This window comes from Arvicola amphibius, chromosome 1 (assembly GCF_903992535.2).
Source record: "Arvicola amphibius chromosome 1, mArvAmp1.2, whole genome shotgun sequence".
NCBI classification, from domain to species: Eukaryota; Metazoa; Chordata; class Mammalia; order Rodentia; family Cricetidae; genus Arvicola; species Arvicola amphibius.
Window position 1 is genome coordinate 178695285 of NC_052047.1, and position 72089 is coordinate 178767373.

Below are 72089 nucleotides of genomic sequence, written 5' to 3' on the forward strand. Positions count from 1 at the left end.
AAGCTGTGCTTTTTTAAAATGCCAGCTTTCTGGGCCATCCTGCCAGGGCAAACTCTGACTCTTTCAAGCGGGCGGTTCTGACTATGGAGCTTTTGATTGTTGTTTAACACTGTTGCAGCTTGCTTGCTAGCAGGGACCTTGAACCGCCACAGAGTTGTGGTGATAAATGTGGCTACAGTCGGTGCCTCTCCCATGAGGCTGGAAAGCTAAGGAATGGGCTGGATCCAGCCACCAAAGTCATGGCTTTAATCCTACCTATATTGGTTGGTAAATTAAAGACTCGTGTGGTCAGAAAAAGAGAGATATACAGAAAAGAGAGATTCAAAGACAAAGAAAACCTCTAAATGGTTTACAGTGTGTTAAAATATATGCAGACTAAAGGTTAAAGTTCTTAAAAGTAAAAAAGGAAAAAAAGGAAGTAGTTTGTTGTGGTGGTACACACCTTTAATCCCAACACTTAGGAGGCAGAGGTAGATTGACCTCTGTGACTTCAAGGGGCAGAAGTGGATTGACCTCTGTGACTTCAAGGTGTGGTGCATACACCTTTTATCTGAATGCCTGGGAGGCAGAGACAGACAGATCTCTGTGAGTTCAAGGTGTGGTAGCATACACCTTTAATCCCAGCACTTGGGAAGCAGAGACAGTGGATCTCTGTGAGTTCAAGGACAGCCTGGTCTAAAGAGTTATTCCAGGACAAAGATATGCAGAGAACGTGTCTCAAAAAGTAAAAGTAAAAATAAAAGAAGTAGAGGTTAAAATAAAGCCGCACAAAGATGGAAAATATACAGAGAATCTTGATGCTGTATACTATTATGCTCTCTTTGAATTGTTTGAATGCTGAGGAAGGAGCAACAGCTGCTAAAAGATATTTGTTTACAAATGCTGCTGAACTATTCCAGAATAGATATTTTGAAAATACCTTGACTTTAAAATTTGGATCTATGGACATGATGCTTTGGAAAGGAGTTTCTTTTGTTTTTACAGAAAATGAGACCTTGTGGATTGCTTCTATCCCAATATGGTATGATAGACCACGCCCTCCTGAAAAGTTGCTGTGAACACCTTCAGAAAATTACTTCACCCAACTGATGACTGAGATGAACCTGGCACACAGGTTACAACATGAAAGATCTGATTAACAGCGTCCCCATTCAGCAGGAAGAAGTTTGGAGAGAAATAACTGCGCCCATATTCCCAAATATTGTTTGTAAATGTTCTTTTACATTTAAAGGGGGATATGATATAGATATGAATAATTTGCATTGTTATGGATTTTAAGGTCAATTTTGTTATAAGTATATGTATTTCTGATCTTGATTAAGGTATTGTGATTGTGTAGTTCATTTTAAAAATGTTATGTATAATTAAGAAATATAGGTTGTTAATGGATAATCATTGATAATAGTAAAGCTTATAGTCATGGTAGTTAGATTTTCTAGATATATAGAGATAGATATATTTCAGTTAGATAGGCATACTTCATATCTTCCAAAGACTATAGAATATGGCATTTTAGATGTCTTAATAACTTAGGGCTTTTCATGACAATGAGACACGTCAGCTCCTGGCAGCACCAATCTACTTCAAGAGGAAGATGGGCATCGAAGAGGATCCTTATGTAGTTTGATAGCCACTTGGGCAAGAAACTGCTCTTGCCTGGACTGTTGGCATAAACTGGACACAAAGAATCCACAGAAAGAGGACTGCTGAACTTGCCTAAAAGTGAGATGATCTTTCGGGTTTCCTGATTCAAGAAAGAGTCTGCGAGACATTCTGAAGGACACAGCAGATACTGACTGAACTGCCTTTGAGATTTCCTGCTTCATGGAAATGTCTCTGGATACTATGGGCCTGTAGGCCGAAGATGGATGCCCCAACGCTACAGAGGAACTTTGGGTGACTGTCCAGGCAGCGAGATGTCTCTGTCATTTCTAGAGTTTGGAAATAGCATATTTCTTATTTACTTAGGTAATATTATATCCTTCTGGAGTCTTTGATGGAGTTGAAGAATGGATAGATAGTTATAATTTTCCTTAGTTATGATAAAAGATAAAGTAGATATAAATACTGTAACTGTAATTCTTACTTGATAACTGTTTTGTTATATGTAATTTTACTATGTTAAAGTTAAAGCCTTTTTTTTTTTTTAAACAGAAAAAGGGGAAATGATGGAGGATTCCCATTGGCTAATAAAGAAACTGCCTGGCCCATTTGATTGGCCAGCCCTTAGGTGGGCGGAGTAGACAGAACAGGAAGAAGGAAGTGAGGTAGATGGCTCAGTCAGATGCTATGCCTCTCCTAAGTTAGACAGACCACCGTGCCTCTCCTCAGGGAGACAGACGCGATGAAGCTCCAGCCCAAGATGGACGTAAGCTAGAAACTTCCCGGTAAGGCACCACTTTGTGGTGCTACACAGATTATTAGATATGGGTTAATCAAGATGTGAGTAAGAGGCTGGAACTAATGAGCCAGGCAGTATTTAAAAGAATACAGTTTCCGTGTAATTATTTCGGGTTTTAAGCTAGCCGGTGGCCGAGAGCAGGGCGGCGGGAAGCCGCCTGCAGCTCCACACTACAGAATATGTTTTACTAACATTGGTTAATAAAGAATCTGCTTTGGGCTCATAGTCGGGCAGAATAAAACCAGGCAGAAACCTGAACAGAGATATAGAGAGAAAGTAGGCGGAGTCAAAGAGATGTCACGTAGCTGCTGAAAGAGACAGAAGACAGAACTTTACCGAGTAAGCGATACACAGAATAGTAGAAATAGCTTAATTTAAGATGTGAGTGTTAGTTAATAAGGAGACTAAGCTAATAGACCAAGCAGTGTTTTAATTAATATAGCTTCTGTGTGATTATTTTGGGAAACAAATGAGCAGTCTCTGCCTTGACTGACACTTGCCTGGACCCACGGGACATTAATCCTATGGTCACAGCCAGTTCTCTCACCGCCTTGCTATTTTCTGGGGTTAAATTCTTTGCTTCTTGGGTCACCATTCACACTGAAACTAAGGGGTAAAATAGAGGCCGCAAGTCATAGCCTCAATAGAACACACTTAGTTCTTCCAGAATGAGAGTTAAACAAAGCGAAACAGAAGCCTTCCAAAGGGATAAGACAAAAGCCAAAAGCCTAAGACCCTGCAGCACAGGCCAAGTTTCTGAAGCTTTCACAGTCTGGTTGTATGATTTTCCACTTAATTTCACAATCTTAACCAAAGCACAAACATGAAATTTTTTAAAAAGGAAAAATTCAAAGAACGGCTAACACTTTCTCTTGGCTGCTGAGAACCATCTTCTGAGTGACTCAGCCGGGCATCAGGCAGGGCGGGGAGCCATCACGTTTTCTGTTTCGTACTTCAGTGACCCAACCTCGCTCGGGGATGGCACCTCTGAGGGCCATGGCTCTTCCATAACACCACCCCCAAATATATTTCAGCTGTGCTATTTTTACTCTGCCCATGGTTTAGAATTATCCTTACTTTATTCCCAAACACCCTTCCTTCGTGAAATAGATGTCTGTAGCTCTTGGGCAGGGTACTCAGATCCGATAAAATTAAAATATTCATCCATATTTCTGAGAAAATACTAAAAGTTAAGATCATAATTTATTGCCTGTTTACTTCTTCTTGTTTACTATTGTCATTTTTCTGAACAGTCTTTTCATGTAGCCTAAGCTGGACTGACTAGAAATTGCTCTGTAGCTCAGGCTGGCCTCAAACTTATGCTCCTCCTGTCTCTCCTTTCCACAGGACAGATTACAGACATGGATCACCTTGTATGGGGTTATCATAATTGTTATTGCATACATCTTGTATATGTTAAGGGTTTCACTGTGGCATTTTCATATGGCCCGCTTTGTTTTTGGTCTGAACTTATGCATTCTGGTTAAAGGCAGTGCACATATACTGTGCATTTCTTTTAGATCTTGGTTTTTTGAACACAGTATTTTTTTTTTCTGAAGAGAAAATTTAGGAAGTCAAAGTAAAGATGGGAACAGTGATGCCTAAGGAAAGGACAAGATTTGGCTAATGCCACATGGCCCCTCCACAGTTCTTACCAGATTGTTTTAGATTTTTTATAAGCATTACTCAGGTTCCCCGAGTTAATGGATAATTTATCAATCAATGTTCAGAAAACTATACGAAAAGGTTTGCTATTTTTCCCACCATGCAGTTCTATTTTGTTCCTTTTTGGCCAGAGAGCTAAGTACATTTAGGACAGGATAATTCTTCATTATATATGAAGGAGCCAAAATTTTAGTCTCAGCCTTCTCCATCCAACACTTGCAAATGGAGTTTTCTAGCTAGGTTGATGGCAACACTGCCCTCACCTGTTTCCAGAGACTTCCTAGAATGGCAGTGGTGCTCTGGATTGAAACTGAAAACACAAGACGGGAATTCTAGAACCCAAACAAGTAAGTCCTCACATGCCTCCTTATCCTCTGCTCCCATAAGCTTCTGTAACGTTCTCCTTGCTAAAGGATCATTAGTCTGTCTTGAAAGTTCCCTGAGTATCAGAAACACCCACGAATGATGTTTGAATAGTCACTAGCTTCAGGTCCATACCCCCCCCTACCCCAAAAGAAAGAAACAAAGAAACAAAGAAAGAAAGGAACAAAGAAAGAAAGGGCAACTAGACCTAACGTTTCCAGAGATCTAGAACATTCAAGCAACTGCTCATTGTTATTTTCCAATATTCAAAAGCCTGTTCCACACTGTCCTTGCCTTGGTTGCTGGCAGGGACAATTTATATGAAGAACATTGTTAGACCTTATTCAGCCCATTAGTTTCCTTGGAGAGTCAGAGCACAGTCTTAAGAGTGGTACCCAAATCATACAGTTCACCCGTGGCAGAGTCAGACTGTGGTCCATTGCTTTTATTCTATATCTCAGAGACAGTCTTCCCATATGCCAGTATTTTCAAGACCCAATCTTGACCAGCAACTAGACCAGCATACAAGCCGAACACTCACCATCTCATGGAGGTCCTACCCTTACACAGCTTTTGGTCCTCCTGTGTGAATGAAGAGAGACCACTTTTATTCCAGGAAATCACTGTGATGCAAGGAGATGGGTCTGTGGAGATGGAGAGATTACTAAGTTCATAGAACCTAAGGTCTGTATGTTTTATCTTAAAGCCAACTAGACAAGTTGAGCAAGGTGCCTAACCGTGGTAAGCCTCAGTTTCCTGACTTAGAAGCTGGAGGTCAATAACCAAACTGTGTTATAATGACTAAGTGGGCTATGATTCTAAAGCACATAAAACAGTTGGAACACTATATGGCAATGATATAGGTTATCATAATCATTATCTCACTATTTCTCATCCCCATGAGAACAACGCTCCTTTTCCTTCTCCGGGAAGAAAGTGGACCAGAGAAAAAGCAAGACTGGCTCAATTTCTGCTGCCTTGAGCTAGGAGTAGCTCTCCTCTTGAAGATCTAAGCAAGAACCACCATTTGCTTTCTGCTCAGCCTTGAATAGGAACATGAAAATGTATAAAGTCAGAAATAAAAAAATAAAGTGATAAAATTTAGCAAAATGTGACTTAATGTTTTCTGAGTAAAAGTTCAAGCTCATACTTCTAAACCGACTTTTCTTTTCTACATAACTATTTTACCTTCTTTTCCTGGCTGTTGACCATTCTCTTAAAGGGACAGAGAAGTGAGTTGTGTGGCCTGCATCCAAAGAAGAATTTTGAAGCAGTCAAATTTGGTGCCTTTCTTCTCACTGGACTGGAAGGGCCTTGGGGTATTGGCTGTCTCAGCCTGGACAGAAGACCTTACTTTACTTTCTTCTTGTTCTTTTCTTGGAAACCATGACTCCTTCTGGGGTGATCTTCAAGTCCCCAACTTGTATCTGGTTCTACATGGCTTGACGAGCTTCGCACAGAAGAGTGGGCAGAAAACCATAAGTCAGTGTATACTCTTTCCTGGACTTGGATGTTTTGGCATCTGAGACCAGGCTGACCTGGAGGGAGCGCCTTTCTCTGGCCAATCCCCAGAGATAGCAGCTGACTTACCAAGGTGGCTGTGCCTTCCACACACACAAACCAATCAGTCCAGACTCCATCCCTTACCAAGCATTGCTCTATCGGCTCTCACACTGCAGGATCATCTGCTGACCACTCCAGCCAAGTCCCAGACTCCCAGGAACAGCCTTATTCTGCCTCACCTGCTTCTTCTTTCTCCTTGCTCTTTACCAACCCTGACACCTCCCTAGGTATCAAGCTGTGCCTTCTGTTTTATGTTCCTGCATGAGTTCTTAGATTTCCATGAAGGAAATTTTTATAAAACAGCCAAGTTATGGCTGGGCATGGTGGTGCACACCTATTATCTCAGCACTCAGGAGGCAGAAGTAAGTAGATCTCCGTGAGTTCAAGGCCAGCTTGCTCTACACAGTGAGTTCCAGGACAGCCAGGGCTACACAGAGAAACCCTGTCCCAAAACAACAATAATAACAGATAAATTGTAATCTATGTGGCAGATGCATCATGGGCTTTAAAAATTCCTCGTGTAACTCCAAAGATCAGCCGAGTTTGAGGCCTGCACTGAGTTTTCACAGTGTAGATTTTCTAAGCTTACGAATCTTCATTGTGTCAAGTCTCCAATCTTCTCTTTAGACACTAGAAATGCAGAAGCTACTTTAACCTAGAAGCTCACCCATTCCACCATCTACTGCCTCTTAGTCTACATCCTTGTAATTGCACAATCATCCTATAGAGAGGTTGGATCTTGTCATTGAAAAATAAATAATTTTACACAAGACAGTGAGGAACTTTTGGTAAAGAAGGAGTTAAAAATAATAGCTAGCTCAGCTGCATGCTGGGAGTTGTAGTTCCTTAGCAATGTCTTAAGGTGCTGGTACTGTTGTCCTCCAAAGCAGGACACAGTATTTCCCACTCCCCATGGCTCATCAGAGAGGCAACAAGTACCATGGATCTCAGGGTCAGAAGTCCCAGGTTAGAGCCCAGCACCCGTGTCACTAGCTGCAGGGCCCCAGTCAAGTTTCTTCCCCCCTGTACTTCCTTTCCTGTGCATATAGAGTAAATAATGATAATCCTTTCTGGAAACAATGGGGATGGGAATAACAGCAACACCCAGCGCCCAGAATTGTTGCGAGTTATTAGGTGGACTGTGCATTAGCATGTCAGCTACCATGTAATGGGCATTATTATATAAGCCTCTGGTTTTATTTTTATTGTTTCTCAGCTCCCCTTTGGGCCAAGCTTTATTCTCTTGGATCAGAGGAAACAAAACTCCACTGATTCTATCATTAGAAGACCAAAGATAGCTGTCCTTGAGAAATGATCCACAGCTGTTTGTCCAAATTGCCTTCTGATCCTTTTTTCTGTTAAAGGGTGGAATTGGGTGTGGCATGACAGAACAGAGAAAAGGGAAACATTAGCTAGCAGATCCTGGCGCCATGGTACATGCTCCTTGGTTTTACCTGCCCGGTGTCCATTCCTGGGCCTCTAGGAGAACTTATCCCTCTCCTATCACACTCCTCCGTGGGAATGCCAGTCAAGAGGCTTGATTTTTTTTTTTATGGCAAATGGATGATGGGCACCTGACACTAGCTCAGCCTTCAGACTCTCTCCTTTGCGGGGACACATGAGAATAAGGACTCATCTGAAATGCCACCGAGGTCCCCAAGCTCTCATAAGTTTCTCTATCTCACAACCTGCTTGGCCAACCCTTTCTTGGATTCTAGAGGCATTCTATCACCATGGAAACAGGTTCCTGTATGCTTAGGTTGGCAGAGGTGGCTGCTGAGTCTCTCACTCGCTACCAAAGAGTCCTAAATGGTACTACTCCTAAATCCCCCCAGAGATCGGCCTGCCCACTAGCCACTGGTACTACCCCACTTCCTATGTAATTCCGGCAGAAGCCTGCCTTCGCCACTTACACATCATAGTCTGTTTTAATGCCAATCATGCAAACATGGTATTATTTTGACCTAATCGATGTAGAAAATGAGGCAGAGAGGAGATAAGCAATGCACTCAAAGTCACAGAGCTAGTAAGTATTAGAAGCTCAGAACCTTCATCAGCTTCAATTTCTGCTTTCTGTCCACAAGTGAAGCTTATTGGGTCATGCTCCTGCTGCTTCACAGACCCTGGGGTGGTCAAAGATCCTTAGCATATTCTGATACAGTGGTTTTTTTTTGAGGGGGGGTCTCTCCTTCCCTCGTTCCTTCCCCCCATTCTTCCTTTTCTCCAGTTGTAAGCCACTTATAAGAAACAAAATTCATATCAGCACGAAGGACTCACACACACTAAGTCAGGAGGCAAGTTACCCGTAGGAGAGCTATTCACTGCAATTTGTATGCAGAATCATGTACTTTCAAAATCTGCTTGTACCCATCAGGTTGATTTCCCAGCTAACTACTACATCTGACGCTCAGCTTCAAAACCCCTGGTCCAGTAAGAAAGCTGCTTAAAATGACACTGGCTTGCTAGTCCAGCATTTGCAGAAGGAGGTGGGGCCAGGCCCGATTCTTGAAGGCTCCTAATGATTTGTTTACCACAGTTAATGTGGGGTTTCCTAGGCCACGCCAGGCTGAGGGGAAAATTGGGCTCATACCCACAGGACAGGCTGTTCCTTTCTGCTGTGCTTTCGTCAGCTCTTCTCGGTCGCCAGCACACTCCCAGGACCCACTTCAGTCATTCTGAGGATGGCCGGGGAATGCCGCGCCCGTGCTCCCAAACCTTTTGTGGCGTCCTTCCCTTTGGCTCTGGCTCTCAGCTGGGCTGGTTTGCCAATTCCTCCAATGGCTATGGGGCTTGGGCCACCAAGGCTGACCTAGCTGCTCACAGAGGAAAAAATCTGGTGACTGGTGACACCTCAGCCTTGGCCCAGTTAAAGATGCTATTTGCCTCGTGTCTCTACAGCTGCCTGGCATCTCCATGCAGTGCAGTGGTTTCAGGTGCTCACATCCACCACTGTGGTGTCTCTGACTAGAGGAAACCCCCTGGTACAAGTATCTCAGTACAGAGCCCTCTTACCTTCAGCCCACACATGTTCAAGAGCAGGGGTTAGGAAGAGCCCCCGTCCCACTTCTCTGTACCCTTCTCTTTCTCAGGTTTCTCCTTCTCTGTGTCTAGGTCAACTTTAGGTGTGGTTGCTCTTACCAGACTGGTGGGTTCCTTTTAGTTCATTTTGGTTCCTTCCTGTGGTTAGACTCTTAATGCCACCAGAACCTGTCATTCAGGAGAAGTGTCTACTTCCTAGAGTGACTATAGTCATCAACTGGCCTCATATTTATATGAAAACCTTGCTTCCTAAGTACTGAGAGTCACATGATCAGAAGTTAGATTTTGTTTCAATGATGATGAATCTTTCTTATCTATCAGATCAACACCAAGCACTTAGATATGTGATCTTATTCAGTTCTCTGGGTGACTCTCTGTGCTATGTACCCTGACTGTCCCCATCAATAAGGAGAAAACTGTGACTTAAGAAGTTAAGTAGGTCCATGGTCACACTGCTGTTGTGTTGCAGTGCCAGCCTTAGATTCTCCTGGGTTGCTGCTCTGCAGCTCAGACTGGGCATCAGGGCCGTTTCAACCAGGCCTCCCAGCTCCCCAGGGCCACCTGCCAGCTCTGCTTTCATCTCTTGGAGACCCCTCTCCCAAAGGCCACCATGGAGCACAGGTGGGTTGCCAGTCTTCTCTAGCACTGCATTTCCACTTGCCCATCTGCTCTGCACTTTCCAGGAGTTTCCCAGGAGGGTTGGATGGGAGGCATCACCAGCAGTGTGGTCTCTTGTCTGACCTCAAGTCTCTGCAGATTTGCTAAGCCCTTCCTCAGATTCATTTCTGGAGCGTATTCCCAGAAAGGCTGTCAGCATCCCGCACGGCATGGTTTAAACTGTGCCTGATCTTGGTGGGCGTTTTAATTGAATAAGGAATTCAAGTCTGGGCTTTAAATGCCATCCAAAAAGAAAAAGTTACTGTCTTTTCAAAACGTCCATTGTAAATTGTACTTAGTGCGCCCCCCACCCCCACCTCATGTTTCTTTCTCTGCTTGAACTGGCAAACTGAGCTGAGCAGCGGCAAGTGAACGGTGGGGATATAGTTTCTTGCTTTCATTCAACATACTCCTGGCTTTTACCATAACCAAACAAGAAAGACTGTGTGGCTGTCCAGCAGCCCCAAGCCAAAGGCTTGTCAGTCTTAATAATCGGTTTTATTTGAGAGCGAATGGGAGGGAGCACATATCCTGTTTGACTACCTTGATTGTTTGACCCAAATATTTGTCGTTTGTTTTGCCCCATGCAGGGTAGTGGCTCTATCAGTAGATGTCTATATGGTGGCCCAGTACTTCAGTGTCCCCATCCAGATCCAAGATCCCTGGGCATGTTTGAGGTCATTGTTTTGGAGTTACAACACTTATTAGAAATTAGGGAATCAAGAGGGCAGCTGTCTGAATAAAATGAGTCTGCACAAAATTTCACAGTGTAATCACATTATATAGAGAGATCCCATCATGCACTTGCAGAAAAATTCAATTAAAAAAATAAATTCGACTTGTGGCCAACTTTTAAGCGACAATTACTGTTTAATTGAGGCTTGCCTGCGGGCCCGGGTTTCTAAGAACAGTCTCTTGCGTCCTTTTCGGCACGGTCTACAGTGAAACAGTGGTACGACCCACTTTAAAGCCACGGCTTCTCCGAGATGGTCTTTTGGAAACATGCACCAGGAAAAAAAATTACTGCTTAAAACTGCATAAGTGTCGTCCAGCTGTTCAGAGCGGCCCAGACTTTGCACTCATGGGTCCCTCCTCCCTCCTGTTTTTGGACCTCAGCTCTTTCATTGTTTCTTCAGGGAGCTGTGCCCTGACTCCTTTGACCAATGCAGTCCCCTTTGTGCTAACACTGTTTGGGGTGTTTTCCATCCTCTGGGATCATCATCACTATCATCGCCACCAGCCCAGCAATCCAGTGACACAGTGAGCAGGACTGACATGCTCTTCTCACGAAGCCAATGACTTAAAGGAACAGTCGAGCCCCAGGTGGTGGCACCTACCTGCAAGCCCACATCTCTGGAGGTGGAGACAGAATGAAAGTTCAAGATCAGCACAAGCTACAAATAAAAGGAGTAATTGGAGTTAGCCTAGGGTCAAGAAGGGGGAGAATGCCCTGTCTCGAAAAACCAAAAAAAAAAAAAAAAAAAAAAAAAAAAAAAAAAAAAAAGAAGGGGGAGAATGGCAACGCGTGGACCTCTGGTAAGGGTGGAATTTGTTTCATAATGGTACAGGCACATGAACAATCCTTTTCATATGTTCAGTTTAAGAAGCCAGAAGAGAGCCGGGAGGTTGGTGGCGCACATCTTTAATCCTAGCACTTGGGAGGCAGAGGCAGGTGGATCTCTGTGAGTTCGAGGCCAACCTGGTGGCCTACCAGAGCTAGTTCCAGGACAAGCTCCAAAGCTACAGAGAAAGACTGTCTCAAAAACAAAACAAAACAAAACAAACAAACAAACAAAAAAGAAGCCAGAAGAGGAAGAGCCATTCCTAACATACCAGAGTGGGTGGCCACCTTGAGGGATGGCTGTCATCAGAGTGGTAAAGACCTTCTCTTCCACTGTCCTAAGGGTTTTCTCACCCTTTTGGGCTGGACAACCCCACATCAAGGCCAGGTCGTCTTGATTTTGTCATTAAGCCAATTTCCTTTTCCAAGAGAGTGTCCTCTTTCCTATGATATATGCCAGGAAGAGCCTGTGGTTTTTGTTTGATTCTCATAGCCATGACAAGACCTTCTACCCTAGCTCCCCACTCCACAGCCGTGATAGCTCTGCTATCTGTGAAATCAGCTAGCTTCCAAATGACCTGAGCTCTCAAAGCCTGATTTCCTGCTTACTCCAGCATTCCCCACACTTGATCACAGCCGGCTGGGTGAGCCAGGCCCCTTTTCAAAGCCCCAGGAAGCCGGAGTTGGCTGCCTCCTGCTGGCAGGGAGTTCGTCCCAGCCTTTTGGAGAGAGAGAGAGAGAGAGCGCGAGCGAGCAAGCAGGGAGGAGAATGGATTATACACAGAGACGGTTTACAATTCTGTCACCTCCCTCACCGTGCAAGGAGAAGCAGGCTGTGTATGGTGGTGGGGGATTATGAAAAAATAATAATTCATACTAGTTGATGAGTGTCAGGAAAGTATGCGCTCGCTCACATGCATCCCTCTGAAAGTGACAGTCTCCATGTGTTCCCGTTGCTCTTTCAACAGTGGCATCAGCCAGGTGGACTCTGCAAGGAATGGTTTTAGCTGCAGAGTTTCATTTAACTTCCTTTTCCCAGCCAAGACTGGCCCCCAAGCTAGGTTTTCTTACGAGGTTGTTTGCTACGTGAAAAGCAAATTCCCAGAGGTTCCCCAGATTGCCCACATCCTATGCTGGGATGACTGCTCCACCGCCCGCCCACCCACCCACTAATAAGACATAATGCTGTCCTATTTTTGGTAACAATTAAAGGGCCTCCCGGTGAAAGCAGAAAGCTGTTTATTTTCTGTTACATCACTTCACTTGCCTTCGAAGACTGGTCTGTGCTCACTGTTTTCTGTGATGCGAGCCGGCTCTCTTCCTCCGGCAGTTGGCTCGCTCCCATCTCGCAGCACCTCACAGGTCTCTTCCCCTGAGCAGGGCTCTGCCTGAGCGAGGAACAGCTCACGAATCAGCTGGAGGTCCCTGTTTTGAAAAAGCAGATACAGAGGCAGAGAAGGGTGGACTCTTGTGTGACCTGTTCCTAGAGCAAGACAATCCGCAGCTGAATTCCAGAAGCCCTGTTCATGTGTGGGGAGATTTTCTCGACTGCATGGAATCAGAAAGAAGCAGAAGGATGGGAAATGCCTGCATCCCCCTGAAAAGAATTGCTTATTTCCTATGCCTCTTTTCTGTGGTGTTGCTGACTGAGGGGAAGAAACCAGCGAAGCCAAAATGCCCTGCCGTGTGTACTTGTACCAAAGATAACGCTCTATGTGAGAATGCCAGGTCCATTCCGCGCACCGTGCCTCCTGACGTTATCTCACTGTAAGGCCCGTAAGCATTTTGATATCTAATTTACAATTGAAAAAAATTCCAGCTGGTGGATTTGGGGGTTTGTATGAGAGGGGGGCATGGGGCGAGAGAGAGAGAGAGAGAGAGAGAGAGAGAGAGAGAGAGAGAGAGAGAGAGAGAGAGAGAGAGAGATTCCTCCTGCATGCTTGGCCATTTGACAGCACAAGATTTTGCTGTATTTAAAATTTGTGATTTCCATAAGCTGCTACTAAGCACGTTTAGCTAGCCCCCACCCTAGACATTATTCTGAGGTACCTGGAGCAGCTGATCTCTCTCTTGCTTCATCTGGGAAGGAAGAGAATCCTACTTTATAAAATACTGTGGAAACAGCAACTGTTATGATCAATCAGATTAACATAAGGTCTGTTCTCTGTGTGTGTGTCTCTTTGTGTGTGTGTGTGTTCTGTTTTCTTTCAGATCCTTTGTGAGATCTGGTTTTACTGAAATCTCAGAGGGGAGTTTTTTATTCACACCATCGCTGCAGCTCTTGTGAGAAATCTTTATATCACGACTCTTTTTAATATGGCATATAGTTGGATAAGCCTTCTCGTAAAATAAGCTTAATATAATTTCTGTTGAATGTGGTGATGCTCCTGAAAAAGGGGAGACTATCAGTGAGGAGGGAGGCAGATGGGGTTGTTTGTAACTTCACACCCACAATGCACGTTGATTCTCTCCCGGGGTTAAATTCGCTAACCTGTAACGCTGTCTTCTTTAATGGCTGTTTAGGAAGTTGTTGGGATGTCGCCACGAGATTACCAATTTTAATGAAATTGCTTTCATTTTTAACTTGGGAACTTTGGTCATTTTGCGCTGGAGTTCTTGCATTTGTCAATGCAGAGCCCATAACATATGCACTCAAGATGTGGTTTCCTGGGGATCTGGGGCAGGCTGCTCCTCTGTATGATTTACCATGTGGGGAGAACGAGAAGGGGGGAAAACACCATTGGTTCTTTCTAGGTAATTCCTTAAAATACCAGTTCTCCAGAGACTGCTTTCTAATCTCATCTAATTTATCACCAGTCCCCTCACAGTGAGGGAAAGATGATATTAATACAGCAATACTCCATGCTCTGTGTTTTGAGTTGGCCACAAGGGAACCACATATTCAGTCTATGCCTGAAAATATTCAAAAATAGCCTTGGACTAGGAAATCAGATCTCTTCACAGGCTTAATGAAATATGTATAATTTGTTCTGATGTGTAATGTTTGGCAATTGGACTCTAGTTCTTAATGGGGTATCACATGGGGGCCAAGGGGTCTTCCATGCGGCAGAATCAATCTTGGGTTGGCAGATAGACACTTCCAAGGTAGAGTCAGCTGTCAATATACTGAATTTGAGGCACCGTCACTGTGCAAGCTTTGGTTTATTTGCTTCCTAGATTTGTATTTGTTTCCCCGCTTAGCCATTTTGTTGAGCTTATTTATATGTAGGCAAACAGTGTACATTTGAAACCCAAGAATCCTGGGTTCAAATTTCATGCCACTAATCTCAGCCCACCATTCTTTGGAACTTTTATGTAGTCTTGTGCAGACTGAATGTCCCCTCCCCTCAGCTTCCTTAGCTACAAAATGGAAGTTATAAGACATATTTTGAAGTGCTGTAATCAGAGAGAAATTTAAGTAGATAAAACTTTTTTTTTTTTTTAATTTAAGAAAGGGTCTCACATAATTCATGCCGACTTTGACCGGCCAGCTATCAGCTTCTGCTCTTCCTCCCTTTACCTCCCCACCGCCAGGGATCTAAGGTGTGAACCACCACATGCACCTTTAGATCAAGCTCAAGATGTGGTATATTGGATGTGGCAAAGTCGTACATGTTTTATAAGTGTTACAGCTTTAAATTTTTACATCAAGATAAAATGCTAAAAGTTCCTTAATATCTCGTGTGGTCTGAAGGAAATCCCAACACTGGCCTGACTGTTCCATTACCTTTACAAACTTGTCAGGTGTTTTGACATTATATAACAAGGTTCATTAATGTCCTTGCCCTGGCTAGTGCCTTTGAGCGATCGCCAATTAAGTACAGAATCCCTATAGGTTTATCTGTTTGATTAAAGGAAGTGTTAACATGTCAAAGAAAATAATTTTAAGAGGGTTTTTTTTTCTTTTTAAGACACAGAGGGGCAATGTCTATAAGTCTGTGCTGATTCTGAGAAAGTGATCAGCTCTGCTTATGTTGTTTATCGGTCACATAAATAAATGTTTGTTTGTTTTTAATGTGCTAAGGCACCTGCCTCTTCCTGGGATAGTACAATAGATCAGCCCTTAAATTTCCAGCATTCTCAGTCACCCCCGTGCCTGTCACTCTGACACTAGGTAGAGATCAGCTGGACATTGAGAGCCCGAACTACACTCTACTTTGTTTTCACTGGGTGGACCCAGCCACACTGAGCACAGACGCGGGGCAGTGTCATGGAAATAGTTACTGGCTGCTGCGGGGTAATGTGATTTCACCTCTTTAGAATCACAGAGGGAAGCCAGGGGACTGGTTTTAAATAGCCCACACCGAGTGTGTGCCATGCTCCTCTGTCCCATGCTCTGAGTTCCTATGGAACATTCCAGCCTTTCTTTCTAAAAGCAGTTCAGGTTTCAGAAATAACAAAGGAACCAGTAGCTCTGTTCTGTATGTCCTCAGTTACCTCATTTTAGCTGACCTCAACGGGGCAGATTTGGCCACACTGGCCTTACGCGAAACCAGCAAAAGTCAAAGTTTGTCGATAGGCTCTAGGACCCCGTTTCTAAGGGCTGTTTCCCGTGCAACCTGCTTGTTGTCTCAAGAACAGGCCAAATGAAATCATTTCACTGGGTAGAGAAATAAATGGCTCTGGTGTGCCCTGACCACAGGCAGAGGTGTCTTGTGGACACAGTGCTGCCCTGTGCCCTGAGAACCCTACCTGCTACTAACATGCCATTGGAACAGGGAGACAGACCATGGGCCACCAGCATCGCGTGAGGTTAAAAATGAATTCTAGGCCATGGATCTCTAGATCAATCATATATATGTCTGCGAAGAAAAATTTTAGAATCAATTCTGTTTGATCTTTGTTGAAGGCAGTTGGTTTCTCTGCTGTTTGAACAGAGCAAGAAATGCCTGGTTCCAGCTAGGTGTGGTAATGCACCCCTTCAACCCTAGTAGTGCTCGAGAGGGCTGAGACAGGAGGATCTGGAGTTTGAGGCCGTCCTGGATACACAGAGAGACCCTCTAAAAAAGAAGGGCGTCTGTGATGCGGCGTCCCATCCCTGGCACCCACCATAACAATCTGATTGTGTGCTCATGGTCCCACGTGCTTCTTCGCACCTTCCATAAGAGGGATAATGAGAAGATTCTTTTTAAAATGTCACCCTCGAGTGCTTCGAGAAACAAATGAGGTACCCCAACATCTATGTAGTATTTGGGGGAAATATGCTGGTAAATTGTGGCTGGCTATGCAGTAGGCTGTGTTGGAGAACAGGAAAATAAAACCCACACTCTGCTAGGGAGGAGAGAAAAATTAAAATGAGCCAATAAAAGTTTATCAGATCAGCTGTACAAAACATTCTTTTTAAATATCCTTTCTGGGGGAAAAAGTTCCTAGGCAAATGTCATTTTCTTCATGTTTTTCGCAGGGCCAGTTTTGAAGCATAACCAATGGGCGTGATTATGCATTCCCGGTTGCTCTCAGTGCTCAAGTGGTCCTTTTAGGAAACGCAATTTGGGGAAATGTGTTTTCACACATTACGGTCCTGTTCCTTCCCAGCTATGGACTGAAATCCCCAGTGATGAAGACTCATGATGGGAGACTAAAGAGAATAAAATGTGGCCATGTTGCTATTTGTTTATGACGTTTTAATGAATTAAGGCCCTTTAACTCCTAAGACACTTCTATTTTTCTGGCAATGAATTCCAGAAATACAGAACAATAGCAACAACAACAACAACAAAAACTGTACAAATTTGATAAGGCCAGAAAAAAATAACCAATTTTTCTCCCCGATGTGATTTAGGCTTGGGTAGGACACATAATTTACCTTGATACAGAGAAAATAGTTTTTCTGTTTTTTAAAATTATTTAAAATTTAATAAAATTATCCCACAATTGACACATGAATACATAGTCCATAAGAAATCAAAAACTCAAAACAAATAGAAAAGCAAATATCGTGAACGAGAAATAAGCCTATTCTTATCACGGTTCTTCATGAGAATGAACGTGCTGTGTTTGGAGGCAAATACCCACGGGCGCTCTGGCTCTTTAAAGCCACTGGGTTCTCTACTCTAGATAACGAGAACAAAATGTGGCAATACTCAAGCTGGACCAGTCAGCTTCAAGGGTGCGAGGACACTTTCCTAGCTGGTCAAGCTGGACCAGTCAGCTTCAAGGGTGCGAGGACACTTCTTTCCTAGCTGGTCAAGCTGGACCAGTCATCTTCAAGGGTGCGAGGACACTTCTCTCCTAGCTGGTTACATGTCGATGGACGCGTCTTGGTCTGTGCACAGCAGGTGCCACTGATGCAGCTCTGTCTACAAAGAGCCCCTGTCTAACTCTAAATTTCCATGATTTTTTTAGCAATTTAGAAATTTAGAAAATTTTTTCTTTTCTTTTTTCTTTCTTTCTTCCTTTCTTTTGCTTTGTTTTTGTTGTTGTTTTTGGTTTTTTTGGGTTTTTTGTTTTTGTTTTTTTTTTTGAGACAGTGTCTTATGTACTTCTGGCTCTTCAGTCTAGCAAGGATGATCTTGAACTCCTGATACTCCTGCCTCCACTTCCCAAGTGCGGGGATTAAAGGCATCTGTTGCCACACCCTGCCACACACCCAACCACACACACACACACACACACACACACACACACACACACACACACACACCACTACTCTGGGTCACAACACTCTGTTACCCTGTGGTGCTGGGAATCAAAGCTAGTGCTTCATGCATGCTCTGAAAGCATTCTACCAACTAAACTACTACACCCCAGCCCCATGAGCTGATTTTCCGTCTGTGCAAACCGCTTCTGTAGGGAGGAGTGCTTTCAGTGAAAGCACATTTTATCCTTCCAGTTATTCAGGCCAGAAGCCTGATGGTGACCTGCCCCTCCTCCCTTGATGCCCACTTTCACCTGGGAAGTCCCCCTCTGAGCAACCCCAACCCTAGAAGCTGCCTCTTCCTCTTCACACAGCCTTTTCCTGCCTAGGGACTTCCAGGCTTCTGCAGCACTGCCCCCAACCCCCCAGCTTTCGATCAGAGTCCTCTCCATTAGTGTTACCTACCTTCTTTGCAACAATGGCTCTCATTGTGCCACCCAAGTGCTTGGAAGCTTTTAATGGTTCCTAGGAAAGGAGAAAAACAGTGTCAGAGCTAATGTTAATAGCACTTGGCTCTTTCCTGTTGTTCTGGACAGTCAGTCACAACACTGACCCTAGCCTCTCCCTCCCCATATACACCAGGGACTACCACGTGAGAGAATGAGGAGTCTCCGTCCTAGCCTGGTTTCTCATATTCTGGATGCTTCTAGTACTGACTGAAGTTTGTTACTTAGTTGTGCTTATATCTAGCCCGTGGCCGACATCCAGGGTCGGCAGCGAGCCATGCTTAGGGAAGAGTCTTGGCACTATAGAAGGCCAAACTTTGCTTCCTATGTATTTGTTGATGTCAATCCCCATAGCCACAGACCTCTAGTGGAACATTTTGGTTTTGTACCTTGGTCATGTTTTCAGTTTTTCTAAAGTTTTATATACCCCAATTTCACATAAATTAATGGAGTAGAGTACCAGGAAATGGTAGGCCACTGACAAGTGACCTAAAAACACCCCCCACCACCCACACACTACTAATGTGAAGAGATATTCAACATTCTTCTAAAGAGACTGCCAGCATTCAGAGACAAAGCATCTAGCCTCTCTGAGACCCCCTTTGTCTTTAGCCTTTTTCTGTCCCCCCCACTTTGCTTCACATTTAGCTTCCTGGATTCTTCACTTGCTTGCAGGTGCCAACGTTTCTTTCTTCTGTGAAGGGTAAATAGCCCATTTACCCTGTCCAGAGGAACACCCAAACAGAAGCAGTGGAGATGCATTATTAAGATGAGAAAATCATGAACACATAATTTTCTATCTTATTTGTAACTGCTTAGTGAAAATCAGTGTTTATTGGCGACCAGGGGACAGGGGGAGATGAGTATTTATTGTGTAGCTGCAAGCAGCAACAAAGCCAGAACAAGAGATTCTCACTGGAGTAAATGGGTTTGGGGATCCTACCATCCAGCAGGTACAAGGCTGGACATGGTGAGGGGCACAAAAGGGATTGGCACGCAAGGTCACTCTGATCATCTGCGATCAGAACCATGTTGCACACAAGGTCACCCTGGTCATCTGCGATCAGAACCATGTTTGGCATTGGTGGTGATGGTGATGCCAGCTAGTGGATATGCTAACATGGGCAATGGTACTGTTGCAGGGGCTTCTCTGTGGGAGCCACGAAGTCGCCCCTGCTTCCCTGGTGAGCTGGCAATGAGGCAAGCATTGGGATCTTTGTGGTCAGACACTCTTGAGTACCAGTCCCCTCTTCGATGCTTACTAGTTGTATGATTTGGAGTAAACAGCAAGGCATTGATTTTATGAGTATGAAATGTGTAATATGCAATAGAACCTATTGCATTGGGTAGCAGTAGGGATTAAAATCATCAAAACCTGGCTTTATGACCGTGGTTGGTTTCTTTCTTTTCTTATTTTGAACCTATCACAGCCTCCCACTACGATCCTGTTGTATCATCTCAGTCAATCTACAACCCCAGCTTTAAGGTTCTGTGTTACTATGCACAGGTCTCTCTCAGGACATGCTGAGAAATCTTGCCTTCAATTTCTTTTAAATGAGAAATGTATGTTGTTTATTTATAAAAAATGTCTAACCTTCTCGCGTCTTCCTCATGAATAAATAAGCAGAACCACAGTTTGTAAAACATGTCCCATTTTGCTTAAAATAGTGAATCTGAGCTATTCCTCAGATGAGTGCCCCAAAAGTAGGATGCAAAGAGGTCTAAACTAGGATCTAGGACATGGGAGTCTAAAGTCCACTTTAACCATAAATGGACTGCGTCACATCGGGTAGGGCACACAATGTTGCCGGGCCTCAGCTTTCATAAGCATAAAACACCAACGGAAACGTAAGTTATGGCTTTAAAACTCAAATGCTATTTGGAGTGACGAGATAAACGAAGAAAGCACTTGGGTATGAGACAATAGAAAGCAGTAGGGGCAGGCAACCCGGAGAAGATATGACTTACTTAAAAGTGACATCCTGTCTCTCATGGATTATTGCTAATGGCAATGCGGTTCATGAACATGTAGTCATTATCCTCCTAACCTTTAGGGGAAAGCAGATTCTAAACAGGACAAGGACAAAACAGAGCATGAGTCGGCATTTAGGGGCCTTCACGGTAATACTTTGGCTTCATCCAATCTTCAAATTCTTTCTATTCTGTGGGGCTGGAGAGATGGCTCAGTGGTTAAAGTGACTTGTCCTTGCAGAGGACCCAGGTTCAGTTCCCAGCTCCCATACCTTTTGTCCACAGCCACTTACAACTCCAGTTCTAGGGGCTCCAAGACCTTCCTCTGACCTCTGTGGGCAATGCACACACATGGTGGACCTACATATTTGTCCACACAAAATAAATACATCTAATAAAAATAAAAATTCAAATATAATTTTCAAAAATATATTATATTCTAATCTATGAACAATTTATAATATCATATAAGATCACTTTGTTAAAGTAACATGTAATTATTATATCAATTCTCACAAACCAGCAAATTAGATTGGTAATTAAAAGAACCCTTAATATAGACTTGGCTTTATAGTTATTGCTAAAAGTACTAATGTATATGACACCCTGGGTTCAGTCCCCAGTATCTATACCAAAAATAAGTAAAAATAAATGATAGAATTCCCAATCCCCTAAATAGTGAAATGGGGCCTAACTGGGCCTTCTGTGCGGTGGTTGAAAAGAAACAGTATTTTAGTATCACTCTCTTGGGTCTAAGATCAAGAAGGAATTGCTGGATCCACTTACACAGCAAGATGGCGGGTGTTTGCCTACGTAAAGTGCAATGAAAAAGCAATGCACGGGGCGGGGGGAGTGCTGCCGAGATGCCTCAGTCTATAAGGGCTTGTCACTCAAGCATGAAGGTCTCAGTTTAAGCCCCAGCAATTGGTAAAAGTTCTAGGCATGGTGGCTTATACCTGTTGGGAAGGAAGGGGTGGGGGAGATCCTGGGAATTTGCTGGTCAGCTAATCTTTTTGAATTAGTGAGCCCCGGATTCAGTGTGAAACCCTGTCTCAAAAAGCAGAGGAGGGGAGCAATAGGGAAAGACACCCAATATCAACCCCTGGCCTCTATACACACACACACACACACACATGCACGCATGCACACATTCATGCACACACACACTCATGCACACATACTCATGAACACACACACATATATGCACACTCATTAATGCACACATGCTCATGCACATACACACACTTGTACACACACACTCATGTATACACATATACACAATCATGCACAAACATACACACACTTGTGCACACACATACACACACTCATGTATACAATGCACATACACACATATACACACATTCAGTCACACACTCATGCATACACACACTCATGCACACATACTCATGGGCATACACACATACACATACTAGTATACTCACATACATACACTCATGCACATACATACACACAGTCATACACACACTCATGTGCACACACTCATGCACATATACACACACTTATGCACATACATATCTACATACATTCAATCACACACATACTCATGCACACACACTCATGCACACACACATACTCATGCACACATACACACACTCATGCTTACATCCATAAACACTTTTTGAAAAAAGAATCAAATGAATCTCTAAATCATAGAAGCTAAAATATGTCAGAACAAATGGATTCATCCCATGCTTCCACAGCTAAGTATCTCTGCTCCTCTTTAAGAGGCCTCATTGGACGTTTACAAGCCACACAATAAAACCGATCAAGTTTTGACTAGAGACTTTTACATTGCCTGGTGCTGCTCACTCTATATTTCAATTTTTATCTCATCATCATGACCTTCCAAAGTGCATAGAATTCTCTCTGGAGGAAGTACCGAGTACAGAGCGAGTGTAAGCCCAGGTAGCCCCTTCACTGTCTGTTGAACCCTAATAAGCTTCAGAAGCAGAGCTGAAACCTTTGCCCTTGCTGTGTGTTAACCACTTCTGTTTACTTCCTTCTGACAGGAATAATCTCGGGCAGGTTTGACTTTGCGTAGCTTTGTTCCCCGAACCAAACCCCCTCTCAAAGGGTCAACCTCTGCCATTAACAAGGTAATTCAGGGGAAATGTGCCCCGATTCCTGGGGACAATGACTGCAAAGGAGTTCCAAATGCTCTCTGAAAGAGCGGCAGCATCGCTGGCAAGGACTTCCTAGTTTGCCTAGGTTTCACCCCTCATTTGTATGTTTAAGCTCTGGTCTCCCTGCTTGAAAAGAGAGGCAGGCAAGCTGACAGGAAAAGAAATAAAACAGTAAAAGAAAAGGCCCTTCTTTCCTTCGGCGCTCCATCCTAATGCAGTGTTCTCCAAGCCTGTGGCCAGGGGAACCGTTATTCTGCAAGGAGAGGGTTAGATGCTCCAATGAGGACAACTGCACCTCCATCCCTGATTGGCTGCTCACAATGCACCTTGACTTAGAGAAGACTCTGTAATTGAAGTTGTTCTATTCTTCTCAACCTCCCGTAGAGCACAAGTTCTATGGAACGTCTCTTGAAAATGTCCAGACACAAAACTCAGTTATTAGCTTACTTATTTAGATCTCACTTTGTTCTGAAGAGTCATGGTGGCAAACCATGGACGGGTCACGTCTATCATTCTAAAGGAGAAATGAAGCCATCTGGTCCATAAGAGGATGACTCAAAACGGTTTCGTTAGAGTCGTGCCTTGCCACCAGCCTATCTACCTGGCCAAGCAGCTTGGCATATGTCTGTCTTTTCCTTAGGGACCTCCAAGTCGATGGTCTAGCGCATCTACTTAGATAATGACTTGCAGCTCAATCGTCAGGCGAGAGGCTCCGTAGCTTGGTTGTACTCTCACTGTATTGCTCCTTTTAACTGAAGTGAGTTTTCTCATTATTGCTTACTTTGTCGCTGAGCCAGAGCTGCCCTGGATACATTCCATGGGATACTCAGTTTGTGTAGATTTCAGTGATTGACAGGTCCTACTACCAATGAGTTTGGGAACTTGCATGTTTAATTTCCCTTTGAAGAGGCTCTGTTTAAGGAAAGAGAGGACTTGCAGAGCTAAAAACCCGGATGAGTTTCTTCAACCCACTCTACTAAGCTTAGCTGCCATTTCTTCTGTGTGTGACCCTCTCAGTACCTGGAAGTTCTGATGCAGCCTGGGAAATATTGGTCAGCTGTTCCGGTTTGTGGCTGCTGGGCAGAGCTGGTGGAACCAAGGTGAGGAAGCTAGCTGTGCTCATGGACGTTAACCAGTCCCAGTGGGACAATCATGCAGGAATTGCAGAATTGTACATATACCATTTGCAAGATTTAAATTATTTTACTCCTCTCATCTCAGTTTTCTTTAGGTTTTAAGGGGAGACTATAAAACCCACATCGCCGCATGCATTTGAGGATAAAAGAGACGTTGAGCTGCTAAAGATGAGGCCTGGCACAGATCCGACTTTAGATAAAATTTAAATCACTCCTTGGTGTTCCTGGGAGCTAAATGATGACATCATATAAACACCGGGAGAGGGAGCTGTTGGCGGCTGTGCCAGTTTCTAGAAAGAATGTATTTTGAATATACTGAGATGAGAGTTAATGAACTATATCATAAAGGGGTGGGCCTGTGCCCAGGGAACTCTTACAGATTTGAAATCTATATCCTAATCCTGGCCCACTAGTGAGAGAGAGGAAAAAAAATACAGCTTGGTCACATTGCTTAACCTCTGCCAGTCTCAGTTTCTTCATCTCTTTAAAGTGGTATTAGAGTTTATGTCTTTAGAGCACACACACACACACACACACACACACACACACACACACACACACTTAGTTATGTGAAGCCAAATTAAAGTTCTTTGCAACCAATCCTTATTGGAAAGGTGGCAGATGACTTAAGGACCAGCTGAATTACATTGAAAATATTTTTCAAGGGTGAGAGTTAAAAATAACTGTCAAATAATGTGTTCTTCATCAATGCTTCCCACTCGAGCGCTTCTCTGACTTAAGAGCATATTTTAAAATATTCTAATGTAAATTATTCACATGACACATGCACTCAGAACAGGGGCGCTTAGCTGATGTGAATCACCAGCCTATTGTTAATTATTCTTCCGTCAGCCCTGCTCTTTTTGGATAATGAATGTTACCAACAACCAGAGAGTCTGAATTGGTTAAGCAAGGCTCTAAAGGCTTTGACAAGTCCTGCCAGCAGTGCTGCCACAGCCCCCAACAGCTGTAATGGATGCAGTTAGTTCTCCTTAATGCATAGATAGCACACATATGCCTCGACCCATAGGAACCTGAATATGTACTGTGTGTTTTCATACACTGCCCATGGACGCCTAATAACTTGGACCATACCATCATTTCAGGATGACTTCCCTGAAACTGAGTTTCTCCCATCCCTGTTTTCTTTGTGTAGCTGCTCCCTGGCAGAAGCCCCAGAGACATGCTCATCTACATTCTCTCCCAGGATTCTGTAGGCTCATCCAGGGAGTCCTTTTGTTATTATAATTCTCATTTTTAACAGAGCGCGAGTATATTCATTCTTAATTTGTTAACATGCAATAATAAGTGGCAGAAACATGCTTTGAAGTCTGATTCCGTATTCCATATCCAGGTGGCAACCAGATGCCACTGCTGGTCCTTCTCTCCTTCATCCATTACAGGAGAGAGATGGGTGAGGAAAAGTCTTTTTCTCCTCCGTTGCCAGGAGAACCTGCTCTAGGTGAAAGAATGGGGGCGAGCCTTTCAGGAGCCCGCGACAGTTCTGATGGCAGTCAAGATGTTCAGGCGGTGCAGAGGGTCTGAGTGAGTACCATTGGGTCAGGGGTCAGGGACAGGGCCAAGTGAACAGCCCGACTTGAGACAATGAGATTTTCTCACAAGGCACGGCACTCCCCCTATTTTGCCATCTGCAGACAGACCTCCATCCCAGCTTATCTGCCTACAATGTCACAAACCTAGACTCATATGTCTTTAGAATTAATTGTGACCTCTGAAACTATCTCATCCAATCCCTTCCTTTAATAAGACAGAGAACTAGAATGCATTAGGATTCACAGATGATTTATAGTCAAATGGGAAATCAAGATGTAAGCTTGGTCCTTCTGTGGTGTTCCTTTCTTGGCCTTTGGAAGAAGAAACCAGAGCAAGAAGCCACTTCTGGACTCTTTGTGCCTGCCCTGTCCTCTCTATGAATGGACCTCTGTCTTGGTATTGTCAGCTGCTCCTAGGGCAGCCTTAGCCTCGAATGCCTACAGCCAGACCTTGCTTCTCAGACCCCCTGCCCCTCATTCACTTCTAGGCTGCTGACCACAGGTTCTATTTAATCTAAGGTCCCTGGTGATTACGTTGCCTGCTCTTCTTTTTTGAAAGCTGATCTTAGCTTTCATCTGACTGGGACCCCAGCCACCAACAACATTATGGCCACAGCACTAAAGTGTTTTGTTGATGAAGATCTGTGCCTTGCTCCATACGCAGCCGTACAGAGGCAAGCGGAAGAAAGGACTGCAGGGTGGGGTCAGCCCTTAATACATCAAGTCATATCCTCTCGCCACAGTGTATATTGTCAATTAAATTTATGAAAGCTTGTTTTTAAAAAAGGCAGTTTCAAAAATATTATTCTAAATTGGGCGTGGTAGTACACACTTTTAATCACAATATTCAGGATGCCGGGACAGATGGATCTTTGTGAGTTCCAGGTCAGTCAGGGTTATATAGTGAGAACTTGTCTTGAAAGAAAGCAAGAAGAAAGGAAAGAAAAGAGAAGAATGGAATAAAGAAAGAAAGAGAAAGGAAAGAAAGCATTCTTGTAAACAATGGTTAAATAAAATATGTAATCTAAAGCTTATTACTAATCAAAACTTGCTTGATATTTTACACAATGGTGAAGTCATATGTCTGTGTGTTTTCATGTTTATAGAGAAAGAATAAAAATATGATTAAGTGTTAAATTCAATAGATACCAGAGGGAAATAAAATACGTATAATGAAAAATAAAATAATTTTTATATTAAGAAACAGTGGGTATAATACATAAGTCCAAAATTCATTATTGGAAGGAAAAAGTCTAGGAAAATGGTAGCCATTTGGAAAGAACGACAGTCACAAGTTAGAAGTCCTTTAATTATTAACAAAAAACAGAATGTTTAGGAAAGAGCCAAGGAAATGATCTACTTTACATTACACATGGACTAAGTCCCAAGTGAATTAGGAAGTCATTTTTCATAGGAAAAAAGTGATAAATTAAATGTTAGTGAAGAGATGATGAAATAAGCCTGTACTCCAGAGTTGAACATGTGATTGGCAAAGCTTGCATAAAAACTAGGGACTTAAAAACATCCTTAATCCAGTGGAAATCTACTCTTAGTCCATCTAGGGAAATAGAGACAGGAAAAGTGTTTGTATCCAAAGGGAGTGTGTAGTTAAAAACTGAAATTTTCATTACACAATTACATTATAGCATGCCACAGTATGAAACCCAGTCATCCATTAAACTATATTAAGTTGGGGTGCTGTGCACACCTGTAATCCTAGCACTTGGGAGGCTCTCTTTCCCTTCCCTCCAGCCCCCCAACCCCCACCCCAGTTTACCTAGGAGATCTTGTCTACTTCCCCCTCCTAGGGAAATCCATGTAGCCCTTCTTTGGGCCCTCCTTGTTATCTAGCCTCTTTGAGGCTGTGGATTGTGGGCTGGTTATCCTCTGCTTTACTTCTAATACCCACCTATGGCTGAGTACATATCATACCATGTTTGTCTATCTGGGTCTTGGTTACCTTACTCAGAATCATTTTTTTTTTTTCTAGTTCCATCCACTTGCCTGCAAATTTCATGAGGTCATTGTTTTTATAGCTGGGTAGTATTCCATTGTGTAAACATGCCACATTTTCTCTATCCATTCTTCAGTTGAGGGGCATTGTTTCCAGCATTATGACAAATAATGCTGCTATGAACATAGTGGAGCAAGTGTCCTTGTGGTATGAGTGTGCATCCTTTGGGTATATGCCTAAACTTTTATAGCTAGGTCTTGAGGTAGATTGATTCCCAATTTTCTAAGAAACTACCATATCAATTTCCAAAGTGGCTGTACAAGTTTGCACTCCCAGCAGCAGTGCCGAAGTGTTCCCCCTTCTCCACATCCTCTCCAACATAAGCTGTCACCAGTGTTTTTGATCTTAGCCATCCTGTCAGGTGTAATATGATATCTCAGAGTCTTTTTGATTTGCATTTCCTTGATGACTAAAGATGGTAAGCAATTATTGTCTTTTGGTTATTTGATATTCTTCTGTTGAGAATTCTCTGTTTGGATTTGTACTCTATTTTTAAATTGGATTATTTGGTATTTTGATGTTTAGATTCTTGAGTTCTTTATATATTTTGGATATCAGCCCCCTGTCAGATAGGGGATGAGTGAGGATGTTTTCCCACTCTGGGGGCTGCCATTTTGTCTTATTGACAGTGTCATTTGCTTTGCAGAAGTTTTTCAGTTTCAGGAGGTCCCATTTAACTGTTGCTCTCAGTGTCTGTGCTACTGATATCATCTTCAGGAAATAGTCTTCTGTGCCCATGCAGTCGAGGCTACGTCCCACTTTCTCATCTATCAGCTTCAGCGTAACTGGATTTATGTTGAGGTCTTTGATCCACTTCAACTTGATATTTGTGCAGGGAGATAGATATGAATCTATTTACATACATGACATCCAGGCATGCCAGCACCATGTGTTAAGGAAACTTTCTTTTTTCCGTTGTGTAATTTTGGCTTCGTTGTCAAAAATCAGGTATTCATAGGTGTGTGAATTTATGTCAGCCTCTTTGATTCAATTCCATTGATCCATGTGTCTGTTTTTATGCCAATAACAATCTGTTTTTATTACTATGGCTCTATAGTAGAGTCTGAAGTAAAAGATGGTGATTCCTTAGAAGTTCCTTTATTGTACAGGATTGTTTCAGCTATCCTGGGTTTTTTGTTTTTCCATATGAAGTTGAGTATTGTTCTTTCAATCTCTGTGAAGAATTGTGTTGGGATTTTGATCGGAATTGTCTTGAGTCCGTAGATTACTTTTGGTGGGAATGCCATTTTTACTATGTTAACCCTACCTATCAATGAGCATGGAAGATCTTTCCATTTTCTGATATCTTTTCTTCAATTTCTTTCTTTAAAGACTTAAAGTTCTTGTCATACAGGTCTTTCACTTGTTTGATTAGTTACTCCAAGATATTTTATATTATTTGTGGCTATTGTAAAGGATGTTGTTTCTCTGATTTTTTTTCTCAGTCCATTCTATGCAGTCTTTCTAGGTCTTCCTCCTGGTAAGGAAACACACACCCTTGGCTTAAAAAAATTGTCCTCACTCCTCCCACAGCCTGTTTCATGACATATTAAAACATGCTTATCTCTTGAGGGGAACTAGAGCGGTCAAGGCCCACTCCATCTATCCCCTCCAAGATTAGTGGGAACGTGCCTGGTTTTCTCCTTCTGCAGAAAGAGAGAAGTGGCAGAAATTTCAGAGGTCTCATGGGACTGCAATAGAAGCAAACCACATGTGACCTCTCCAGACTGGGATATCTCCTGGCAAGTCTGTTGGCCCAGACCTCTGATCTTTGCTAGGGGTAACAAGGCCATTCAGACTTGTGTCCCCCCACAAACAACTCTAAGGCATGGCTCCTGTGGTGACAGTTGTCCCATCTGATCCATATGACTGCGGACTCACATTATGTGTATTTGGGAGACAGGGAAGCCCATAGCCCTTCCATGACCCACATCAACTGCTACAAGGATCAGAAGATTCTTGGTCCCCACAAGTACACGGGGTATCGCAACTGACCCAGAAGCTTCTCCCTATGCATCCTGGCTGCACACACCACTCAGGCAGCTTTAAAATAGCTTGGGCCACACTCCAAGTGTAGAATTTAGCCAGAATCCCTGAGAATGGGAATGAGTTGTCAGTATTTTTAAGCTCATTGGGTGATTCCAAGTGCATCCAGGATTGAAAAGCGCTGTTTGGAGGTGACACAGATCCAGGCATCTCCCCGTGCAGCCTTCAACACTCTTCCCTTTGTGAGGGCTCCATATGCGGTCAGTTCCTATGTGGTCCTTGCATACACGTCTTAATTGTCATTGATCCAAGAGCTCTCCTTTAGGCTCCTCAGCTGACTTTGTTTCAGCTTTCAGTTCCACAAACTGAAGAAGGGTATTATTGTCTTAGCCAATACTTTTCTGAGCCAGGCCATTTGGATGGTGGAATACTACCCAATCTAGGAACTGGCTAGTGAGGGAAAAACTATGTCCTTTTTACCCTAATCATCCACGGCAAAGGACAGAGGTTATGTAAAATAGAACACAACCATCCTGCTTTGCCTAGAACTGTTCTGTATGAACATGGGCTACAGCGGGCACTATTTCCTTTAACAGAGTTAGGAGAATACTTGTTTTATCTGATTTAATTCCAAATCATATTGTTGAAATAAAATATTTCTTTCTCTTTTATCTTTTTTTTTCAAGACAGGCTTTAGTTCTGGCTGTTCTGGAACTAGCTTTGTAAAACAGGCTGACCTCAAATTCACAGAGATCTGCTTGCCTCTGCCTCTCGAGTGCTGGGATCAAAGGTGTGTGCCACCACTACCTGGTGAGATAAAATGTATTTCTAAGACTCTATAAAAATGAAGGATTTGAGTTTTATTTTCCTCATAGAATGTGATCTATTCACGAGTCTTTTCATGTTTATATTGAACAATAAAATAAACCACTCAAGTAGATTTAGAATATTTTTAGAAAATTTTACAATCCCATGTTCATAGAAATCACTATTGAATTTTAGAATCAAAAAACTATGATATTCATTATTATCTCAGCCAGAGGAACTTTTTCAGCTTTTGTAAAAAAAAAAAAAAATTTAAATTGAAGATAATTATACATAAAGACATGGTCACCATCACAAGTACACTGCTTCTCAATGGCTTTTTGTTTGTTTACAAATAAACACCCTTGGGTCCAGCACCCAGGTTAAGAAATCAAATGTTATTATCACCCTAGAGACAGCCTTTGTGCTTGCTTTCAGTTAGAACACCCTCCAAGAGCAACCACGGTGTTGATGTCTACCTACATAGATTTGTTCGGCTGGCTTTTGTCCTTCTCTGTCAACCACATAGCATGTGCTTTATCGCGTTCTTACCTCTTTCCTTAGGATATTTTGCTTGTAGTTATAGTTTTAGCCAGAGGTTTTAACCTTTGAAATTTAGTTTGGCAAACATTTTTCTTTTCAAAACCAGGAAATGGGATAGAGTTGGGGGCACAAAAACAAATAAAGGCAAGTCCTGGCTCTAAGATTACATCCAATGTTGTAATCTAGCAATGTGCTGTAAAGTGAAAGCCACTTTGTTCGACAAATATTTGTCCAGTCTTCACAATGAAGCAGTTACTATCACATATCCTTGTACTAAGAATAAGTACTGCACAAGCCAACAGAAATTCTAGAAGAAATCCCATCTTTCATCTCTGTGCCACGCATGGACAATGCATAGACAAGGGATGTCCACTGGTAACCATTCCCAGTCTGTCTTGCTTCTGATTTAACGTAATGGGGTGGTACTGATGAAAGAGCTATTTCTTCCCACAACTTGGAGTGTCCCTGGTGAACCGCAGGGCGGTTTGCAAACTGTCGATTCCCAGAGGCACTTATCTGTATCTGTCGCTACTCTCTTTTACCCCCCTCATCCCTGTTGCTGCTGCCCTTAAGGACCAAAACAAAGCCTGCTCAAGCCTTGGGATGTCAGCTTACCTAGAGTGAGGCTGAGCATCGTGTGGCTTTCCAAAACCGTAAAATGAGAAGAGACAATTACCAGAGTCGTGACGGGAGTCATGAACCTCGTGCTTCGTTTCAATAAGAACAGGCTGTAGTATGTGTTTGATTAGTGGCTCTTGGCTTTGCAGAGTCCAGTGAGTGACTTGAAAAAGTCATGACGCTAGAGGGAAGAGGGATTAGTAGTGAACTCAACATCCTTCCAGGACTTGGGAAGAAGCAGAAGAGGTCATTTTGTTTTACTTGGCTGGTTCGTCCTTCACCTCCATTTTTTATATGGAAAAAAAAAATCTCGAGTCTCTAAAAATAGGGTTGACCATAAAATTCACACCTGTGTTCCCATCCTTTCAGCTTTGAAAATCATCGGTTCCTACTCAGTTCATGTCTAACCCTCCCCCGATTATTCTATCACGTAAATTACTCCTTTCAAAGTACTTCAGAAAGTAAAATCTCCCGGTTTAATCTCCCTGGTTACCGGGCTCAGGGGGAAGTCGCTTGACAAATTCCTGGCAGTTACATTTAACCTGCACTCTCAAAGTAAAAATATTACAAGATTTACTAGCAGACTTATTACATTGTTATTAAATTGTCTGGCACACAATTCAATTATTTAGCCTAAAAATGCCTGTTTTTAGGTTTTTGGTTAGAAACCTGGCACCTTCTCCAAAGAGTTCAACAGGGTGTGGCGATAGATTTGTTGATGTCCTTTTTCCTCGGTGATTTTGAAAAAATGCTGATAAATTTGCCCAAGCAAAAGTGTTTCTTTTAATTATTTAGTAATAAAACGGCCTCAGCTGTCTCCTAAGTACCGTTATTTTCCATCTTCAGCCTCTTGTGTTTTCAGAGAAAGGTTAGCTGGTGTTTGCTGTTCATGACCACTGTCCGCTCACTATACCTGCCGTGAGCTATCACAGCATAATGGGGCCACATTTCTCCCATAATTCCCAGCATTAAACTCCCACTGCTCCATTATTTTAGCCTCTCAAAGCATTCCAGAAGTTTCCAGAGCTTGTTTTCTCATGAAAATGACCCCTAGTGTCTTTGCCGTAGATTTGGCTGTACCTGCTACCTACTTGCTCGACTTGTGTCTCCAAATGCTTCCTAGGACACGTGACGCCTATGACCTAGAGAGAGGGGCTCCCCTTCAGTGAGCATTTCAGGAGGGGACAGCTAGGACTGAGAAAAGCAGCCATGGTTTTCTGTATCAACAACACTATAGAATCAGACATTTATCTGTGTCAAGCTCCAGCTGTTTCCAGCTGTTTCTCTAGGGGACGAAAGCAGTAAAGACCAACAGGCTGACAGGTTCACGGTTTTCACTGTGCACTCTCTCTGGGCAGGTTATTCACATCCAACTCCTTTGATGTAATCAGTGATGACGCTTTTATTGGTCTTCCACATCTAGAATATTTGTAAGTAAGACAACCCCCCCTCGCCCCGCCCCAACGCTGACTCGGGACAGGTACTCCTCGGCTCCTGTGGCTGTCTGACCAAAAATGTCGTCACCTCTTACAGATTCATAGAAAACAACAATATCAAGTCCATTTCAAGACATACTTTCCGGGGACTCAAGTCTTTAATTCACCTGTAAGTATAGCTGTTGCTATTATTTTTCAAGCTTTGTTTGTTGGGCTGATTTGGGTTTATTGGTGATTCTGCAGTGCTGGGATTAAGCCTGAGGACTTGTACTCGCTATGTGAGCACTCTACCACTGAGCCATAGTCCTACCTTTGTTTTTGAGCCATGAATTCAGTTTGGTTCCTAAGGTTAAGAGTGCCCATGAAAATTTAAGAACTCAAATTCTTTCTCTCCATGCACACTCGCAGTCCTCTCTGTCATCTGTCAGCAAGCACTCAGGAAATTAATTGTGATTGCTATTTTTAGCCCAGATGGAGCATAATTAGAAAATCAATCTAATGTAGGGAAATAAGATGACTTAAATAAGTTTTATTGAAGAATTATATTGGAGAATGGTAAGTTTGACTATATCATTTAATTTGATGTTTGCTGTTCTTTTTTCACCATATAAGTCCTGACTTTATATGTATTTAAACAGGATGTAACCATAGGCAGTATCTATGTAGTGCTTAGATGGTCTATTTTATTACCTGAAAAACTTCATTATTTGGTGGGTGATTAAAGATACAGCAGTCATTCTAAACAAGGGACAATTGCTGTGGGAAAACACTCTTGTACACTGTAAAGATTTATCACTCATATTAGTTTAATAAAATGTTGATTGGCCAGTAGCCAGGCAGAAAGTATAGGCAGGGCAAGCAGACTAAGAGAATTCTGGGGAGAGGAAAGGCAAAGAGTCAGTCACCAGCCAGATGCAGAGGAAGCAAGATGAGAATGCCTCACTGAGGAAAGGTACCAAGTCATGAGGCTAAATGTAGACAAGAATTATGGGCTAATTTAAGTTATGAGTTAGTTAATAATAAGCCTCAGCCAATAGTCCAAACAGTTTATAATTAATATAAGCCTCTTTGTGTTTCTTTGGGACTGAACTGCTGTGGAACTGGGTGGGAGAGAAATTTCCATCTACAGACAATTTTGTCTCCCGGGAAACATGAAGAAACATAAGATGTGCTTTCTGGTTACAACATGGGAATATAACCAGCCCGCAGTGCTGATCAAAGATGTGTACCATCACCACCCAGCTTTATTATTTATTTGGAGATAGCATCTTACTAAGTTATCCAGGCTGATCTTGAGCTTGTTCCGTAGTCTAGACAAGCTTTGAATTTATAATTTTCTTGCCTCAAATACCTGAGTATCTGGGATTACAGGCCTGCAACCCCAGGCCCAGATCAGAAACAGAATGTTGAGCAGGAGACATGATTATTGAACTGATTTCTTATGTAACTATAAAAATACCAACTCAGTCTCTGAATTGGATTGGCCACTCAATCAATCAGTGGCGATTTTTATAAACACCTAAAGTGAGACTCATCTGTGCTGATGATGTGAGAAATCTGTGTGTCATAGTCATTCTGTTGATCTTGAGCTAATCTCACAGTTGCTCAGCTCTGTTTTAAGCCCTGATGAAGCGGAGCAACACTTGCTCTTAGAACCTACTTTCTAGTGTGGCCATGTGGTCATCCTGCTATATCTACCAGGCCCCATTGTCTCTTGCTTTTAGGACTAAAACAGAGGAAGCTGAAAGTCAAAGGTATTTTATATAATCCAATCCTATTATTTCAAGGCTTGTCTATGGTCATTATAGTACAAACACCATTTGCAATGCCCTTCCAGTTGGTGGTATAATATGATATAAAGATGGTTATGGAGAAGAATTAATATTATGCAGTGTTTATCATAGAGTCTAGTTCTGCAGAATGTTTTTCAGACAAAATGCAATAAAATAAATAAACACACAAAAGGTGAAATGGCTCTTCATTACCATATGTAGTGACGGGTTGCATGCGAATAACACCCATAGACTTATACATTCCTTAGCTGGTAGAACTGTTTGGAGAGGCTTAGGAGGAGTGACTTTATTGGAGGAGGTTTATATCTGAGGGCAGGCTTAGGTCAAACAAATGGGACCCTTAGGTTTTTTTGCATCTTTACTTAATCTGTGATGCTGTTATTTTAATTTACAAAAGTGGAAACAATTGGGCCTTGCTAAATCATTGCTAGGGGGCGATTTAAGCATTACAAGGAGAAAGAGCCCTGAGGATGAGTGAGATCCATCTCACCTTGAAGGAACAGGAAGAGGAATTGGAAAACAAACATTTCAGGTTTTGTGCTCCCTTCTACTTATGCTCCTTTTGAAGGTGTACTTCCTGCTTCCCTTTAGGGATGGAGCAGGCAGTCTTTGAAACCCAATGTCTCTGCCTGCTCAGTACATCTAGTTCATTTCCCACTATATTTACTGCTTATGAATAAGGTTTTAGGCTTCAAAGAGCACTTTCTCCACCTTGCGACCAGTTCTTTCCAGTTGAAAGGCAAGCATTCCAGCAGCGAGGTGTTGTCAGCAAGCCCTCTGGCCTGTGTACACCAGAGGGAGAATTTATAAAGCGGTTTCACACCCTTACCTCACTGTAGTCGCCAGGTGACCTTACAGAAGGATTGGGCAGTGACATTGCCCTCCTAGAGGCATGAAAATGAATGTGTAAATTATGCCCAGAGAGGACACTACTCCCCTTCTCATCGGCCACAAAGTCGGAAGTTGCTCAGGTCTTCAGCAAACCATCCAGAGAGGGCTCTACTGTGTCAGTTAAAGCAGAACCTGAGAACCCTCATCAAAGCTGACCAGATCCTGGTACATGATTTAAGGTGTAGATCTGAGAGACAAAAGGGATCCGAGAGCCAGCAAGATGCATCAGTGGGTAAAGGTGCTTGCTGCTAAGTCTGATGACCTGAACTGGATCCTAGGATCCACATGGTGAAAGGAGAGAACCAGCTCTTTGTAAATTATCCTCCAACCTCCACACATATACCGTGGTGTGTGCATGCACACATACAAGCTCTGTACACAGACACACAAATAAATAACCGTAATAAAATCTGAAGAGAGGAGTGAAGGAGATTCTGAAGAACCCCACCTTTGCTCCCATTCTCAAACTGCAGAGTTGGAATTGAATGCACACTTTTAAACCAAATTCATTTCGTTTGGGCCTGATATTAGATCTGCTGCAAAGACTAGGTCTGCTCCTTTAGAGACGTTGCATTTTTATCACTTCTTAAAATATATTTGTTTTGCTGGGTTTACTTCCTAAAGGGCATTCACAGACAATTTGAAAGTCACTATAGATAACAAGTAAGTAACTGCCGGGCAGTGGTGGCGCACGCCTTTAATCCCAGCACTCGGGAGGCAGAGGCAGGCGGATCTCTGTGAGTTCGAGGCCAGCCTGGTCTACAAGAGCTAGTTCCAGGACAGGCTCTAAAGCCACAGAGAAACCCTGTCTCGAAAAACCAAAAAAAAAAAAAAAAAAAAAAAAAAAACAAGTAAGTAACTAAGTAAGATCCTTGCTTCGTATGCATGAGATTCCTAGTTCAAGCCCCCAGAAAACACATTAAAAACAAACAAACAAACAAATACAGAAAAACAAAGCCAGACATCGTGGCCTACTCTTGTAATTCAGCCGCTATAAAAGCTGTTAAGTACTGAGACCCTCTCTGAATTGCTTTATTCGGAGTACCCTGGTATCATGCAGGCATACTTTTACGACTCTAATTAAAGACTGGCGGACTCAGTTCAGTTTTGGGAAATCCTAGGGTAGGGTACCGGGATAAGCTTAGTTCTAGCGATGGCTTTTTTATTGTCAGAATTTTAAGGCAGCAGCATATGACATCATGTGGCAAGGGACCTGTAGTGTATGTTTCTGTGTGCCAAGACCCAGAGTTAGGGGAAAAGCACACAGACAGCACTGTGAATTTTCATGACTGGGGCCACCACCTCCACATCCTAGGGACCTGCTCTCACACACGCACTCACCTTCCCCCAGTTCCTCCGCGGTGACAACAGAGGCTCTTGAAAGTGCAGCTTTGGTTCAGAGGCTACTCGTAGCTCATCCCTCAGAACACCCGGGCTATTACCCACACCCAACACCTGCTTGGGAGACTAGCAGCTAGGGTCAGGCATTCTGGAAGGCAGGCAGCCATTTTTCCCATCACTGCGTCCACCTTGGTGCTCTGGTGGTTTGCCTGAGACAACCTTTGATTATGGCAATGGAACCCATTGGAAAATCGCCGCCATGGCAGACTAGACTGGCTCAGACGGCGCTTTTGTTTCAGTGCCACAGGGCTGTGCTGCTAAGAAAGCAACACCCACAGCCATCTGGGGTGCTCCCACCCCCCCACCCGCAACCATCCTCTCTTTGGGCGTGTGTCTCTAGGAGTCTGCAGCCCCACAGACTGACATTCTGGTTTGCTATGAACTGGAGAGAGCACGAGAACACCGCAGCATTTGCAATCCTGATTCTGACCTGCGGGTTAGCTCTTCCCTGGGCACTGGCGCTCTCCAGGCTCCCTTCTAAGCACTTTGTAGCTATCCACACATGAGTCTCCAAACAAGTTTGGGAGCTATGAGTCCCTGAGTACCTTGCTGTCGCTGTCAGTACAGATAAACTCATTTTTTGTTGGTTTGTTTTTATTTTGTTTTGTTTTTCAAGATAGGGTTTCTCTGTAGCTTTGGAGCCTGTCCTGGAACTAGCTCTTGTAGACCAGGCTAGCCTTGAACTCACAGAGATCTGTCTGCCTCTGCCTCCTGAATGCTGGGATTAAAGGCATGTGCCACCACCACCCAGATAAGATAAACTCGTTTTATAACAATTACAATTTTCTCTGTGAGCTCAGTTAACTGAGATTTAATAGCCTTCATCATTTGACATTGGTGATTCCTTTCCTCTTGATTAGGCATACCCGAGAAGTGCTAATTGTCACTTAGTACCCACTGTAGAGTTGCTCACTGTCCCTTCCACTGGAGCAAGATCCTCTGTGATCAGTCAGGTACCAAGTCAATTCTGTCTTTCTGACTTTCTTTCTTTCTTTCTTTCTTTCTTTCTTTCTTTCTTTCTTTCTTTCTTCCTTCCTTCCTTCCTTCCTTCCTTTCTTTTTTTCTTTCTTTCTTTCTCTCTTTCTTCCTTTCTTTCGCGTTTTTCAAGGCAAGGGCATATGTGCCCCAGCTGGGTTCAGATTCACTATGCAGCCAAGGATGATTTTAAGTTCTGATCTTGCTTCTTCTACCTCCCAAGTGCCGAGACTACAGGTGTGTCACCCTGTCTGGTTAATGCAGTGCTGGGGCTTGAACCCAGGACTTCGTGCATGCTAGTCAACTGTGCATTCTAGCAATTGAGCTACATACTAGGCAAGCACTCTGTTTTCTGTGAACTGACTCTCACCATCAGTTGACAGATAACCAACACCATCATATGCATGTGAGTAATCTGGAAACAAGAAAGCTAACAACCAGCAGTTTAATCCCCGAAGTCCTATGTTAATGGTATTAAAAAGGCGGGAAATTAACCTGGTTTTGGTGTTTAGTGTGGTATCTCAGGGAAACAATTTAGTTTAAATAATGTCTTTGGGCTGAAGCTCACATGACTGATTCCTGGAGAAGAGTCACCTGCTTTTGTCTGTGTATAGATAAGAGATCTTCCTCTACCTACTTCAGACTCTCTGCCTTCCTCCCTCCCTGCTTGCCTCTCTCCCTCCCTCCCCTTCTCCTTCCTTTCCTCCCTCTCTCTCTTCCTCCCACCTTGCCACTTTCCCTTCTTCCCTTTCTCCCTCTCTCCCTTTCTTGCTTTCTCCCTCCATCCTTGCCTCTTTCCCTCTCTCTCTCCTTCTCAGTCTCCCTTCCTCCCTCACTCTCCCTGCCCCTGTTCCCTCTCCCTGCCCCTCCCTCCATCCCTCCCTGCCTTTTCACATTCTTTATTCATTTGGAGGTATATACTGAGGACACTAACACATTCTTCAAGCTCTCAAAGCAGAACCATCCTTGGAGTAGTGAACCATGAGGAAATGCCTTCTCGTATCCTGCTGCCCTGTCTTCACCCCTCTGTTAGCCCCAGCTGATAGTCGTGTCTCTCTACTTCCTAGAAAAGCCCCTTGCCAGAGGCAATGGCTCTTAACCATGTGGCTTTAAAGTCCTGCTTCCAGAATAATCTGATTATCAAAGAAGAAGCCATAGCCTCTCATAGGGAAAAATATGAAGATGTGATTTAAGAGTAAGATTAGAACTTGGAAAACTTTCTTACCTAAGAGAACTGACTTCATAGAAAACTGCCAGAACTCGAGCCTGCCTCCCATTCCTAGCTTACACGGGTTCCCACTCCACTCTGGAGCTGGTTTGTGGAACCTGATGGTGAGTCTGACAGAGGCTGGCTCGGGTCAAGGCCAGGCCCTGCTTTTCCGCAGCTCATCCCCAGACCACTTTCTCTTTTACACTTTCAAGTTTTCTTCCTCTTGTTTCTAAGAAGAGTTCTCGGGTTGATATAAAACTTGGCTCTGATTTAACCCTTACACTTACCGGAGTAGCCCAGTGAAGAGACCTTTGAAGAGAAGGGAGGTCTAGACCCCAGTTCATAGTTCCATTCCTACAAGCCATTGCTCTAAAAGACAGCAGATACTAGAAATCTTGGAGCACAGGACCAGTGATGTGGCTCCCAGAATCCCTTGTTCCAGGTGGCTGAGTTAGTGATGGGAAGAAAGCTTCACCGTGATGATTATTTTTTGCCTTTATTCTCTTAAAAAACAGCTTTTGTAGTTTCAAAAATTTCTTAATGTGGTAAATAATTAGTATATAGATTTATATATTGGTATATGTGTCAATAAGGCAAAAGATAGAATTTTAGGACTACTAAGCCACAGGGTTTTCTTCCTAAGAAAGAGAGAAAAGACGGTTTCACCCTCCTAAGTTGAGATGGCTCAACAGTTAAGAGCATTTGTTGCTCTTCTGGAAAACAGGAATACAGTTCCCACCACTCTTGGGGTAACTAGCTTACAACCATCAGTAACTCTAGGTCCAAGGGTATCTGACACACTCTTCTGACCTCAGAGGGCATACACACAGACACACAGACACACACACACACACGCACACACACACAAACATAGGCATACGCACAGGCACACACACATAAAAGCATACAGAGACACACACAGATGCACACGCATAGGCACACACATATATACACACACAGGCACACATACACAGAGACACACACACAGGCATGCATGCAAACAGGAACACACACAAATAAATAATACATCTCTTAAAGTGTGTAGCTATTAAGCATCATTCGTTTTTATGGCAAGAAGGAAAAGTTCATTTTGGGATCTTGACGCACATAAGCCTTCAAAATTCACCTGCAGGCACAGCAGTTTTCCCAAAATCCATTGCAGTGGAGTAGGTGTAAAGCCATTGGTAGCTGTGTTTGTTAATTGTCACAGCGAATGGAACCTGCATTCTCTTTTCTTAGTTTCTCCAGATGGGATAACAGACACCCAGAGAGGGTAGGCTGGCAGGGGCGTACTCTGAGAAGGTCAGACTGGTCCTGAACTAAGGGATACAGGGAGCTGAAGCTTCTACTAAGGAGAATAATATGAAGCTGTTTCTCTGTGAAGCTGGCGGGCGGGCGGCGCAGGAGGCTGAGGAAAAGTAATGCAGATTGGAGAACTTGATGCTGCGGAACCTGAAGGATGCTATAACCCCAACCACGCTGGCGGAAGCCTAATCTTAAAGGCAGCAGGGCCGTCTCAGGCTCTGCATCTGTCCCCGCTGCCTGATGGGGCCCAGAGCTCATTCTCTTCTCTGATCGTTCAGCTTTCACCCTCCGTATCTGCCTCCAGGTTTTTATTGTTAAGACTAATTAGATTCATGCTTCTCACCACCAAAAGCAACTTGGAGAGGAGAGAGTTTATTTGGCTTACATATCCCAGTCACAGTCCAGAACTTGAAGGCAAGAAGCAGAAACTTGAAGGAGAAGCTAGCCATGCTGTGTATTGACTTACGCCTCCATGGCTTTCTCAGCCTGCTTTTGTACATACCCCAGGACCACCTGCCCAGAGATAGCACTGTTCACAGTGGGCCGGACACTTCCATAGCAAGCATCCATCAAGAAAATGTCCCACAGGCCTGCCTATAGACCAATCTGATGCAGGCATTTTCTCAATGAGGTTCCCTCCTCTCTGATGACTCTAGCTTGTGTCAAGTTGACAAAACCTAGGCAGCATAGGAAGGGACCAGAGTCTCAGTGATCTTTCAAGGACACATCCCAAGTCATCCCCCACTTCTTAAAATTTCTACCATTTCCCAGTAAGGGAACAGAGGCTAAGGACCAAGCCTCTAACACATGGGCCTGGAGCAGATATTCTACACCAGTGTAGCACGATTCTTTTTTTTGTTTGTTTGTTTTGTTTTGTTTTGTTTTTGATTTTCCCGAGACCAGGTTTCTCTGTAGCTTTGAAGCCTGTCCTGGAACTATTATGCCCAATTCTGCGAAGTCCCCTCAAGGCCAACAAGGAAACCGAGTCACATATATAAAAGCAAAGAGCCTTTATTTTAATCAAATTTGCAAACTCGGTCTCTCAGCATGTCCAATGTATTGAAATAACCGGAGGGCTCCGAGCTCAATTAGAATTGGGTTTTTATAGTAGTAAAGGTGGGGATGAGGGGTCTCTGAGGTTCAGGACCTCTCATTGGCTGACATTTGTCTAGGGTGTCCTGGTGAGTGTGTGCTGGCAGGTGTTTCTATCTACAGCACATGGAATGCCAGGCGTTTCCTTTGAATGATCTGCTCTTGGGTTGGGGGTTGGGTTATCTCAGTTTATGGTTCTTCCTGCTACCAGGTATTGCTTCAGGGTAAACTACTGAGACTTGGGCTTCTCATTAAATTTATCAAGGGCTGAGTTCTACTCTGGCAGGTGATAATGGTTGGAAGTATGGTGACCTATCCATACTTAGTTTATCATCTCTGGTCCCCACAAGAGCTAGCTCTTGTGGACCAGGTTGGCCCTGAACTCACAGAGATTCACCTGCCTTTGCCTCCCGAGTGCTGGGATTAAAGGCGTGTATCACCACCACCTGGCTGCACGATTGTTAAAGATGCAGAACCCATAATCCAGTACTAGTTTCTACCCAGTTCAGGCTGACTGCAAAACCATGCCCTTTATTACCAAACCCATTGTCACGGGGACTTGAACTTTCTGACTCTTTTCCCATTCTTGCATCCCCATGGTTCACTGAAAAAAATGTTTTGGCATCTAGTAGTAATTTCTAAAACCAACAAAACAGCATAATCAATTTTAAAGTAAGTTCTAAAACTCATGAATGTCTAAACATGGAAGAGCTCATATTTAAGTAGAGGAGGTAAAAGACAGGGAACGTTGAAGAATGTTTTAAAAGGACATTGAGAGAATTTTCAAAGACCTTTGAGACCAACACAAGGCTCTTCTGCTCTAGCTTTAAATGTTATTGTGGAAAATATATAAAATGCACTGGCAAAACCTAGAAAGGGTCAGTACCTGGTACCCTTCCCAGTGCTCAGCCATGTCCAGTTTTCTGTAGTGTGTATACATTTCTCTTACCTTGTTACCATCAAAACTATTTCCTGTGTGTTAACTATTATCACACTCATCCTGGTCATTTGTGAAACAGTAACTAGGAGAAGAGAGAAAATAATTCTGTGACAACAGGGTAAGGATCAGAAGGCAGGAATAATTAAAGAGGATGGATGTGGGGGCATTAGTGAGAAAGCTTTTGCCAAGATGGAAAGACTGAAATGAAAACGTGAAAGCCAGAAACAAGGGGATGCCCTTCAGAAAGAAGAAAGGACATGAAGACAAAGGAACTGGAAAGTCTAGCTGCTCTCTGAAGCATGAGGAGGTGCCCAGAAGAAGTCAAAGTCCCAGCCAAAAGAGGGAGGGCATTTGGGGGTGAACATTAGTGTGGTCCATCAGTCATCACTTGGGAAGCATCCTCTAGGCTGGACCTGTGAGAGTGTGAGCCTCGGCTTATAAATTCAAAGAGGGATGCCCAAGCATCCTTCTGCTGATGGTTTAATGTTGCTTTTGCCTCAAGTCAGTACCAAGTGTTTGGTCAATGCTAAGTGGATGTTGACCCAAAGAGGTCAGAAATTGAAAATTCAACAAAAGAAATTGGAGCAGTATCTTGGGAAAAGAAAAGTACTACGTATAATTTAAGAGACTGAAGATGATTATTAAAAGGAAACTTTATTATTAATGGCATTTATTAACATGTTCACTACATTGTTGTCTCACTTTTGTCTTTCCAGGAGTCTCGCAAACAACAATCTCCAGACACTCCCAAAAGATATTTTCAAAGGCCTGGATTCTTTAACAAATGTGTAAGAGGACCTAAGAAATCACTGGTTAACTGCTTTAAAATGATTAGTGAGACCTGATATTGATGATTAATATTTTTAATTGGCTTTAAAATTAGAATGCTTTAATTGACTTCACTCGTGAATCTACGTAGATTAAATGCTAGAATTCTTTATGATTTAGCATGGGAAATCCTAAATGCTCAAGTACTCAGGCATTACTTTGAAAAAGCGTGTGCAGGTCAGTTAAGAGTGATTCTAAGGTCACTGGGGGAACCAGGAAAGTAGAAACCTCCACAAAAATGTCAAGATCTCTTTTTTTCTCATGAGGTCCAGGAAGTGGGGCTACAAAGAAAAAAACATAAAGGAGTCTGGGAAACTGACAGAATAAGATGAAAGGTTACACCCATGGGTTGGTCAGGCAACAGAAAAGGAGCAGGAAGTGGGGGAAGGGAGGAGAGTTTGCCTTTTCACTCATTAGCCTGAACAACAACTCTAGGCTTAATCCCCAGGAATTTGGCTTAAGCCCCAGGAAGGGAACGAACTTAATTATTTTTGACCCCTTTTCAAACAAAAGAGCTTTCAAACTTTGACTTTTAAGCTTCAGAGTGAAAGATCTTGCAAGGAATTTGTATATTCTTTGTGGTAAGCAAAGCAAGTTCCATATACCCAATCCTCCCCCAAAGCAATTTAGTCTCCTTAAATATCTTCCAGAACATTAGCAGGGCATTTACATTGCCCTAAAGCAGAATATAGGAACAAATGAAAAGATGTATGAGAACATTTTTATACTTAGTTATTGAATATATAGAAAGAAAATTAAATAAATATGAATGTATTATGAAAGTTAAATAAATTTTTAAGATTTTGATGGAACCAATAGAGAAAGAGGATATATATCTATGCTGATATCTCAAAACAGCTTTCTCTAATAACAACAACAACCAAAAAATCAGAGTTAAGAATTTCCTCCTAAGCCCAGAATTTAACTTCAAATCAAGAAGCTAATGAAATCCTCTTTGTTCTTTGCAGTTGTCCCAGTGCCTACTTTCCTCTAACATGCCTACTTTCCCAGTTCCTGGAAACTGATTTCTTTCCAAGCGAGTGCCAGAATCAAGAACCTGCCTTGAGAGCCCGACACATTTCTTATCTGCTCTGGCTCACAATAGCCCAGAAGGGCTGGCACTCTGGGATGAGGTCACTTCTAGGAATGTTTTGAAAGTTAGATGATGCCCATCACTTACTTAGTTCATGGCGGGCCCTATATCTCATGCTGTGCCAATGTGACACTTACAATTTGGCTCAGTCTCCCAGGGAATCCCAGAATGAGCTTAACCCAAATCAAGGATTATTTTAGAAGTACAAGGATTCATGATAGCTTCTCTTTTAGTGGAGTTCTTGCTGATTTTTTAAATGAGCATATTCTTTAAGACATGTTTAAACACACATGTATTTAAAATTATTTATATGCTTCATGAAGAATGGACATCACCTATCTTTTGAGTTCTGTGTGACCAGAAAAGAAATGGAAGATCTGCACAGAGGCAGAGTAAATAAACAGAGAGCTTCGTGAGTCAAGGCCATGCGTGGAAACTTAAACTCTGTCACATAGTTTATTATAGGCTTGGACTGTTGTAGGTATTATGTCTGCATTAACTCTACTACGGCAAAGTCGTTTCTCATTAAAGTGGAATTTGTACACCCCAGAATAGGGTCAAGATTAACTATGTCTATGAAGAAGAAAAGCCAGTGGCTCACTGGATTTAATTCAATACCATACAGCAATCTCTACGCTTTATCCTTAAGACCCAATAACGTAGCTGCTGGATGCTCATAGCCATGGAGTTCCCAGAGTGTGCTGCTAGGACAAATGAGGCTCCAAGTTTTAAGTTTGACTTTTACTTATCTATTTATTAATTTTTGTCCTAGGGATTGAGCCATGACCTTTTAATAGGCTAAGCATGCACAATTACACTTAGGAGCCTTAATTTTTTTAAGATTTGAATTGACTTTTTTTCTCATCTTAGTATATTAGAAAATAATCACATTTGGGACAACTTAGATACATGAATCTATTTTTGAACTATACGCTTTATGAACTCTAAATACAGATCACGTATTTCTAATGAAAGTTCTGATGAAAATTTAGCCTCCAAATTGAGATATAAGTATAAACTATACAGAGAACTTCAAAGATAATACTAAAAAAAGAGAAAATAGAGTATTAATCTATTCACTATCTCTATAGTGTTTATATTGATTACACAGCCAGATGATGAAATTTTGAATGTATTGGAGTAAATAAAACATTACAATTAATTATACCTGTTTCTTTTTACATTTCTTTAGGGTCCTTATAGAAAAATGCAACTTACACATATGACTCATACATTATTTCCCTTGAGTCCACTCTTTTAGTGTAAGGCACCATTGCTTCCAAACATGGATAGGTTATGAGGCTCTAGGCTGGCCTTTAAGGGTGCTCTGTGATCTCTCTGAGCCCAAGCTGGATGGACAGTCACGCAAGTTCAACACAGATGATAGAGCATGTACAGGCTAATGCTGAAGTTGAAATCATGCATGGGTCGTGACAGGATCCACGTACTGCAAATGCAGCCGAGGTTTCTCTTTCAGGGACCTGAGAGGGAACTCATTTAATTGTGACTGTAAACTGAAGTGGCTGGTCGAATGGCTCGGCCACACCAATGCGACCGTGGAAGACATCTTCTGCGAAGGCCCCCCAGAATATAAGAAACGCAAAATCAATAGCCTCTCCCCCAAGGATTTTGACTGTATCATTACAGGTAATGTATTGAAACCCATTTTACAGTAGAAGATTGTTTAAAGGGCTACATTCTTTTGCAAGTATAAAAATTGATTTTTTTAAAAAAAAATAAGAACCATCTGAGAAATTTAATGTGTGAAACATTATGAGCCTTTAAAACTTTACATGCTTTTAAACAGCAGAATTGCCATTTTACCATTTCTCTGAAATAAATGTATTTCTTGTGAGTATTTGGGATCTAGCCAAGGAGCGAGGCACTAGTATTAGCTCACATTTGTTCATCCTCCTTTCCTATTTTGCAGAATTTGCAAAATCCCAAGATCTACCTTATCAGTCACTGTCCATAGACACCTTTTCCTACATGAATGATGAGTATGTGGTCATTGCTCAGCCTTTTACTGGAAAATGCATTTTCCTGGAATGGGACCATGTGGAGAAGACCTTCCGGAATTATGACAACATTACAGGTATGAGGAGCCTAACAATATTGAGTACAGCATTAAACTGCCTTGACCAAGGCAACAGAAACAGAGGAGTTTATGAAGAAATGCCTTGACTAGTCTTAGTGGCGTTAACCCCAACTTTTTTCTGACTTGAGGTTGCTTGCTAAACTGTAGCTAATCCTTCATTCCTTTACTTGTAAATAAGAACATTATCTACATCAAGGGTTGTTAGTACTGAAATGTGATCAGGTGTTTAAGAAACTTAGTACAGTACTGAGCATACTAAATATACTCCAAAGGGGGATTCTTCTTCTTCAGAATAAAAGCTCTGAATCACAGCGATGCATTCTAATCTGGGTTCTGCTACCATTTAGCGAGACAAGGCCACCACCTTCACTGCATTCTCATAGTTCCTGACTTTAAAATAAGAGGATAAACTAAACTGGGCCTGGTGGTGCTCATCCCAGAGCTTGGAAGCTGAGGCAGGGGGACCAGGAGACTGAGCCCAGCTACATAGGAAGATCCTGTCCCAAAACATACAAACAAACAAAATGCCACAAACCAAAGTGGTACACAGCTGGGGAGAAGGCTTTCTGTGTGCTGCACTGACTGACTGCACAGGCATGGAGAGCTGGGTTTGGGTCCGTAGTACCCTGGTAGAAAGCCTGGCATAGTGGCAAGTATCTGTCTGTAACTTCAGCACTTGAGAGCTCAGACAGGTAGAGCTAGGGGCTCACTAGCTAACCAGTCTGACCAAATCAGTGAGCTTCAGGTTCAGTGAGAGACCCCGTCTAAATCAGTGGAGAAGCAGTTGAGAAAGACACCAAACATTGGCCTCTGACCTCCACACATGTACACATGGGTGAGTGCACTCCCAATACATATATATATATATATATATATATATATATATATATATACAACACACACACAAACACACACACACGGAGGGGGGAGAACTCTTTTAAAAAGAAAGAGAAGTGGAAATAAACAGTTTCCTGTTTCTAGCTCTAAGAAAGAGTTTGTATGGACACAATTGTGATCGGCACAAACACATAAAGGAATATACACAGCTTAAAAATATGGTCATCATAACTAAATCTGCTTAAATTCAAAGTAAGTAAATTAAATAAGAAGGCTATTTTAGATCAACTCTCAAACTCTGCTGCACATTTTAAATAAAATGTTAATGCATTTCTTGAAATGAAAAGGGTTTTTTTGGTCGAATAAATCTATAAGCCATATCTGTCTCTTGGAGGCTCATAATAAATATATTAGAAATTATGAGAAATCTTGCAGTGTGGAAACCTATTGTCAATGTTTTTCTTAATTTGTTTATAGAATCTATTTTTTCCTCCACAAAAATGCTACTTGAGAGCTCTCTTAGGTTTTGTTCCCATTTCAACAGTTTTCAAAATTGTAAAATACCAATCAAAACAGTTCTGAAAGCTGTTATTTTCTGACATCTTGAACCCTGCTCCTAAGAACATCCCAACCTCCTCATAAAAAAAAAAAAAATCACCATTGGCTAGGCAGGATGGCACACTCTTGCCATCATTAGCTGGGCAGGGTCTCATACCTTTGTAGTCCTAGTACTTGGGAGGCTGAAGCAAGGGGATTATGAATTTAAGGTCAGTTTGGGGTACATAGTGAAACTCTGTCTCCAGCAAATGAGGGCAGAAGGCTTACCGCTAGACAAGGTGGAAAGGGTCATAATTGTTAATTAGGTTTTCTCAGTGGCCATCAAGTCAAATGTCCAAATAAGTCGTCCTTGCTTGATACTGAGTTCCCCTGGGTGAAACTATCTATCCAACCTAAGCTTCTTCTAGAACCCCTTTTCTCTTCATGAAAGGTCACACTTCTCTTTCTTTCTGGGTTTGCCACTGTGGAGCAGCTGAACTCTGTGATATTGAGCCTGAGATTTTTCTGATGTGTGCACATTCCATCAGCCACTATTTTTTAGGACCTTGCTGTGTCATCGAGGCTGGTCTTGAACCCACAATCTCCTGCCTCAGTCCAAGTGTTAGGATTACATGTGTCATTGTGCTCAGCTTGTCTGGTTGACACTGTAAACTAGAACTCGAAAGGAATGAATGACCTTTTTGTAACCTTCCAAAGGTTTTGTTTTCGATGACAGTTTAGTTTGGTCCTGCTACTATAATGAAACACCTTAGGTTGGGTAATTTATAAACAACAGAAATGTATTTCTTAGAGATTTTGGAGTTGGAAAGTCCAGCAGATTCAATGTCTTGTAAGAACTTGCCTTTTATTTCAAAGACACCCCCTTTTCTATGGATGCACAGAGCAAAAGGAAGGACAGAAAGGTTAAAATGATTCTCTCAAGCCCCTTTATGTGGGCTCTATTGCTGTGAATTCATCACCTCCTAGAGGTCTCAGTTCTTCAGACTGTTGCCCAGAGAGTTACATTTCAACACGGATTTGGGGATTTGCACATATTCAAACCATACAGATCATAAATAACACATCATATGATTGCTAGTCTCTCCAACATAGACAGACATGGCCGCCTGTCATAATACCTGGAATATTATTTCTGGCAGAATACATGTATATCCATAGACTCCCTCTCAATGCAAGCTCATCAAACAGTCACAGTGGCTCCATCAGTCTGTATGGACACCAAAGATGAAATCTGAAGGCCATCCCTCACACACTCTAACCATCATTGTGCAGGAGAGGTTAAGTCATCCTCTATAGGTTACAGATCAGGTTAGCTATGAAAGAAGTCTCCAGTAAGGGCAGGGGAGATAGTTTAGTTGATAACAGGTTTGTTATGGGAGTATGAGAATCTGAGTCTGATCCCCAGAACCCATAAAAAAAACAAAAAACAAACAAACAAAACAAAAACAAAACAAACAAATCCTAGGCATGGTGGCATGTACCTCTAATCCCAACCTTGAGGAGGCTGAGGCAGAAGGATCCCTGTGGCTATGGGCCAGTCAACTTATCCTAATTAGGGAGCTCCAGGTCCCGGTGAGAGACCCTGCTTCCAAAACCAAGATGACAACACTTGAGGAATGACATCTGAGCTTGACTTCTGACTTCCACATGCACGCACGCACACACACACACACACACACACACACACACACACACACGAGCACGTCAAATTTATTTTTAATTATTAGAAGGACTTCTTCCCTCAGTACCCTAGAGCTATAGTCAGAAAAGTCTGGGGTAGATTTGCTCTGTAGGTCTTTGGAGTTCCAAGTGCTGAACTCCTTCTATGAGTTAAGACTGTTTTTCTAAATGTCGCTAACAGACACCAACATAGGCCACTGACAGACCTATTTTCATCTGAGGTTTTCCCTAAATAACTTTAAGGAGCATCTGCCCATGGCAGTTCCTGCTCCTCTTTCACCTTTCACAAAGGTTCCTCTGCCTTTTTATTTTCTCCTAGAGTCAGTGTCTTAAAGTTCCAGGTCGGCCTGGTCTACACAGCAAAGACTTCCCGACCAACCAGGGCTATATAATGAGAACTTGTCTAAATAAATAAATAATCCAAAGACTCAGATGAGCCCATATTTGAATCCCAGCTCTGTCTTTTGGTATCAGATAGTCTCTCTGAGTCTAGAAGAGTTTGCTTATCTAAAAAAAGAAAGATGAGCAGGCATGGTGGTAAACACCTTTAGTCTCAATATTTAGGAGGTAGAAGTAGGAGACACATGAATTTGGGTTTGAGGCCTAGGAGACGCATGAATTTGGGTTTGAGGCCATCCTGGACATGATATAGCAAAACTCTGTCTCAAAAAAACAGATACAGGAGTTCTTGTGTATTTCCTCTTCCCAGAGGAATCTATATATGTTTTTCTTAGGGTTCACCTTGTTACTTAGCTTCTCTAATGCCTATTGGCTCTTTATCCTTTGCTTTACAGCTAGTATCCACTTATGAGTGAGTACATACCATGTTCATCTTTCTGGGTCTGGGTTACCTCACATTTTCTAGTTCTATTCATTTGCATAAAAATTTCAAGATGTCATTGTTTTTTTTACCACTGAATAGTACTCCATTGTGTAAATGTACCACATTGTATTTATTCATTCTTTGATTGAGGGGCATAAAGGTTGTTTCCAGCTTCTGGCTATTACAAATAATGCTATTATGAACATAATTGAACAAATGTCCTATATGCTCAGGAGCGGTATTGCTGGGTCCTGAGGTAGGCTGATTCCCAATTTTCTGAGAAACTGTCATACTGATTTCCAGAGTGGGTGTACAAGTTGGCATTCCCAACCAGCAATGAAGGAGTCTTCCTTTTCTCCACATCCTCTCCAGCATATACTATCTTTGTTTTTTTTTTTTGTTTGTTTTGTTTTTTTTATCTTAACCATTCAGGTTGGTGTAAGATGGCTATCTCAGAGTCGTTTTGATTTTCATTTCCCTGATGGCTAAGGATTTGTACTTCTTGTACTGGCTTTTTGGAACTCATTCTCTTTGGATGCATACCTTACTCAGTCTAAATATAGTAGGGAGGACCTTGGTCCGTTCTCAAAGCAATGTGCCTTACCCTCTCTGAGAAGGGTGGGTGGTGGGGTAGGGGAGAAGATGGAGGGGATGAAAGGAGGAGAGGGAGTGGGAACTGGGATTAATATGTAAAATGAAAAAAGACAGTTTGTTTTCTTTTTTAAAAAAAATAAAATAAAAAAGACACAGAAAAACAAAGATAAGAAAGGGGAGATAACATTTATCTCAAGGTTGTTGGGATAATTTAATGATCTGACAAAGTTCAGAAATAGTTTTAATTACAATTAGGGAAATTAAATTCAGGTATGTCAGGGAGAACAGTACTAGCTGCAGGAAGTGAGAGGGAAGTGTTCAGGTCATATCTCTGTGCCCTAAAATCTAGAGCAGGTTGGATGTGATGTGGCAGATTCATTGTTTATTACAAGGCCCATGGGTGTAAAGGCTCAGAACCCGAAGACATTGCTGTTTGGCCCTGGAGGTTGGTCCTCTCTGACAAACCAAGGGGGGGTCTCTCCTCTTAGGCTGATTTTTGTGGAGGATGTCTAGCTCCAGTGTGTGTTTACATGTTCCAAAGAGGATGGCCGTACAACTAACATCTCACTTGTCTTTCCTCAGGCACGTCCACTGTGGTGTGCAAGCCTATAGTCATTGACACTCAGCTCTATGTCATTGTGGCCCAGCTGTTTGGCGGCTCTCATATCTATAAGCGAGATGGTTTTGCAAACAAATTCATAAAAATCCAGGATATCGAAGTCCTCAAAATCCGAAAACCCAATGACATCGAAACATTCCAGATCGAAAACAACTGGTACTTTGTGGTTGCTGACAGTTCCAAAGCTGGGTTTACCACCATTTACAAGTGGAACGGAAACGGATTCTACTCCCACCAGTCCTTACACGCCTGGTACAGGGATACCGATGTGGAATACCTAGAAATAGTCAGACCACCCCTGACCCTCCGAACACCTCACCTAATTCTGTCCAGTAGTTCCCAGCGCCCTGTCATTTACCAATGGAGCAAAGCAACACAGCTATTCACTAACCAAACTGACATCCCCAACATGGAGGACGTGTACGCGGTGAAGCACTTTTCTGTAAAAGGTGACGTGTACATCTGCTTGACCAGATTCATCGGCGACTCCAAAGTCATGAAGTGGGGTGGCTCCTCTTTCCAGGACATTCAGAGGATGCCGTCGCGGGGCTCCATGGTGTTCCAGCCCCTGCAGATAAATAATTACCAATACGCCATCCTCGGAAGCGATTACTCCTTTACGCAAGTGTATAACTGGGACGCGGAGAAAGCCAGATTTGTGAAGTTTCAGGAATTAAACGTTCAAGCCCCCAGATCGTTCACACACGTGTCCATCAATAAGCGCAATTTCCTTTTTGCTTCCAGTTTTAAGGGGAACACACAGATTTACAAACATGTCATAGTTGACTTAAGCGCATGAGACACCAAACTCCATGGCTGCCATCGGAAACTTTCTAACGTATGTGACCTGGATGAACTCAGTGCATGATGACTCTTCTTACCACGCTAGCAGATGAATGCCTTTCAACATTGAGACTGCTAAAGCCAACACTACCAGTATCACCGTCCTTAAATGTCCAATCCAGTGGTGTGGGAAGTTACCTTTTCTAAGACAAAGTTTCCTTATGTAACTGTTCTTTGCAGTGAAGAAGTGTAAATAAGTGTTTAATGGTATCTGTTACTCCAAAAAAAGAAATATTCATATGTACTTTTCCATTTATTTATTCACGTGTTCAGAAACAACTGCCAAATAAAATGTTTACATTTTCTTTCATATCCCAAAGGTAATTATTTACAAGAGCTGTTTGATTCTTGTTGATTGTATGTTGAGGAAATAGTTTTATATAATAGGATTATATTTGGATCAAGGATTTATGGTATGAATATTGAGTAAACTTAAAAAAAATGAACATGATTTCCCATAATTTATAAACATGTTTATCCGGGTTCTATTAGTGGGTTTTAAACACTCAGAAGTCACGATTTTTAGGGACACTTTGAGATGAGAGGGTTAACACATTTAAGTGGGAGGAAGGGAGTTTACCTTTATGTTCAGACTTATCTGTAACGCAGAGGAGGGCCATCCTGCGCCATCTGATGGCCCTGGCTGAAAGTACCACTCAGCCGTTTTATAGAAGCTTAAGATTTAGGATTGAATAGCCCCTGATCCAGGACTTTCTAGATATCTAACTCTAGCGTCGCCTGACAGCTGCTAGGTTGTAGCTTTCCGTACAGGACTTGCCTCCCATGTGCTGGCTCTGGAGGCCTCGTCCCCTCTATGATGGAGAACTTTTTGCTTCTGGACACTGGATTTGCTGTAACTGGCCTGCCACACAGTGCCTACAGGCTCGTGTGGTTGTCTAGGTTTCTGCTTCTGGATCACTTGAGTCATTAGTACCTTGCACACTGCCTGCTGTGTATACGCTAGGTTCTCAAAAAACTGTTCTTCAAAGACCGGGTATACAGTCTCATGGAAAAGTACTTGTGTGGCGTCATGTGTCAAGCTCTGGGTTCAGACCCTGGCACCAAACAAAAGCAGTTTTGAAAGCATGTGTGGCTCCTCCTCTTATAATAAACTCCGTGAGCCCCTCTGACCCACCTGGTGCTTTCCGAGTACTTGTTGAGCGTGTAGTGTGGTTGTGGGAAACTGATACAGGAGCAGGGTGTGGTGCTTGTCCACTGTAGTCTTGGAAAAAGAAAGCAAAAAGTACAGAAGGACCTATAGAATAAGCAGTGAGTGTGTAGATTCATCGAACAGTCTAGATTTGGTGTGTCATCGGGACAGTCAGTGTGACTTTGCAGAAGCTATGTTCTTTCTTTGACTTAAGGGAAGATGGAATTTCCAAAGTAGAGCGTGTGGGGAAGACATTGCTGGCACAAACTAGTTGTGTGTGTTGCCTTTATGGAGGGCTTTTGAGTAAGCTTATGTTCCCCACTGGGTGGAGGTGGGCAGATAACAGCTCCCCAGGACCCGTCTAAGTCTGGTAGACTGAGGCATAAGGGGTCTCCAGACTAATGACACAGTCTCCATAAGGACCAGATTTTATTACCTATACAGGAAAGATATTAGGTCTGGCTTCAGGGTTATAGAGGAGAAAATAGCTTAACTACTCCTGATCCCGTACCTGGGAGAACTGGCTGCGGAACACCTCTTCCTCTGTTCTGATAAGCAGCATCATATGCTTCTAGAGAACTCCTGCTTTGTACAGTCCGGGTGAAGCTCCAGCTCTGCCATGCATAAGATTTTCAACAGGCAAGGGCTTAACCCATCTGAGTCCACTTCTTCGTTTGTAAAGATGGGCGATAATCCCTACTTCCAAGGTGAAGCGAGTCAAATGAGAAAACACATGAGCAGCAGACGGCATTTCCTAAATACAGCTTCTACCACCCGCCCCATGCTCTGTGAGACCCTGCCCCAAATTAAGAGGCAGCATTGAACTGACCTGTCCTTTGTCTGAATGGTTGGGGACTTGCTTGTAATTCATTGACTATGGTGAAAATGATACAGGTTGGCTTCCGTGCTAGGTCGTAAAAACCATGAACTCTTTCTTGCCTTGTAAATTGGGACACTTGCCTGCAGAGCCCTGAACCACTGCATAAGAAGTCTTACTACCCAGAAGCCATAGTTCTGTGTTGGAAACCAAACCCCATGGAGCAATCACCTCCTGGTGCTTTGGTTAACAGGCCCAGCTGGTGTCACAGCCAACAGTCGTTATCAAACACCAGTCCTGCGAAGCCTACAACTCCAGATCCTGCTATCAAGTCACTACCCGACATCAGGCCTTCCCAGCAGAAGGGCAGCCATTAGAGAGCAGCAAACCATCCACAATATCCCTGTCCAAATTCGTGACCCAGACTCTATGAGCATAATAAAGTGGTTGTTTTAAATGCATATGTTTGGGGGTGATTTGTTATACAGCAGCCGCCATCAGAGGGCACATGAAACACGTAGAGCAGAATGGCCTGTGTGAACACACTCGACACAGTAATTACCTGGTAGGTTCTGACTCGTAGCACACTGCACACTTCTGGATCCTACTCTACCTCTCAAAGGATAGCTACTTTTATCAACACCATACCGATGCTCTCACCTTGTTCTGAACTTTGCTCCAGGATGCAAAGACTCGGCCTCCACAGTCTGCTGAACACTTGTAATTTACCTTAAAGCCTGAAACATGGAGCTGGGAGGTGAGCTGGTTGAATTCAGGCTGCTAGCCAGGCCTAGCTACTTCCTGTCCCAAGGTGTTATCTTTCAAAAATTCACTCTCCAGCCTAAATATGGGACTGTTGATAGGGCAAGAAAAGAGTGAGGAGCCAGAGAAAATGAAATTAAGACCCTACTGAGGTCTTTCATAGACATAGGCCAGCCTTTTCCATGCTCCATGTCTACAATATCTTATACAGGCCCCTCTGGTCACAGATGGCAGGACCTGGGTGTACTCCCTGTCCAGCTGTGCAACTGTACACCCCTTGGACATTTGGAACCAGGACAACAGAGACTAGGACCTTTAGCACAGGCACCAAATATGCAAGGTGATAATCTTAAATCAAGGTTAGAAACAGAATGGCTTTCCAAGAGGGAGAGAGGAACGATATAGAGAAGCAGAGGATGTTGGGCAAAGATAGATGTCTGACATCAGCATCATCCCAATGGGGATGCATTCCATGGGGACTCAAGAGCATGAATGTACCACTAGCCCAAGATTGCAGAGTATTGCTTCACAGGCAACTTTAGAAGAGGTTTCATTCAACTAAGGATAGTCCTTTAGAGAATGGTACCCATGAACTGTCACTGATCATTGACTCCAGTATCTGTGGAATGTGTGGGTTGGGTAAACTGGGAATGTGAGTCTAGGTGGGGTACCAGAAGCTTATGCCATGTAAACAGAACTTTCATGCCCCAACCACCAGGTTCCAAATAACTAGCTCAGAGACAAAATGTGAATTATAAATGCTCAGCCAATAGCTCAGGCTTATTACTAGCTAACTCTTGCATTTACATTAACCAATTTCTACTCATCTATATATTGCCAAGTGCTTAAGATTTGTTATCTCATTTCTACATGTCCTACTTTTTTATGACTGACTGGTAGCTCCTGACTCCGCCCTTCTTCCCATCATCCTTAGTTTGCTAGCCCCACCTATACTTCCTGTCTGGCTTCTGGTCAATTAGTGTTTTATTAAACCAATTCAAGTGACAAATCTTTACAATGTACAAGGAGGATTATTCTATAGCAATGCTACAGTGACCAAGGGGTTGAAGGCACAATTTCTGAGCAGTTGTGGTTGCCTATACTGGTCAGAACACTAAGAAGAGAAGCAGAGGTGTAAAATTGCACAGCGTTTGGGAAAGATCAGAGAAAGGGGGAAGAAGGAAAACAAAGGGTGAGAAAGGGGAAGGATGGAAGGGTAGAAGGGAGAGCACAAAGAGAGTCAGACAGGGAGGGTCAGTGACAGAGAGATGAGGAGGTGTGGCATACCAGGGTAGGTTCCCTGACAACCAGACTGTGTAAGACCATTGTGGGAGCATTTGTTGGGGGTGTATTCATGAAGTCAACATCTGGGAAGGAGGGGATGAAAGCAGGATTAGGCAGAGGGACAGGATGCCAGCCAAAGCTTCTGATGGCTCTGTCTAGAGCCCTGGGACTGAGACGTCTCTTCTCCTCAGTGGTCCCATGCTGGATCAAGGGAATTTGTTTTCTAGATACATAATCCCCTTATATATGGAAGATAGCTATTCCTGGAAGGAAGCATGAGCTCAGGTAAGGCCATTGCTTAGCCAAAGCCACCTGCAAAGGCACCAACCAACAGAGCCCATCTTCTCACTGCACCTCTTGAAGCTAGACAAATAAGTTCTACATTCCTGAGAGGGCATTTTGGCAGCTCAGTATGTCTAACCTCAGAGAGGAGAGAGGGAGAAGGAAGGCAGCTAGTGTGTGTTTGTTTTTTGTACCATACCTCAAGAGATCTGGCTTTGTTTTCTGATCCCGATTATCTGAGACATTTCCGTAACCATCCAGATCCCCCGAACACACACACACACACACACACACACACACACACACATACACTTATGCACTTTTTATTTGGATCAGTTTGAGGGATTTCTATATTGCTATCAATTATCCCCAACTAAGGAGGTGCAGATGAAATGTGCTGTAATGGAGAAGTTATGGTGAGTACTAGACAGTTCAATCTCTCTGCAGTTCAAACACATCAGTTCTATTACTCTGTCATCAAGTTCACTGACTCCTCTTGTGCAGTTAATTTAAAGATTACTATTTCATCCAGAACAGGTCTTTTCAACTTTTAAAACAAAATTTCAATGTATCAAAATGTTTTGGGACATGGATATTAAAAGATTTCTTAATGTATTTTGGATCCATAAATTTCTAATTAATTTTTGCAATTAGATTTAATCTAAATTGCTGGGGAAATGATCATATGCTTAGCTGTTGTGACAATGCCTCAGATTTTGTTAGCTCCCCTCACACCGACTCTAAGCCCTTCTTGTCTGCATTGGTCTGCGAGTTCAGCTATAGTAGCACTGAACTAGCTAATTACAGCTCAACTCAGTCAGCTCAGCTGTTGTCATAGCATGCCAAGCCTTATGGGTATAATGAAGGCATTTTAATATCTTTGAGAGATGCCACGTTTTGACATTCTAAAACGACCCTTCCCCTCCTACCCCAACGTTCTTTGTGTTACACAATTCTAGTTCCTGTAACTATTTTCCAGTCCCCAGTCACCAAAGCACTGCATGATTCTATGCCCAGACTACTCAGCCACCTAGGACGCTCTGTCCCCAACTTCCCTACATTTTGAAATCTTTGTCCCTATCTAACCCATTACTGCTACATGTGATTTCTCCTCTTCTGGCTTTGCCAGCCCATTGCTTTTACTATGAACAGGGTCGTAATTCAGTTGGCCTTGCATGTGGGTACTTGTTGATATAGCCATCTTTCCTAGCAGACTTTACATCCCTGAGGGTCAAGACTACATCCTAGGCTCCTGTAATTCTTCCATCTTATCTACCTGAAGCATGAGCTCCTAAAACAGGGCTACCTAGTAGAGAGCCCAGAGAATGGGCAGAAATCAAATAGCTGGAGCCTAGTTGCCTAGGCTCCATGTCTAAGGAGCAGCCTCTTGCTTTACAGCTCGTTCTCAGCTCCACAACCAAAGCGGCAGGAAAGTCGACAGCAGTGTTTTCTAAACATCTATATCCTTTGGCATGATAACCCCAGAGAGAAATGCAGATCCACAGCCAGATAGTGAGAGGTACCCAGGGAGCTTCCTCCCAAGCTGAGGATCTAAATGTCAATCTCAGCAAAACTGTGTCTCAGGCACTGGGATCCTTTATCCTTCATTCCCTTTACCCTGCATATTCATGTATACTTAACAGTTATAAATAAAATCCCCATAGCATAAGATGCATCCTTTAATATTTTAGATATAACAGGTGATGCTTACTTGGTACTGACTATGAGCCAGCTACTATATTAAGTGCCTTTTCTGCATCATCATCCCTTCCTCTGTAATTCTAAGATTATAGCATTGTTCCACAGATGGGGAAGCATTTAGAAGGGCTTGATGAGTTGCTCATGGTCATTTAGCTGGTTAAGAAACAAAGAAAGAGTCACTTGGATGGTACCTATCATTGGTAACATTCCAGGAACTGCCCAAGGACAAACTTTAAATTAAAAATTCAGGACTCTGTAAGCTGCCAGAGACACAAGCACAGATTCAGGAACCTGTCCGCAGTAGCACGTCGCTAAGTTTTATACTTATGGATAGAACAAGCTCAATTTTATTGACGGTGTTTATTAAACACCTACTATGTGCAGCACACCATGGCAAATGAACAAAGGAAACAAAGTAACCTTAAAGGATTTACTAACCTTGTTTATAAAGCTTATTAACAAAAGCCAACATGTAAACCATGAGGAAATACGGCAGAAATAAGTCCTTTAAGAGTCTGACATCAATAGTAACCATGTCCTCCAGGTCTTTGATGTATGGGCCAATCCTGTTGCTACCCCCAATATTCCTCTTTTTGGATCAATAGACATAGCGGTGACGTATGTTTCACAATTACGCAAACCTGGGTTTGTAAGTCAGTGTGACTTTTTTCTAGTTTTATGGCCATAGACAAATTAATTATTGTTCTATAAAGTATGAATAATGCTAATTATAGGGAAGGTTGACAGATTAAATCTAAGCTTCTGAATGATCTTACTAGATGGCCACATTTTTTAAAAAAGTGTCTATTTTAATTTTTCTTTTTAGATTTTAGTTATCGTGTGTGTGTGATGTGTTTGTGGAGGTCAGAAGTCAGCCTGTAGGAGGAGTCATTCTCCTTTTGCCATGTGGGTTCTAAAGATCAAACTCAGGTCATCAGGTTTGACAGCAGGCACCTTTACCCACTGAACGGTCTCCCTGCCTCTTATTTATTTATTTTGAGTGTGTGTATGTGTGGTGTGTGTGTATGCATGTATGTGAGTGCCACGGCACGTGTGGAGGCCAGAGGAACAATGAGTCGATTCTCTTCCACCAGGGGTCCCAGGGATCAAACTCAAGGCATCAGGCTTGTACAATAAGCACTTTAACAGTGGCTCTCCCATCCCCCCCCTTCGCCCCAGCCTTCTCCTGGGCTGATGCGGCATCCATGCAGCTTGCAGTTCTGACTGGGACATGGATTAGACCATTCCAATTTGTCCTCAAGTTTGGTACTGGGTGACTGGTACCCTGCTGTATAGGAGCTATAGCCAAGAGGGTAAGTGGAAGGTCCTATATGTGGTCTCATCCGTCTCTGTGACCAATGAGGACGTGCATTGGCTTCTAGGAGAGGAGCTGGAACAAAAACCCAGGAGGTTCTGCCGTTTCAGCCCTTCAGATTTACTGAGTGCAGAGGTCAGATATCCGGGTGAAGCCCCAGTGGCATTCTGTGTTCCAACACAGACAACAGCAGTAGAGCAGGCTTTCTTGGACCACCAGTCCCCAAATCATGACACAGAGACTTATTATTAATGATGAATGCTAGTTTAGTTTAGCTTAGGCTGGTTTCTAGCTAGCTTTTGAAAACTTAAATTAACCCATTTCTATTAATCTGTGTGCTTTTCCAAGGCTTGTTTACCTTATTTATCTACATATTTTTCCATCCTGCTTTTCTGATTCCTCCGTGTCTGTGTGTCTGGCCCCTGGCTGACTGGCTGCCTCTACTTTTCTCTCTGCCCATCAGTCCCACCTATTCCTCTTCTGTCTAGCTCCTGGCTGTTCAGCTTTTTATTAGACCGATCAGGTGCCTTAGGCAGACCAGGTGAAACAGCAACCCATCTTTACATTAAACAAGTGCAGCGTAAACAAATGTAACACACCTTTACATAATTAAACAGTGCAGCGTCAGTAAGTGCAGCACATCTTTGCAGAGTTAAACAATCATTCTGTAACATGTCCTAATATAGTTTAACACATACTCTATCCCACAACACAGCAGGGCTGAGATTTTCATGGATGGACTTTGGCCTCTGGGAAATTACTTCTATTTTAATAAAACTTGCTTTTGTTTCAGTGTGGCCAATAGTGTATGAGTGAAGGGAACACTCTGTGAAAAATAGCTCTTCGAACTTCTGTCTCCCTCCCGTTTGTGCCAATAAAAGCTAAACATGTCTGATTGACAGAATGAAGCAATCTACCACAGTCGCTGTGAGCAGTTCTATTCAGGAGTGATGTGTGCCTTTACTTTTTAAGAAGGTGAGCTGTTATTTGTATGTAGAAGAGGACAGAACTGAACTCAGGAGAGGTTTCTTATATTCTAGCTGTATGACTATGGCTCAATTTCCTAAATGAGTTTATGTTAGTCTCAAGCAGAAGTGTCCGGTGAGGGTGAGCAGACTCCCATTTCCTGGTCTCAAATGGCAATCACGTGTTCAGTAGATATATTTAAATTATCTGGATTTTCCCAAATGCACATGAGCATGTCGCTGCCACAGATATGGATCTCTGTGGTATCAAGGGAGTCAAGAGTTCCATTCGCTGCATGACAGAAACTTAACTGAGCTCATTAAAATGTGACATGCACTATCTCAGGGTTATTATGGCTGTGAAGAGTGTGAAGAGACGCCATGACTATTGGGGGCTTGCAGTTTCAGAAGGGTGTTCATGACCATCTGATTGGGGACATGGCAATAGACAGACAGTCATGGTTCTGGAAAAGTAGCTGTGACCCTACATCTTGAGACAGTAACCATGGGGCCGAAAGAGACAGAGCTAACTGGGAATGCCCTGGACTTTTGAAACCTTAAAGCCTACTGCCAGTGCCACACCTCTTCCAGCAATGCCACCTAAACCTTCCCAAACTGTTCAAATTGCTGGGGATTAAAGATTCAAACCTCTAAGCCTATGGGATTAATTCTCATTCAAGCCACCACACGTATCTAGCTTCAGAAATGCCTGAACCATATAACCAGATATTTCCATTAGCTCTGCCATTCCTTGCCCCTTGCGTTTGTTTATTTCTGTGTTAGTATCTTCCCAAGTCTCCTTTCTTCTATGGTAGGGAAGCATTCACAAGCAACTCCAGTTATTGGTCCTGCCAGCTTAACCATGCCCAGCAGAAAGCCTGGGGACCACTTTTTCTCTGTAGTTCTAGCAAAATCTCAGGGCTGATACTCATTGGTCTATGCTAGATCTGAAAGTCATTGTGGCTAAAGGGTAGAATGAGCTTGTTGTGGAATATTTGTTTACATTGTAAAGATGTGTCTCTGCCTAAGACGCCTTCTGATTGGTTTAACAAGGAGCTAAATGGTCAATAGCTAGGCAGGAGAGACTAGGAGGAATCTAGGCACATGATTTTGCCACCCCACATGGAGCAAGTCAGATGTGCTGTATTAAGAAGAGGTAACCAGCCAGGTGGTGGTGGTTCACGCCTTTAATTCCAGCACTCAAGCAGAGGCAGGTGATCACTGTGAGTTCGAGGCCAGCCTGGTCTATAAGAGATAGTTCCAGGAGAGACTTCAAAGCTACAGAGAAACCCTGTCTCAAAAAAACCACACACACAAAAAAGAGGTAACTAAGCCACATGGCAGAACATAGATTAAAAAAAATATGGGTTAATTAAGTTTTAAGAGCTAGTTGGGGGAAAAGCTTAAATTAAAGTCAAGCTTTTATAATTAATAATAAGTCTCTGGGTCATTATTATTGGGCTGGTGGTCCAAAGATGATAGTCCGACAAGAAAGCTTGATATATGGCCCCGTTGGCGGCTTTGGGTCATAATGCTTTTCCCTGGAACCTGTAGATGGGAACTGGACAGACTACAGGAGAGTTAAAAGTGACAACCAGAAGTAAAATCAAGGTGTTGTTACAAATAGAAAGGGAGCGCTGGGACAAGCAAAACCAGATGATGTCACTGGGAGGTCTGATCTCAACCTCCAGAGCTGGAGGCTCAGGCTAAGCCACACCTTCCCTTGTGTCTAAAATCTCTTTGCTTGGAGGTTTCGAAGCCTGTGTCTAATTGGCCATCCAGCCCTGGGAGAGAAGCCAGTGTTCCTATATCACGTTCTGTTCTTCTGCAGGCTGAGCTCCTGTTTCGGATGACCCTCTCCATGGCAAGGACAGCATGGCTTTTATCTTCCTTCAGGGCTTCCTCATAGCCTAGACTTACTCCTTACTGACCTAGTTTTCCTGAGGATATTCAGTCATTTTTTTTTTTAAAGCATCTTAAGTCAAAGTCAGGAGAGAAGAGTGGAACATTAATCTCTGTCTTTAGTTAATCTGGGCATCCACAAATCACATAAGAGCTAACAGAACATGGGCCAAAAAGATAGCTCAGTAGGTAAAGATACTTGCTGCCAAGCCTGATGACCTGTGTTTCATCCCCAGGTCCTATATGTTGGAAGGAAAGAACTAAGTCCATAAATGGTCCTCTCACCTCTACACACATATGTACTTCCTCCCACACGTACATTAATGCAATTTTTACAAAGTTCCTTAAAAGAGCTCCAAAAGTTAACTAAATACACACACACACACACACACACACACACACACACACACACCCCAAACATATGTATATCCCTAGAATCCAGCCTCATACACACTGGACCTAAAACTTACAGAATGAGACAGAGGAATTTTCATTTTTAAATGCCCCCTGGAGGATGCTGACGTTGGCAGTCTCAGTTTTGGAATCTCTGGAATAAACAGTCTCATCTCAGGGAACAGCAGCATGCCAACAGTACCAAGCCTAGGGTTGGGAAAGAGTCCCCAAAGCTCTGGGCATGGTGAAGCCCAAATACAATGTTAAGTTTCTTTGGGCTTCAGTTTTTTAAATAAAATATTGGAACTGGATCAGATGATTCCAAAGTCCTTTCTAATTCCAAACAAAACAAAACAAACAAACAAACAAAACCAGTCTGTTGTGGGGGTGGAGGGGAGGATATAAAAAAGAAAAAAAAAAACACAAAAACTCAGAGGTTTGAAAAAGCTCAACCCTATCCGACCTTTAAACTGGATGGATCCTGGGTGTCCAGCATCCCAGTGTGGTCCTAAGACAACTGTGATGATTTTGCTGAGTCTGCAGAATAACTTGCTGAGCTGTCCAGGCTGAGGCTGCAGAAAACACGCCTGTTTCCTGCTCACTTGGCTTTGCCTGGTTGAGAATCTGCAGGCAGCATTTGGTATGTTGGTGTTTGACAGGTGTGACATTTCACTCACCAAATGGGAAGTATTTTTAGCACAGAATCACCAAGGTTTAGAGAGAAAAAAGGACTAGTTTTGGAATAGAGCGTGAACAAGCAGACACCCGATGTTAAAAGACCAAAGAGAAAGCTCTTTCACAAAACCCTCACTTTTGCCTTCAATGCTGCCACGAAGCTTGAGCAACTCACCCTCTTCCATGCTTCCTAAAGGCAGTTTTCCATTAAATGCAGCAGCTTCTGTCTCATGTGTATTCCTGCTGTCTTTAGATGGTCCAAGCTCCTGTGGTGAGCAGCCTGAAAATGTTGATTGAAATAAATTCTGAAGTCGGGTGGTGGTGGCACATTTTTTTAATCCCAGCACTCAGGAGGCAGAAGTAGGCAGATTTCTGTGAGTCTGAATCCAGCCTGGTCTACAGAGTGAGTTCCAGGACAGCCAAGGCTACACAGAGAAACCCTAAGAAACCCTGTCTTGAAAAACCACAAGAAAAAGATGGGAGGGGGAGAGATATTCTATTTTCGTCACATTTAATCATTTAATTATCACAATAATGTTATTATTGCCCCTACTGTCTGGACAACTGAAGATTCTAGACCTAAGGACACAAAGCACAGCAGAAGCCAGTGTGAAACACAGTTCTTCCAACAGGTGAAATGCCTAAAAGCCCAAATACCAAAGAGAGGACTCTGCCACCCCTGTCCATTTTCCTGGCCTTATTGGCAGCAGACAGAAAATGGCAGTATTGGGGACTCCTGGAGCCATAACTTCCACTTCCCATGAGTCTTTCCCTAAAAGATGTAATGTGGTGCTGAGGGCCAGCTTCCCGCCACCGGGCTCCCAACCACCGGCTAGCTTATGCCCCAAAATAATTACACGGAAACTGTATTCTTTTAAACACTGCCTGGCCCATTATTTTCAGCCTCTAACTCACATCTTGACTAACCCATATCGAATAATCTATGTAACACCACGAGTGGTGTCTTACCGGGAAAGATTCAGCATGTCTGACCTGGTGGCTGGCTCCATCGCGTCTGTCTCCCTGAGGAAAGGCAGGGCAGTCTGGCCCTCTCTGGCGGGACAATTGTCTGAGCCATCTACCTCACTTCCTTTTTCCTGTTCTGTCTACTCCACCTATCTAAATCTTGCCCTATCAAAAAGCCAAGGCAGTTTGTTTATTAGCCAATGAGAATCCTCCATCAAGAGGATGCTGCAGATATCCTCCACCATAATGCAGGAATAAACCAAGAAAGAGAGGGACATAGGATCAGGATTTGAAAATTGAATTCAAGGCGATAAGAAGCAAGGGAGCTACGAGGATGATGTGGCAGTTCCAAAATTTCCCTTTTAGAAATTGCTTTATTTATTTATTCGTTTGTTTGTTTATTTGTATCCATGCATATGACACAGCCCATGTGTCATTAGAGGACAACTTGCAGGAACTGGTTGTCTCCTTCCACCATGTAAGTCCCAAGATTGAGTTCAGGTGGCTACGTTTGGTGGCAAGCGCCTTTACTTCCTGAGCCAGATCGCTGGCCCCGTGCTCTGAGAGTTCTGTGCAGATGGCAAAGGCAACAAAATGACCCCAGGATTGAGATGGTTGTGAGAGATGAGTCATGTTTCGTTGCTGCTGTTGAGCTTTAGGAGGATTCGAGAATCAGTTAGATTCACAGAAAACTAAGCAAGTAGCAAAACGGTCCAGTTACTAGCTTCACGAGAAGTCACACAAGCAGAAGAACTGAGCAGTAATTAGCAGGGACTAATATTTACATATTTGCAGCGATCTAAATACAGAATTATGTGTGTGTTCTTGTGTACCTGCAATGGTGTTCACAAGTCCACATGTATGTACATGTGCACAACTGCATGTGTTTTTGTGTGTGTGGGGGGGGGGGAGGTTTCTCACTGACTGACCAAAGAGCGCGGGGATTCTCCTGCCTCTGCCTCTCCAGCACAGGACCCATGGGTAGGGCTGCCACAGCGGGCTTTCTTCTTTTACAGTGGTGCTGAAGGTCAAACTCAGGTCCTCACGCTTAGGCAGCAAGCACTTTACCAACTGAGCCCATTGCCCCAGTCCCTAAATACCTATTTTTTTAATTTAACTTTAACAAAACTTAACTAGAAGCCAACATTACCCAAACATTTGCTCTGAGCCGATGCAGCGGCTCCTATAGTTTAACCCATTCGGTTATTTCATTCACCCATGTGCATTTTTATCAACACCCCGTTAAGCTGGACAGCGTGCATGCATTTCCCGAGGCCACAAAGCTGGACAGCAAAATTAAGCAGCCTGCAGTCATTCAATTATGCAATCTCACGCCGTCCTATGGGGTGGGAGGAAAATGGGGTGGGTGCTAGCAGATAGTGCCCAGAAAGCTAAATCTTCACCTACTCTAATAATAAATCAACAGACGCCTATCTGGAGCAGATAATGCAAGGAATTCTAGCCCATGGGCACTACTCCATTTAGAAAACAGAAATAGGGTATCATTAGAAACAGATAAAACAGCTGAAAGTGTCTGTCTCTGGAGAAGGAGACTAGAGAGGGAAAGGGGATGCGTGCTATTACTGGAACTGCTTGAATTTTTTTTTTTTTTTGAGACAGAGTTTCTCTGTGTAGCCCTGGCTGTCCCGGAACTCACTCTGTAGACCAGGCTGGCCCCAAATTCACAGAGAACCTCCTTCTTCTGTCTCCCAAGTGCTGGATTAAAGATGTGTGCCACCAGTGCCCAGATCAGGGGTCCAATATCTCCTCTCTCCATGTAGATCCTTAGGATTGAACTCAGGCCAGCAGGTTTGACAGCAAGCACCTTCACCCCCTGAGCCACCTTGCTGGCCCTGATGTGATTTTCACACAAGGCTTTATCAGGGACCAGCCTTGACAAAAATACCACTTGCCGGGGTAGGGGTGTGGGAATTTAGAAAAATTAGTAAAGAATACGAAGACGCATTTAAAAATAATAAAACAGAAACCATAGACTAGTACTGGGAGGGAGTGCCAATGAATACTGAAATTTCCCACATTTAATTTTCCATACGCTTTTATACCCCAATACAAAAGGGGAAGAAGGCAGCAAAAGGCTTCTTTAACATGATACAGAAGACAACTCCAACAGTTAATTGCTTCAACACTTTGACACATCAAGTCATTAGCATTCTGTTGTTCAGGCAGTGAAGTCACCCTAGACCAAGTATTCTAAAAGCAGCCTTTCCGCAGATCACCTCCTATTACAAAAGAAGGAGTAGAAGTACATTTGCATATCCTGACCATCTGTCAGGATGGAATGGATCTACTTGTGTGAGCCATCTTAATGTCAAAAGAACTAAGCCATCACATCCCGAGTCAGGACGCGTAGGTACACTTATTGTCAACCACTTTGAGCAACCTCCAAACTCCCTATCAGACAAGGTGGAAATAGGCTCACATTTTTGAGCCTCCACACACTTGATCAGCTTTTTAACAGGGAAATTTTCCTCAGAAAGAAAAAGGTACTAAGTCCCCTCCCCATCCAGTCCAGCTGCCTCGTGGAAAACACTGTTGGCTTGGTGGTGCTTTTGCTTCCTCATACACCTGAACCGAGGCCAGGATGCTGGGATCCTAGCAGTCATTGGTGACCAAGCCAGATGTTCACATTACGCTTTTACTGGGGCAGCATACAGACCACTTACAATGGATTCATCCACTAAAAAGGCTCCCAAGGCAAAGACCCAGAAGTACACCCCAGGTCACGTTTCCAACCTTCACTAGACTCTTAGTCATTATAAAACAAAACTTGACATGTTTGGTTGACCCCAAATAAGCCAGCACTTTGAACTATATAAATTCAGTCTCTTCTGTTTCCAGGATTTTGGATTTCACTCCCTTGGCATCTTCTGAATCTTCTCCCCTTTATTCCCAGCTTAAAGGGTCACCCTGGGGGTAGAGATGGCTCAGCAGTTAAAGGCACCTGCTTCTCTTGAAGAGGACCTGGGTTTAGTTCTCAGCACTCACATCAGCTGCTTTGAGCTGATGCTCTATTCTGGACCCCACAGACATTCGCGCACACATAGTACACATAAGCTCACACACATACACATAAATTTAAAAATGGGAATGTTTAAGGGAGGTGACTCCTGCTGATATTGGACATTTCTACAATCTCAGCTACTTTGTCATGAATGCGATGGCAAGCGATTCCCAGCAATAGCAATTCTTACTACCCTGTAGTGGGTGCCTTTGTCCTTAGAAAGCCCTTGAGTTAGAACTAGCACAGTAAGTGGGCACAAGATGAAGAGATACCACTGCCTGACAACAAATCGAATAAGAACCAGAGCAGAGTTGATGATCTCAGACATTTTCTGACTGTACTTTTGGGTCCTTCCCAGAAGCGAACCATTAGCCATTATGATAAATGCCAGAATCACTCATCCAGGGAGGAGAGATAAACTCTACCTGGAAGCTGCAATATGGCTCCGTGCCATATAGCTTCACAACAGGGGCCTGGTACCTACTAAGGGTTCTGAAGACGGGGAGGTGAACAACATGAACCAGTTTTTTTGGGGAGGAGGGGCATGGCTCAAGAACAGGTCTACAGTGCCCACCAGAGAGCCACCAAGCAAGCTGGCCAGTCCTTGCATGTAGCTTCAGTGACTACATGTGGTAGCTGTGGGCATCCACATTCCAGGGGAAAAAAACTGCCTAATGTGCACAAGAAAGTTTGGGAATGACAATGTCTTTCCAGAGAGTAGTATGGGGATCTCTTCTGGTGATTCCAAAAATAGAGTTCCAGGCTACCTAGAATGATGATTCGTTTTGCTGAATGTTTGTCAAGGCCCTGCCTCTGCCAAATGAGAAGGAGACAGAGGAAGAGCAGAAAGAGACATCTTAAAGCATCCCAGTTCATGTAATGTGAGCCTGTGTAGAGCCCGTTCACATTACAGCAGACCAAAAGGCAAAGTAAGGGCAGACATCAGATGCTGGGCAGCACCTTCAATGACCCACCTCTGGTGACCTTCTGCCAACGAGTCCCCTCCCCCCCAAGCATGACCTTCTGGTGAACAAGCATTCAGAACATGAACCTGTGGGGGAACATAACATACATAACAACTTGTGAAGGCTCAACTAAGATATGAACAATTCAATCACTCTGAAACAATCCCACAATTTTTCCTACGTGCCAAAGCAGAGGCATACACTATCAGGATTACCAGTGTCCTGCCCCCATCAAAAAGAGGTGACATAAACACTTTGCCTTCCTCTTCCCCATAGACCCTCAGCTTCCCATCCTTTTATCAAGAGGGGCAATATTCTGACCTAGGTGACGGCTCACACAGTGAGACAACCGGCTTCATAGACCAGTGTAAACTGCCTCTTTCTTAGATGATTCAGTGTGCAGTTGGATTTGTAGCAAGACTCAGTCTCAGGCATAAGGAGCAAGAGATACAAGGCCCCCACTACTTGAGATGCCTGTCCTGTCGTTAGGTGCTTCAGAACAAGCATGGCTAGCTTTGTCCCTGTTCCTGATTAGGCAAAAGTGTTGGTTTCAGTGTGTTCCCGACTCACCCAGGAGCCCTCTGAGTGAAATGTCTGGCTTTGGGGCTCATTCCCATGCTTTCCCAAAACTCTCCTGGGAGCTGTCTGAGGACTTCTGTGAAGCAGAAAAGAGAGAGAGCACAAAGTCCGCCAGATGTTAGACTGGGGGAGGGGCCAGTGGTGTTCTCAAAGCCAGGGGTCCAGAAAAGAGCCTTGTAAGGAGAGAGAGTGGGAATGGGGGTACGGGGGGATTTTTAAGAAGTGTTCCTGTGGGTTACAGCTTTTACACCATTTAAAAGCACATCACTGGACCGCGCTCATCAGATTGTCTTCTTCCACAATAGACTCCGTGAATCATAGTTGCAATAGGATTACAGAAAAGAATAACATAATTCCACTGCTTCCTTTGAATGAGCATTTTCATAACTTGGACAGGTTATTTTGTACCTCAAGAGAAGCCTGGAAAATTATCCAACTCACAGGCTCCTAAGCAACCAGAAATCCAACAGACAGAATCCCAAATTCTCATTTACACATGGCTGTCTCCGCTCTTCCTATCCATGCTACTGTACTAAGGTCTACCAGAATCATCTTTGCGTCTCAGAAATCAATGGAAATGTTTCCTCCTTACCTCTCTGGGAACATTCCTAGCTTTAGCCTTGGTTTTTAACCTCTTTGCAGGCTGTAGGCTGTTCCCTGAGAGGACTCAGCTTGGGCTGACTTGGTTGACATTTTGTGTGGATATCTCCCCCATGTGACAGCATGGGTTCCTACTTCCGTTCACTGTTCCCTAAGAAAAAGACCTTTTTAACTCCCTAATTCGAAAGTATGTAAATAACACAGATATTTAATGTTTTCCCAGCCACAAAACCAAGAGCTGTTTAGTAACGGTTATGTGGCTTACAGCAAAGGAGGAGGCTCTCATACAGAAAGGAAACAGCCAAGGTCTGGTACCCCACCTCCCTCTCCTTCTCCTTATATTTATTTGTTGATGGAAAGGGGCTAGAACAAAGATAACTGAAATGGAATTCACTAGGGAAATTACTCCAGAAGCTAGGGAAAGGGGCAGCGGAAACTGGTCCCCACCCCACCGTAACCATAGTGACAGAGCAGCAGGAGGGTGGGAGGTATGGAGAAGTGCAGGCAAAGCGCATCATAGGCCGAGGACAAAAAAGAAACAGAGAGAAGTCACCAGGTCAAGGGTTCAGGGGCAGGGGCTGTGAATAGCTGCAGCTAAATTCAGAATTTTAAAGAGAATTTTGAAGTAAATTGCAGTTACTTAGGAAGGCAGGCTGCGCAGCCAACTGTGGGTTCCTGTACATTAGAAAGGCGGTTCCCCAGCTCCTCTAGAGTGCGGATGCAGGAGGATCAGGAGGCAGCTGTAGAAACTGTAGGTAGAGAGGGGACTGAGGCGCCCGCCCTTAGGGCGGTGGGAAGCCGACCAGAACACCCCAGAATTGCTTATCTAGGTGACCACAGCACAGGGCTGCCCCCTGGTGGCGGATGCCTCCAAATACCAGGAGGAGGTTTGCTCTGTTGCCCAAGGAACCAAACCAGAGCCCTGGGAGGTGAGACGGATGGACAGATTAGAGCATAAAAAACACGATGGTTTGTTAAATGTAAATAGTAAGTAAATGATGAGTAACGGGTGAGGCTGTGCTTCTCCCACGACCCAATAAGGTGGCGCACGCTGATTAGATTTCTTCTTGCTCCTTCATCCTCTGTGTAATTAAAAAAGAAAAAAAAAGGAGAGAGGAAAGAAAGGGGGGCAAGGAAGGACAGATTTGAGGCCCAAAAGGTATCCCTCCATTTTCCTCCCTTTCCCCAGTCCGTCTTCCTCTCCCCTTCCCTCCCCTCCCTTCTCACCTTTCTCCCCCACCCGCTCATTTTAAGAATATTTATTTTTTATTTAAGTTATTCCCTATATCAATATGCCTTCAAAATAAAAGGAAATCAGAACAAATTCCTTAAAAAATAAAGAGGAGGCTGAACCCTGCCCCGCACTGTTTCATGTAGGCAAGACATGTGTGGATCTTCGTTCCGCACAGCTCAGCAGCCCCACACGACCTGCTGGCTCCTGCCAGGCTGCTGTCAACAGATCCTCCTGTCGGTCTCCCAGCTTGCCCTCCCTTCCGGGCTCCCTTCCTGGCTCCTGGTCACTAGTCTGCAGTCTGTGGATTCTTGCCATCTGTCGTTCCCGCTAGCTCCGCCTCTTGGCTCTCTAAGCTGCATAAACTCCGATGCTGAAAATGGGTTGTGTCAGATAACCCGGGAGCTGCTGCTGTGACCTGTGTACAATCACAACCACGATTTGGGATCAGTCGCTCTGCGGTATCGCTGTGCGTTGTTTGTAATCCCTAAGAAAAACCCACCTTAAAATTTCATCTCTATCAGCTTTTTGTCGACATATTCATATTTCGTCCAATTATAAGAATGATTCCTAAAGGGACTGGAGAGCTGTCTCTAATGCTCTTCCAGAGGACTGGAGTTTGATTACCAACACCCACATGGCAGTGAACTACTATCCGTAACTCCAGTTCCAGGGGGTCCAGCACCCTCTTCAGGCCTCTGTGGGCACCAGGCATTCACGTGGCATGCATAAAACAAAATAAAAATAGTAAACATTTTAAATGATTGCAAAATGTAACACATATTATTGAAAAATCAAGATGTAAACAGTTTTTGCTCCTGAAAAGGGGGAAAAGTCACCAAGAGATTAGCAGTTGTAGAGTTTGGTATATTTTCCATCGTTCTATCTTCTTCCTGTGTCTTATTTCTTTCTTTCTTATTTATTATTTATTTCTTATTTATTTCACTTGTGTGAATTAACAGCAACAACAAAAAAGCTGAAGATATGGCTCAGGGAACTGAGGATTTACCTGGCATCTTAGTTACTTTCCTACTGCTATGCATACCATGACCAAGGCAACTTAGAGAAGGAATCAATTATTGGGAGCTTCCCGGTACAGAGAGCGAGTCCATGACTATCATGGTAGGGAGCATGGTAGCAGGCAGGCAGGCAGGCAGGCTGGCATGGTACTAGGCAAGTAGCTGAGACCTTACATCTGATTTACAAGCACCAGGTAGAGGGAGCACACTGGGAACAGCATGGGCTTTTGAAACCTCAAAGCCCATCCCCAATGACACCCCTCCTCTAGCAAGGCTACACCTCCTAGTGCTTCCCAAATAGTTTCACCTATTGAGAACTAAGCCCATGAACACATGAGCCTATG

General features: G+C 43.2%; 1 protein-coding gene across 4 annotated transcripts; it reads left to right on the forward strand.

Moving 5' to 3' along the window:
* The first annotated feature begins 12801 nt into the window (after positions 1 to 12801).
* Lgi1 (leucine rich glioma inactivated 1) lies at positions 12802 to 52073 on the forward strand. 4 transcript variants are annotated; one of them, XM_038309698.1, is made up of 8 exons: positions 12802 to 13016; positions 13461 to 13532; positions 32460 to 32531; positions 32635 to 32706; positions 42861 to 42932; positions 45543 to 45712; positions 45996 to 46160; positions 51238 to 52073. In XM_038309698.1, the coding sequence occupies exons 1-8, from the start codon at positions 12802 to 12804 to the stop codon at positions 52071 to 52073; spliced, it is 1674 nt and encodes a 557-aa protein (XP_038165626.1). The 4 variants fall into 4 exon arrangements, with proteins under 4 accessions (XP_038165626.1, XP_038165637.1, XP_038165629.1 ...); XM_038309709.1 differs by having other exon boundaries at positions 52019 to 52056; XM_038309701.1 differs by lacking the exon at positions 13461 to 13532.
* The last annotated feature ends 20016 nt before the right edge of the window (positions 52074 to 72089 follow it).

Bases quoted from the DNA above. Each gene is read 5' to 3' on its own strand.
- Lgi1 (XM_038309698.1), top strand. From the start codon at position 12,802: ATGGAATCAGAAAGAAGCAGAAGGATGGGAAATGCCTGCATCCCCCTG. The intron at 13,533-32,459 runs GTGAGAAATCTT...CTCTCTGGGCAG, and splicing joins ACACCATCGCTGCAGCTCTT to GTTATTCACATCCAACTCCT. The intron at 32,532-32,634 runs GTAAGTAAGACA...CACCTCTTACAG, and splicing joins CTTCCACATCTAGAATATTT to ATTCATAGAAAACAACAATA.